Source organism: Halichoerus grypus, chromosome 4 (assembly GCF_964656455.1).
Source record: "Halichoerus grypus chromosome 4, mHalGry1.hap1.1, whole genome shotgun sequence".
Taxonomy (NCBI): Eukaryota; Metazoa; Chordata; class Mammalia; order Carnivora; family Phocidae; genus Halichoerus; species Halichoerus grypus.
In genome coordinates, this window is record NC_135715.1 from 65239535 (window position 1) to 65311623 (window position 72089).

The window sequence follows — 72089 nt, forward strand, 5'->3', positions numbered from 1 at the left end:
CCACGTAGCTAGCTGGTACACATCCCCCTTCCACCAGTTTGGGAAAAGGAATGGAGCCTCAGCTTTTGGGCCTTGAGAGGCGCTTTTCTGACAACGTGTTTCCAGGACATTGAAGACCTCTTTCCGTAGCTACACTCCGCGGCGGCGCTGCCTGTGTTCTGCTCCCGCACTGGCTCGGGAAGCCATCCTCTGCGCCCGGCGATGCCCTGTGACGTCACCGCGAGGCGCCGGGGAGCGGGCCGCTGTGAGTCAGTGCATCATGCCCACAGCTCCTGGCAGTGCTCGCCTTCCCAGCTTCTGGGTGTCCCTTCAGGTGTTGTGGTCTTAGCTGTGAGAGGGGAAGGGCGTGAGGCGCTTCTGATCCGACAGTATGGAGGAAGGAAGAGGCGACAACTTCGACGGTGTGAGCACCGACCGCCTGAAAATGGAGTTACCGGAGGAAATCCATTTGAAGTGAGTTGGAGGGCGGCGCGCGGACTGCGGCGCGGGTGGCGGGTTCAGGTACAAGCCGCCTGAGGAGATGCCCCGGTGTGTGCCCTGCTGTTGAGAGCTGACGCCACTGAGGTCGATGTGACGCCAGCAGTCTGATTAATACCCCGGGCAGATCTGGCGACATCTAAAAACTATTTTATAGGAAAGATTCATTTGCCTCTTTGATTAAGCGTTTGGTATTAAAAATAGGCAGATTTTGAGGTAGGATTTTTCTGTCTTTAGGATCAGATCAAATGGAGTGTATTGTGTGCGTATGCTGTAATGCTAAAATATGTGTTTGATTTTCATGTTCCACTAAATTGAGCTTTTCTGTTTCAGAGAAACAAAGGTTTTGTTTAGTTATGCTTGTCTTTCGTCGCTTTAGAAGAAATTAAGAAATGGTGACATTTTGTAAAAATAATGCCCCTCCTATATACTTTTACAAATACTCAATATCATACTTTGTATTAAATCTTTAAAACATTTTACATATTTTTTTTAATACCCCCAGTCCCACCAGCAGGCCCCATGAGAGTTAGACTCACGTCTGTGTCCCTAAAGCTTCCTGTGCTTGCCTCTGTAGTAGCTCTAACAACACTTTTTTAATTGCTTGGCTATTTCTTGGTCTGATATTAAACTGTAAGCATTCTGAGAAGCGGTTGTGTTGCCTGAGTCAGAGTATAAAAGCAAGCACTTTAGAGGAATCCTGCATAAATTCAAATCACAGCTCTTATCACTCAGTAACTACATGATCTTGGGCAAGTTAATGAACCACTAAGTTTCAGTTTTCTCAACTCTAAGATTGGTGTACAAATCATTATACCTCGTGTGGTTGTCGCCAGGATTGAGTGAAAAGTATGTAAAGCACTTAACATCGGCTTATAATAAGCACTCGATGGAAGTTAGCCGCTGCTATTGTCATTGTTCAGTTCATTTATTCACTGTAGTATTTTCAGCATTTAGCACGAAGCCTTGACATAATAGGCAATCAAAAATACGTATTACATGAATGATTCTGACATATTTTGATAATTAATGTGCTAATTTACTGATGTTCTAAATAGATAATCTCTGTGTATTTTTTTTTAATTAGTGTTTCTTTTTTCCTCTTTGTTTCAGGTTTTCAGTTACCTGTTGCCCTAGCTATTCCTTTCTCTCATCCCAGTTAATTTGCTGGGCTTTGAGAAACCAGATAACAACTTCTTGGGATCATATTTAAGTAAGAGTAAAGGGTTTCTAATGGTCACCGGGAGCTTTAGTGCATATAATGGACCTTGGTAATCAGAAGCCTCCATTTGCCTGATTTCTGATTCTCAACCATGCCTTCAATTAAGTGATGTTTCATAATAAATTGTTCCTAAAGTAGTGGTGTGTTATTATATATTACTATTTTCATATTATAATTGGATCATAATTAACAAGATATTTTTAATAATAGGGATATAGTGCAACTATCAATTTTTGAAATAAGACACAAGATAGCGGAACTGGAAGCCAAACTCAATTCTGATGATGAAGGTATATAAGTAAATATTTTTATATGTGACTCTTGTATAATTATTGTTTATTTTGCCGAGATACCTATAGTGCATTAAATTATACATAGGAAATAATAGTACCAAGGTCTCAGTACTGTTTTTTGGCAGCATTAATAATAATTTATTATAGAGGCTGTTAAAACTAATATTTCAGTGTCAAATATGTTACTGCATAATTATCTGCTTACAAGTCCAAAATGTTCATCAATCAGTAAAACCTTTATTACATGACATCAATACATTATTGTTTTTGGTAAATAATAAAATGCCACAAGTTTTCCATTTAACTCAAGTAATACCCCTTATATCTTAACTTCTGGATTTGGCTATAACTTTAAAATCTTTATCTAGGTTTTGGCTATTTGTGTTGGAAGAATGGCGGGTCGGGGTGGGGGTGGATGGTGCACGGTGAGTGTTGTGCGCATGCACACACACACACACACATACACACCCGTAGGCCCACATACCCATATATCCTTAAAATTTGTAATGTATAGAAGATATTAATTCATTCCACAAATATTGAGACCCTGTCATATGTCAACACTTTGAATGGAAGACTTTTCCCTGCTCTGAAGAGGTTCACTGACTATTGGGACAAAGTATCAAACAAAAATGTAAATATTAGAAGAGATGTAAGGAGAAATGGAAACTCTGTTAAGGGAACCTAATATAACTTGGATGAAGACATAAAGATGGCCTTTCCAGAGGAGGCAATGCTTGAACTGAATGCTAAAGAACAATAGGAGTTTCTTAGGGTTAAGGGGGTAGACTTTGGTTCTTTTTTTTTTTTAAGATTTTATTTATTTGAGAGAGAAAGAGATAGCAAAGAGAGCATGAGTGGGGAGGAGAGGGAGAAGCAGGCTACCCACTGAGCAGGGAGTTGGATGTGAGGCTCCATCCCAGGGCCCCGGGATCATGACCTGAACTAAAGGCAGAGGCTTAACCAGCTGAGCCACCCAGGTATCCCTGGACTTTGGTTCTTAAACCCATTTATACTTTTCTTCTATTGGGGAAGCCATGAACAAACAGAATTAGTAACCATATGATAAATAAAATGCTACTTTTCTAAAGTACCCAAGGCTCTTTTAAAGCTTGATTGGAGAATACTACTTTGTCCTAAGGCTGAAGTAGCTTCCTATGTCTCCAATCTATATCTGGGATATATATAACTGGCTTTGTGGGGGGAGACTTGTGAATGCACTTACCAAGTAGTTGAACTGGCAAGGCTAGCTGGAATTTTCTCATCTATCCAGTTACAAAACAGGTCACATGCACAGATATGCGGGTCACACTCACAGATACGCATGCAATTCAATAACCATGCCCATTAGTAAAATGTAAGCCCAACAAATCGTATTATCACTAAATCTTCTCATGGGGAGGAGCTGGTATGTGCGTATAAAAAGAAAAGGTAAAATGATGGACAAGAAAGTTATTTCCTCCGTGGGCCAAAGCTAAACCCTAAGGTGAAGGGGTCAGAAACATATACCCCTTCTTTAACTAAAGCCAGGAACTATGTCAGGTGAGGTGCTTATAATTATCCCCATTTATGGAAAAATGGAATTTAGGAATTTAAATAACTTGCTAAGATTATATAGTATATCATTTCTTCCTAGATCATCTATCCACCAGTACCACTATTGCTATGACAACTGCTATCTACCACATCAGCATTGAACAGTTCTGGTTATTTATTGCTGCATAGCAAACCACCTAATAACTTAGGGCCTTGAATTAGCAAATTATCTCACAATTTTGTGGATTGACGGTTCACCTGGGAAGTTAGTAACTGGGGTCTCATGTGATTACAGTCATATGTCTGGAGCTCAGTTGTCTGAAGGTTCATCTGGGCTGGACATTCCCAGATGACTCACTCACATGGCCAGCGTCTGATACTGGCTGTTGGCTGGGAGCCCAGCGGGGTACTGCCTATCAGAAATACCTACTCACGGCTCTTGTAGCTTTTGCTTCTCACAGCATGGTGCCTGGGTTCCAAGAAGATGTATCCCAACAGCAAGCATTCCAAAATACTCCCAGAACTGGTACAATGTCAATTCCACTATATTCTATTGGTCAAAACAGTCACAGTTTCAAGGGGGATGTAGAAGGAAACTCTACTTATCAAGTTCACAGTACAGAAGAATATAGGGGATGGGATATATTATTTCAGTCATCTTTGGAAAATACAGTCTGTCACAGGGAGCATTAAACATAATGCCATTTGAGGAGAACTCTTATGTAATTGATAAAGATGGAATATAGATTGTCCTGAGAATATGACAGGAGATGAGATTAAGGTTTATGAAGAAGACAAATGAAGAATAGTCTTTGATATGCTAATTGGTTTGTATTGATCCTGAAGCCAGTAGGGCAATATTAAAGGTGTTCTAAAATAAATTTATTACTTTTTTTAAGATTTTATTTATTTATTTGAGAGAGAGAGCACAAGCAGGGGGAGCGGCAGGCAGAGGGAGAGGGAGAAGCAGACTTCCTGCTGAGCAGGGAGCCCGATGTGGGACTTGACCCCAGGGCCCTGGGATCATGATCTGAGCTGAAGGTAGACGCTTAACCGACTGAGCCACCCCGGCGCCCAATTTATTACTTTTTCATATTATAAAAGAAATATGTGCACAAGTGGCAACTCTGGGTACATTTGTTTAGATGATTCTTTCATACTTACCACTGTCCCCAAATCTCCATCACCCTTCTCCCCATCTCATTAACAGCTAATGAGCTTACTTTCAAAGAGAAAAGAGAAGCTATCAGATTTCCACGTTTCTACCAAGAAAGCTACCCACCTGCCTGCATCTTTGCACATCCTCTCCCTTCCCTCCTGTTCTTCTGCATGTTCTTATCTAAGGTGACTCCTCCACTTATATGATAGATCCTAACTACTCTATCTACCAAGGACATCACTCCAGCATTTGTCCTCTGTTTTGCACTGTTTCCCTTCTCCATTGGATCATTCCCAACAGCATACAAATGGGCTGAATTTATTTTGTTGAAAAAACAAATGACAAAGCCCCTTTGGCCCCACATTTCCTCTTTTACTGTCGTCTTTCACTGCTCTATGTACAGCAGAACTCTTCAAGAGTGGTTTCTATTTCTACTCTTTTTTTTTTTTTAAAGATTTGTAAAGATTTTATTTATTTATTCGACAGAGAGACTATTTATTCGTCAGAGTGACAGAGATTTGTTTAGTCTATCTGGCTTGTAACTGTGTTAATTTTTAGGCTAAATGGCAAATACAACTTCAAAGGACTTCACATTCCCCTAGTGGCCTCTTGAAGCCCTTTAGGGTTCATAGGAAACTATATGCAGAAAAAGTGGTTTATATTTTAGTGTATGTGCTGCTGAAGTGAGCACAAAAGTGGTTTATGTTTTGATTAAATTTGAAGTTCATCTTAAAGCTCAGTGACAAGACAAAGAACAGGAAAGGATGTTCAGGTCACTTTTTAAAAAAATGAGAAGAATCAGTATTTGTGTAGAGCTTTAAGTGTATTTTAAAAACTGAAACTTTGAGAAAGATATTATTACCCCATTTTATAGATGAAAGGCTGAGACTTAAATATCTCTCTCAAGGCTACAGAAGTGGTGAGTGACCTGCATTTGAATCTAGGCATTCTGGCATCAAAGCTCACACTCTTAGCCTCTACTTGTTCTACCTCTTATGCTTGTTTACCTCTCAGTATTTTTTCATCTAGAGAAGAGAAACTTGATTTACTGAGGCTCTGGGACATTTGCTCATCTAGGGTTAGAAATGGGCTGGATTTGCCCAGCACAGGCATGAATTCTCTCTTGAACTCATGCACCCACTACTTAGGTGATCTCCTCTGATCATAGGCTACTAAATCCCAGTTGTATACTGACAACACAAAAATTTACATCTCCATCCGAGACCTCTCCTTTGAGCTCTTTTGAATCTTCATTTATAGGCTGGTTTCTATCCACAAGCCCCTTGGCTATTGACTAATATATTAACAGATCAAATAGTTTTCTAACTCATCTCAGTAAATGCTAAAAAATGTTTTGATAAAATTCAATTTATGTTCCTTTTTTTTTTTTTTTTAACAGAAGAACACTTCTATTTATCTTAAACTGGCCTAATACTTAATGATGAAACATTAGAGGCATTCCTATTCCTGGGGAAAACAACAACAACAACAACAAAACCAGAGATTCCAGCTGCCACCATTAAAATTTAATATTTTTGAAAGTTTCAGTCAAGCAATAAAATTTGAAACAGACGTAAGAGTTGTAAGTTTTAGATAGGAAGAGATAAAATTATAATTTTTAGCTTTTATAATTTGATATCCAGAATTTTCCAGAGATCAATTGAAAAACTATATTAATAAAGAATTAGGAAATGGTTAGATGTAGTAATGGAATAAATGCCTATTTAAGGAAAAAAAAAAAAGAAAACACCAGCAAAAACCAGTTCAAAAATAGGGTTTTTAAATGACTGTGCTCCCAGTTTCAGCCCAAACTATAAAACATATGACAATATCCTTGATAAGAGATATTCAGAACCTATATGAAGGATAGCAGAAGACTATGACTATAAGGCAGTAATAACAGTTTAACCAGAATTCTCACCTTTTTCAACATAAGAGATTTTACACTAGAAAGAAACCCTGGAATAAAATGAAATTGGGAGTTTGCAGCCTTAGCACATGCCTTGCTGAGTCCAAGATCAAGATGTTGGCAAGGTTGGTTTCTTCTGAGTCCTCTCTCCTTGGTTTGTAGATGGCCATCATTCCCATGTCTTCACATGGTCTTCCCTCTGTACCTGTTTGTATCCTAATCTCTTCTTATAAGACCAGTCATATTGGATTATGGCTACCCATACGATCTCATTTTACCTTAATTACCTCTTTTATTTATTTTTTATTAGTAGTATTTTTTTCCCTTAATTACCTCTTTTAAAGGTCCTGTCTCTAAATAGAGTCACATCTGAGTCCTAGGTGTTAGGACTTCAGCATATGAATTTGGGAGGAGGAAGGGAGGGGACACAACTCAGCCCATAGCAGATAGAATAGAAACAGATTCTGGTTTATTAAAACCATATTATAATGCTGTGAAATTCAGGATCAGGTTATTGTTAATTTTTAAAAACTCCATCTTTTCAATTATCTTCCAATTACCTATGAAAAACAGGAGAAAACTATTTTCATTTATGAGACTTGTGGGAAATAGATTATTACAAACAAAACCTGAACCATACATTGAAATAGGAAAGTACCAAATGATCCTTGTTTTAGTCTGCTCTGGCTGCTGTAACAATATACCATAAACTGGGTGACTTAAACAATAGAAATTTATTTTCTCAGAGTTCTAGAGGCTGGGAAATCTAAGATCAAGGTCCTAGCCAATTTGGATCCTAGTGAGGGCCCACTTCCTACCTTGCAGATGGCCACCTTCTCATTGTTTTCTTACATGGGAGAGACAGCAAATTCTGGTATCTCTTCCTCTTATAAGGGTGCCAGCCCTATCAGGTTAGGGCCCCACCCATTTTGACCTCCTCTAACATTTAGCACTTCCTCATAGGCCCTATGTCCAAATAAAGTCACATGGGGGTTAGGGCTTCAACACAGGAATTTTGGGGGGTCAGTCCACCAACAACTTTCTAATTACTATCTGGACCTTTTCCCACCACCAAGAAATAAGAACTTTGGCCTGCCTGCCCAAGTTTGAGAAGAGGCTTCTGGGCAGAGAATTGGAACCAAAGAGCCAATTACCAATAATGTTTTATTGGAATTTGTGTCATCACATAGACTGTTAAAGGAGCTAAAGGAAAAGGGATGAATTATTCAGTAAGTTCTGTTTGGAAAATTGGTATAACATTTAGAAAAAAATCCCTTTAGATCTTCACTCTATACTTAATTCTAAAACCTTCCAGATGCATTATAGGGTTTAACATTTTTTTTAATTACAAGAAAATATTGATGAATATATATCTTTTTATGGGTAAAAAAAGGCCTTTTTTAGTTTAAGAATAATAAATCACTGAGGTAAATATGTTTAGGTTTGACAAATACCTTCCCTTTAACTAAAAAAAAAAAAAAAAAAAACACTATGAGAAGTCAAACAGCAATATGGGAAATATATTAGTAGCCAACATGATGGACAAGAGGTCCATATTTTCACTACATCTATAGCCTCTGCAATTCAATTAGAAAAAACAAAGTTCCCAGTAGATACATATGAGTAGAACAGAGACAATTTATGAGGATGGAAAATATCCAATTTGTTCTTTCTTCAAAGAAACTTGAATTGAATTGAAACACATAGAGTTTGTTGCTATTGAAGAAGTAAAGATTTTTTTAAGTGAAATTGTAACTTTATACATTACTTCTAACAATATAGTGCTACCCTTTTAGAGAACAATTTTGCAGTAATTTTATAGCATTTTCTGTGTGCCCTGCAATTTTACATATTTTAATGAATCCTCCCAATATCCTATAATATAGGAACTTCAATTTTCCTTATTTTAGAGATGAGAAATTGAGGCACAGGAAAGGTAACTTCCTCAAGATCACATAAATAAGCTAGTAAGTGGTAGAGATATGACTCAAACTCATTAGTCCTACTTTGGGGATATTTTTCCTCATGAAATCTGAAAATTTGGTTGGGGGCATCTTTACCACAGGAGATACTCTGCACCATTGTATCCTCCCCTTTGTTGACATGTTGGTATTTGTGTTCATGCTGTTCTTGCTGCTTCAGTATCCTTTCTTACCTCCTCTGGCTTGGAACAAATGTCATTTCCCCCAAGAGCATTTCCTGAGCCTCTTCAATCTTGACCTCCCTATCTCTCAGTGTCTTCTGCCACCTTCCAGATTGGATGTCCTTTTGTGTGTTCCATAGCATCTACTTAACCAAGTTTTTTCAAATGTTCTGGCCATATGTCTCCCCCCACCACCACATGTCCTACTGCTGATTGACTGCAGGGACTGTGTCTATCTTAATTTTTGTATCCCTAGTGCCCAGTACAGTGCCACATATTAGGCTTTTTCCTTTCCTTGTTAACATTTTCTTATTTTACAAAGTCTATGCAAATTAATGTAACTTCATCACTTTTATCATTATAAATACAGTGACCAGCACAATTAAACATGACTGAATTATTAAAGTCTATGTAGAGTCAAGTTTCAACCAATTCAACTATGTTCTTTTTAACACTTAAAAATGTATTATTTGGCATTGTTGCTTAGTGGGGCTTTGTTTGTTTTTCTTAACACTGCTATCTCTCTTAGACCAAAAACAAAGAAAAGAAAGAAAGAAAAAATCCATATCTAAAAGATAGGGCTCTACCTAATTTAATTTTTTTAAAGATTTTATTTAATTATTAGAGAGCAAGCACACGAGTGGGGGGAGGGGCAGCGGGAGAGGGGAGAAGCAGACTCCTGTGTTGAGCGGGCAGCCGGACAACACGGGGCTTCATCCCAGGACCCTGGGATCATGACCTGAGCTGAAGGCAGATCCTTAACCGACTGAGCCACCCCCGCACCCCATAATTTAATTTTCTGTTACTTTATGAACTTCCTCTTCCAAGGTCAATTCATAAAATTGGCCATGAATCAAATTTCTACAATGTTTCAAATTTTGGTTTGATTTTGCTTTTTGTTGCACTGATCCTAGCCAAGATCCCTCTTTGATAATGCAAAGTAATTTGATTTTTCTTTAAAAATTGGTGCTTGTTTCAGGTGTATGGGTGGCTCAGTCAGTTAAGCTTCATACTCTTGATTTTGGCTCAGGTCATTACCTCAGGGTTGAGAGATCCAGCTGACATGGGGCTCCGTGCTCAGTGGGGAGTCTGCTCTGAGATTCTCTCTCCCTCTGCCCCTCCCCTCACCGAACCCCCAATTGTACATGCACTCTCTCTCTCTCCCAAAATAAATAAATCTTTTTAAAAAATTGGTGCTTGGTTCTTGTTTGTTTTTAGAATTACTGAAGGAGCAATGGTTCATGGAAGTATTGCTCAGGGTATTTTTTCCACCAAGAGACACAAATGTTTCTGTTAGACTTTTATCCTCATAATCTCTATTTTAAATATGGTTTATTGTAAGTTTATTGTTGGCCTTTATAGGTTGGCTGCTATTGTGCTAAGGTCAGGGATCATCTTTTTTGGTGTCGAGTATATTGTGGCTGTCTCAAAGATAGCACCACATCTCTTATTTGGGTGTTTCAGATGTCTCTTACCTTCCCTTAGTAACAAGCCTATTAAAAAAACTTGCTACTTTTAACTGCCACTCTTATTCCCAATTGAAAATATAATTTAAACATTATTGTATTTTAAAGATGGATAAAGAATTATGCAAAAATGATAAACGTTAATATTTTGGGTATTTTGGGTTATCACAGAACAAGATGTGGTAGAGAAAGAAATAATCAGTGTGGTCTTTTTTTAGAAAAAGGAAATACTTGATAAGTAGGAAGTTGATGTGATTTGTGTGATACTTTTAGAGGCCAATGAGATATTTTATTTTAAATTCAGAAGAAAAAATGAGTATTATCCAGTCTGGACTATACTTGTCTTTATACCAACCTGGTAGTAAAGTAGAATTTTTAATTTTTTAATTAAAATTTTAATTTAATTTTAATTTTTAATTTAATTTTAATTTTTTTAATTAAATTTTTAATTTAATTTTAATTTTTAATTTTTTTACAGAGGAAGAGGCCCATAAAGGCAAAAGTGCCACAAGGGCCCATGAAAGTCACAGTGTGATCCCACAGCAGCATAAGTCTATTTTTTCCTATTTTTTATAGACACTGCTATTTTAAAATTTTCTCCTGTAATTCAGCAGTCCATATGCTTTCTCTTTGTCTTTTGTCCCCTCTAATCCGGAGCCATCTGTGTATACTGAAGGAGTCACACATTTGAGTGTGTACATTTGAGATCAGTTCATCACATTGGGGAACGCGAATATTGACATCATTACCACCAGGGCCTTGCACTTATTAACATTAATAAATGATAGTATAATACTAGGCTTACTTTATTTGAGGATCTCTAGATCAATAGTATTTTAAAGTGGAGGCAAACATTTCTAGACTATAGTCGGATGTACTAAAAATAAATTACATTCTTAATTTTTTGGTAACTTCTGATTTTGCTCTGAAGCCCCTATTCCCATAGTGGGGAAAGGGGTCCAGTTACAAAGAGACTAGCTAGCCAGTTATACAGATAATTCCATCTATTTGGACTCAGTGGTATCTTTTGGATAAATGTTCAGTCTCTCAGGCTTCTCTTTCCTTCTTTTTCCTGAAGCATTTGGATTAATGACTTTCAACTTCAGTTTGGGAGGGTGTTCCTGCTCCTGTTTTTGGAACACTATATTTACTAGAGATGAGGAGGCTAAGGGAAATATGTGGCTGGGTTGAGGAGGTTGACGCCAGTGGTATGTGCTAATACTCTTCCTACTTAGATTCCTCCGTCAACTATGATGGAGCAGAAATTGTCTCATATATGTAAAGAGCATTTAAAGTTTAGAAGCAAGCCGTCTTTTTTCTCTCTATAAAGTGTGACTTTCAAGATTAAAAAAAATTAGCTTTGGGCCTTGAAGCTGACCAAAGATGTTTTAATTCTAGGCTGTATTCTCCTCTCCTCCTATAGCAATAAGACAGATGTTTTGGCCTTAATAACCAAAGGGGCTTGGTGAAAGAAACCTGCTGAAGGATAAGAGAAGATGCCTGAATAGGCAGCTGCATGTATTAGCATAACGGTTAAGAGGATACACTTTGAAGTCAGATAAAACCGGGTTCAAACCCCAGTTGCTCCATTTATTGGCTTTTCCATTTTGAGAATGTCATTTGACATATCTGAGCCATGGTTTCCTCATCTGTAAAACAGGTGACAAAGTTTCTTCAAATGAGGATTAATTAGTTAATATATGTGAAACATTTTGTACTTCATACATAGCAAAGATGTAAGTGGTAATTGTTAAACGTACTTAAGAATTTGTTTGTAAAGGAAAAAAAATGGACATGACGCTGGATGGAAGCTAGAACTATTTAGGCTGTTAGGTATGGATATTTCAAGTTCCAAGGAAAGAAACATGTTCCGATAGTCCCTCTAATAGAATTCCTTATAAGGATATGTGAGGAACTAAAGGACAAAGGAGATAAGGAGACCAGGAATCACAATAATTCTAGTGAGGTCTGGCTGTGTGGTAATCTGACTGTGAATCTACTGTCTGCAATCTGAAAGATCCTATCTAACAGAGAAATGCATACTTAAAAATTAGTTCACTCTTGTTCATCTACATTGCTAACAAAGTCAAGTACAGTAAGATTGAGCTGATTAATGTTGTTTTAAAGGAGATTTAAATGAGCTGATTAATGTAAATAAATGAGAGCTGACAAGATGATCTTGATTTTCCCCACTTTTCCAATCAGGTGGTGAATGGAAAATTCGTTATGAGACACAACTTGAACTGAATGATCAACTAGAAAAGCAAGTTGTTTCTCTAGAAGAGAAAATGGAAAAAATCCGTGGAAATCCTTCAGGTACAAAAGCAACTATATATATATGTTTTATAAGTTGAGGTAAAAATGATAAAATATTAATTGTTAATATTTTCATATTTGTTTTGTTGTAGATAGATTGTCTTCTATCTGTGTCTATGAACAAATGCCAGTGGTGAGTAAAAGCTGGTTAAACAAAAAGAATAATTGAAGGAAAGAAATTATGTACTTTTTTTTTAGACAGGTTCCAAAAAAAGTTTGAAGACTGTGGCAAGTTCCAAAATATTTCGTTCAGTGGAACTGTTTCTAGGAAGTAAGGAATCCTATAGCAGATCCTACAACTTAATCTCCACCTTATAAAGCTGGGCAGGGTTGCAGGTACAAACAAAATGGAAGAAAAGAATCTCAATAGTCAGTCCAGGTAGAACCTGAGTGTATCTACTTCCTGTGACCTAAAAGAGCCTATTAAACACAAATATATTTCATACCTATCTAAAAACATTTCCATTCTAGTTCCTCTGGAATATACATATACACATGTAGATATATACATACATACATTCACATTCACACACACAATGTATAAAATCCAACAGAGAACCCATAAAATTACTCTATAACATGAAAGAAACCTTATTACACTGATTGACCTACTTTTTCTTTGGGTTGCCCTAGTGACAGCCTTTCCTCCTGATAAATTACTTGAATTTATATGTTTTATACTTTATAAAGCACATTTGTTTCTCATTCGTTTAAATGTTTATTTTTTAAAATGTAGAGAAGACCTAAAGCATGACTTATGCGGGTCTCGAGCACTCTTGGAAATAGCCTTTTCTTTAGAATTCATGCTGAATTTTTATTTCAAGAATATTCAGAAAAACATGGAAATCATAAAAAATCGAGGGTACTTTATATGAAAATGAAAATACAATACGCTGCTAAATTGGCAGGACCACACAACCCAATGAGATAAAATTTAATATTATTTCCTTTAATACATGTGACACTAAGCTTAAAACAATTAAGTGATTTGCTCAGAATCACACAGTCTGGAAATGTGGAGGTCGATTCTCTTTCTCTAAAAAAATATATGCCCGTTTGACTAGTACGATCTTTATAATTATAGAGATTGCTCTTTGAATAACTGCAGATCTTTAGTGAAAAATACAGAAAAATATCGTATTTTTAAAAATAATAAATCAGGGGAGAAATAACCTAATTTTTACACCTCTGTTATTTTCAACCCAGAAATACCTTTATTTCTCTGTCTTGGAAAGTCAGGAAAAATCATGGAGTCATATCCCCATCTTGTGGTATTTAGAAATTGCCGCAAGGGCTATTTTAAGCCTTGTCTTTATTAATTGTGGATAGGATTTTAATTCTACCTATAGAATATAAAATATAGAATACTAGCTACAGAACATAAAATATTCTGACTCCCAGTTTCCTGATAACTCATCCTCAGTGCTAGCTCAAGAAATTGGGTATCACCAGCCTTATGGAGAATAGCAGCAAGTGCTGGTGGGACCTGCTATGATGATTTACAGCATATGTAAGAAGCAGTTGATTTGTTTTCTAATTGCTACCTCAGACTCTGTAACATACTCATGTTGACAAAAAATTTCTTTCCTTTGATGAGTTTGTGTTATTCTTGAAAAAAAAAAATGTGGTTCTCTAAGAGGTTTAGATCTGGAGGCAGAGAATTATATTTCTCTTCAGTAAAGGACTAAAGAAATGTTAGAAAAACCAAGAGTGGGGCCATGTACCAAGCAGAAAAGAAAGATAATGAAAGTTCAGGTGTTTAAGGAACTGGTTCTCTCTATTCTGTAGGCATAGGCATGCATGAGTATTTGGGTTTTCTTATACAGTGGAATCCGGGAGGAGTTTGTATGAACAGCAGGTGTTAGGAAACCAGCCAAGGAGCTGGTGGTGGAAGTAGCCAATTACTGAGCAAAAAGCACTGGGATCCAAGAATCCTGTATCTAATGATGAAGTCTTTTATTCAAGGAAAAAGATAGTATACTAAGTCTTATTCTTTATATAAAAACAATATTTATGAAATTCAGACACATACTCTTAATGAAATGCAGACATTTTCTATTAGGTTGATATTTAGAGAAAAGGGTTTAAATTGTTTTGGGGGGATAGGATATGAATTCAAACACTATTTGTAAATTTACTGATTCTTTATCCTTGTTGTAGATTGTTTGGTCTTTAAGAGTAACCTATACAGACATATTTAAGAAATTGATGTCAGTTTGAATACTAATTTTGAGTAACTTCAAATTTCAAGTTTGCTTATGGGCAAAAACAGGGATGAATACCAATTTTTGACCACTATATATGTAATTTTTAAAAAATGTTACTATTTGAAAAAGAAATAAATATTAAAAAAGTAATTTACAAACTGGATCATTAAAGTGGACTTGATTTTAATATTTTAGAACAAGGATTCACTTAAGTGAGTAAATTTCTGATAGAGACTGGCTTCAAGCCTTCAACCTTTCTGAAGATTATTTTTCTCATCCTCAGGTACTATAGATGAGATAATCTTTAAAGTGCCTTTCAGCAGTATAATTTATTAATATTTAATTTTAGCAAGATGTTTCAGTAAAGGGTTACATTTGGCTGCATGTAAGAGAAAGGCTTAAACAAGTAAGGTGTTTGGTTCTGTTTTCTCACGTAACAGGAAGTGTTAGAGGGATGCAGTCCGGGTTGGCGAAGTAGCTCCTCCAGGCTCCTGACTTGACTTTCCACTCTGCCGTCCTTTAATGAATAGCTTTTGTTTGCCATGCTCACAAGATGGCTGCTTCACGTTCTCACCTGCTTCACCTTCTCTTTCAATAGAAAGAAGTAGGTGAAGGGAAAACGGCAAAGTGGAGGCCAGTCAAGTTTGTTTTGTTTCAAAGCATTTTCCAGCTTGCTGCACACAGCCTCCCCTTACATCTCATTGGTTAAAACTGCATCATATGGCCTCCTGTATTGCAAGAAAGGCGGGGAAATTTAGTGTTTTACTGAGCATAGTAGTAGGAAGAAGGGTAGAATGAGTATCTGTTATGCAATTAACTGTATTTGCCACACAAGGTCACTTTCAATGAGTACCATTTCTTTTTTTTTTTTTTTTAAAGATTTTATTTATTTGAGAGAGAGAGCTCGCACAAGGGGGTCGGGATTGGGGGTGAGAGAGGCAGAGGGAGAGGGAGAAACAGACTCCCCACTGAGCAGGTAGCCTGACTCTCAACTGGGGGCTCCATCCCAGGACCGTGAGATCATGACCTGAGCCAAAGTCAGATGCTTAGATGACTGAGCCACCCAGGCACCCTAAGTACCATTTCATTTTAAAGTAATATGTATTCATTTAATACTATTTGGAAAATAAAAGACAAAGATAAATATTAAGTCAAATATATCTACTATTGACCTCTTTTTTTAAAGTTCTGCATGCATGTATATTGATTAAAAATTACAACCCAATAAATAAATGAATCCCAAAAAGGAATAAATAAGGATGACACTTTTAAAATATATATATAATATTAACCCTATTTCGTGGACAATTTTGTGTCCTGTACTAATCATGGACAATTAAACCAATAATTTCTTATGTTATATTTTATTCATGTATATTTTTAAGAGCTACGTTACATTTCATTGCATTGGATTATTAATGTTCAATTCCTTTTCCCTATAGTTGAATATTTTAGGTTATTTGTGGTTTTAATTTTGAATAAAATAAAACCTACAGAGGATAATATGGCAAACAGTATATTCTAGTATTAGCAAATCTTTAATTTTTGTCACTTTTTGATTTCAAATGTTTTAATGAAAACAATCTATAGAGTTGAGGACCCTTTCATTCCCTTTGTGTCTCTTTCCCTTTATAGGCAAGTATGATCATGGATTTGGTATATACCATTCTAATTTATTTTTAAATACCTTTTTCCAGATATTGTGTCTAAAAATGCATGTAAAAATATATTGTACACATCATCCTTTTTTTATTTGTCCATGTTAATGCATAAAGATCTGGTAAATTTTATTTGCTACGTAGTATTCTACTATACATATATAGTATAATAACACATATCTTAATTTATTTATTCCCCTATTTATGTACATTGAGGATTTTTCAAAATCCCACTGTGACAAACATTGCCACAGGGAACATACTTATACATGTCTCCTGATACAAAGTGTTCCTCCAGAATTGGCTAATTTTTCTGTAGAGGGCTAGATAGTTAATACTTTCAACTTTATAGGCCATTTGATCTCTGCTGCAACTATTTGATGCTGCCATTGTAGTGTGAAAGGAGCCATAGACAATACCTAAATGGATAGGTAGGGTTTTATTCTAACAAATCTTGGCTTACAAAAACAGCCTGTGGCTGGATTTGGTCTTCAGGCTATAGTTTGCTGGCCCTAGCTTTAAGGCAGTGGTCCTTAAACTTTGGTAGGTAACAGAATCACGTAGGGAACTTCATAAAAATACAAAGTCCAGCCCTGTCCTTCAACCAGCTTGCCACTTCTGAGTTCTTTATTAACTTTCCAGATAATTCAGATATACACCAGAGTTTGAGAACCACTGCTGTAGTGCACATAGAGTGAAATATTTATATCATGGGATTTGCACATTTTCAAATAATGATAAAATCCCTCTGGATCAATCAAAAGACACCTCAGGTCTGCAGTTAGTTCTGTAGGTCTGTAATAAATAAAAGAGGTGATGGGAGATAAGACTGGAAATATAAGCAGAGCCTCGATAACAAAGGATTTTGTATGCACGTGAACATTTTTATATGTGGTGGGAAGCTTTTGAAGTATTTAATATACAGTTTAAAAGCCTTCCCTCCCCCCCATGGAGAAAGGCTTCCCCAGGGTGGGTGAGATTTGAGGCAGGGAAACCAGATAGGACACGTTTGTAACAGTCCAGGTAAGGGAAGGTGAGTTGTTCAGCTTGGGCAGTAGTATATGGGGATGGAGGCAATGTGACAGATTGAAGAGATATTTAGGAATGCGGATTTTATGAGTACATGGATGCTCAGGTGAGACTGGGAGAGGATTGGAGGAAGATTAAGGACTCTCCCTTGAACAATGATTACAGTGACTAGCACTGTAGGAATCAGAAGCAGGCGAAGTGTTAGGAAATGAGTTTAGTTTTGTGTGTATTATACAGATGATAGTGATCAGCAAGCACCTGGACAGGGTTTTAGACTATGGAAAGTTGTCTCTCTGAATAGAGAGATCATGGAGTCATCAGTGTCACCTGCAGTCATGAAAGTATGAGATTATTCAGAAAGAAATACAAAGTCTGAAAAGAAGGATTAAGGATGGAACCCTAGGGAATACGAACACTTAGTTAGCTGAGGAGGCGATTCAGTGAAGATAACGGAGAACAAAATTCTTGAGAAAGGGAGAGGGGAGAACTGGAAAAGAGTGATATCACAGAAGCCAAGGGAGAAGAAGGGTTTAATGAAGGTTCAGCAGAAGAATGTTCTTCAAGAAATTTCAGGTGCAGGGTAGGATAAAGCACATGGTCCGAAGTTCCAGCACATTATTGATTCAAAGGGGAAGAAGGTAAGCAGGTTAGAAGCAAATTAGAAGGTAGGCTATTGAAAGAAAATGTGGGGGGCGCCTGGGTGGCTCAGTTGGTTAAGCGACTGCCTTTGGCTCAGGTCATGATCCCAGGGTTCTGGGATCAAGTCCCACATCGGGCTCCCTGCTCTGCGGGGAGCCTGCTTCTCCCTCTCCCACTCCCCCTGCTTGTGTTCCCTCTCTTGCTGTGTCTCTCTCTGTCAAATAAATAAATAAAATCTTTAAAAAAAAAAAAAAAAGAAAAGAAAATGTGGTGTAGTGGGAAAAGAAGGAGTGAGACAATGGAGTGGGTGTAACCCACTTTACCCAGAAACTTGGCTTTTTAGAATTAGACTGTCCTGGTTCAAATTCAAACTATGGAGCACTAAGGAAATTATTTCATCTCTCTGAGGCTTAATTTCCTCATATGTAAAATGAAGTTAATTAAGCTCTCTTGCAAGTTTGTCATGAAGATTATTGGAGATGTCTAAAGCAAATAGCATAGTGCCTAACACAGTAAGCACTTCCCTTGATAAAGTGTTAGTTCACTCCTTCCCTTTCCTTGATAATGGGAACTTTAGAGGGAGCTCTAAGTTTCATTAGAACAAGTCTGTTGTGAAATTAACCTTAGCCCATTTCAAGGAAATAAGGACAAGGGTAAGTTGTGCAATATGTTTTCACTTATTCAGCTGTGCTGTTATATAAGTTGTGAATCTTCTGGTACCTCTTAAAAGTATAGTAGAATTCTGTGGCTTTTTAGTACCTTTCCAGAAAGCAGGGGCCTCTCCAGGGATATAACAAAAAGCACTGAACTTTTACTTTTCTTGGGATTGCTGGGTGGACATTTTCTAACCCCTTCTATTTACATCCACCAGAAGAACCTAGTGCCTACCTCCAAGAATTTCCTGGTGTATTGAGCAAAGATCTATAGCCATTCACTGGAAGATTAGAATCTGTTTTAAGCATTCCAGATGACTAAAAGTTAAGGATAATGAGGCTGTGTTGTCTCTGATGAGCAGTAGCTATTTTTCAGGTTCTGACATGGGACTCTAGACTTCTTCTTTAATCTCCAGTTAGAATACGAAGCTGAGGATTCAGCTAAACTCTTTATCAGAACTTTATGGCTCCTGGTACACAGCCCCATAGGTGGTTCCCCAGCAATGTTTTGAGTAATCTTTCAGTGCTTTACTGTCACTATTAGCATACTGGTAATTGATGTCTTCTCTCTTTGATTAATTTATTTAGGCCCACTCAAGCTTAGTACCTATGACGCTGTGCTGCAAACAGGAACAATGATTGGCCTCTCTACTTCCCTATTTTCCTTTACTGTCCAGCACTGCCATGTCCCTAGTTGCTGGTCAATATGTAGAGTTGTGGTCCTTTAATTTTCAAACTGTGTAAGAATCATGTGAATAATTTATTAAAAATGCACATTCTTGGGCTTACCCCTGGAGATCCTTATTTGGTAGGTCTGGGATAAGGCCTGGGCATTTGTATTTTTTAGTGACATCTCAATAGGTTCTGTTGCAAAGCACTATTATATATAAAATAGCAACAACAATAACAGATTTAGGGGATCTAGATCCCTCAGAGAAAGATAGCCTCTCTTGTGAAAAGTTACTATAAAACCTTCATCAAAAAGTTCTACCGTATCCCTGTGGTCAACTCTATTTCATGGTGGAAGTCCTGTTCCTTGATTCATTAGGAATCATAAAACTGATGACCCCTTACCTTAAAGTCTGTTTTGGCTGCTATAAAAAAATACCACAGACTAGGTGGCTTACAAACAACAGAAATATACTTCTCACAGTTATGGAGTCTGGAAGTCCAGGATCACGGTACCAGCAGATACGGTGTTTGGTAACAGCTTGATTTTTGGTTCAGAGATGGCTCCTTCTTGTTGTGTCCTCACTTGGTGGGAGGGGCTAAGGACCTCTGTAGAGTCTTTTTTACAAGAGCATTAATCCTATTCATGAGGCCTCTACCCTCATGACCTGAGCATCTCCCAAATACCATCATTTGAGGCATTAGGATTTCAACGTATGAATTTGGGGAGGACACAGACGTTCGGACCATAGCACTTCTATTTCTCTCTGCTCTTTTTCCAATCAGTGCATTCCCTTGTTTCTCATTATACCCAGACATCGTGGTCCCTTCAGGGAAACCTCTCCAGAACACACACTCTGTCAGTCAGATGGAGATAGCACAGAAGATCCTGCTCCCAAAGCCAACAAGGCTATCTGGTGATGGAAGACATGAAGGAGAAAGTATGGAAACAGAGAAACATTATTTAGGAAAATGTTGAGTTTCACATTAAATGTTCTCTGGAAGACTCTTGATCAATTTGTAGAAAATCAAGTTATAGGAAATTAATTTGCTGAAATCTAAATCTTTGAATACATTCTTATGATTATAACCCTAGCATTTTTTTTTAATTTTTTTTTTTAAAAGATTTTTATTTATTTATTTGAGAGAGAGAGAGACACAGCAAGAGAGGGAACACAAGCAGGGGGAGTGGGAGAGGGAGAAGCAGGCTTCCCTCCGAGCAGGGAGCCCAATGCGGGGCTCGATCCCAGGACCCTGGGATCATGACCTGAGCCGAAGGCAGACGCTTAACGACTGAGCCACCCAGGCGCCCCTAACCCTAGCATTTTAAAGAATGTTCAATTTGTTAAGAACTAAAACTTATGAAAATGGCTTAGCATTTAATATCATCATTGAAAAATATATTCAGAAAAAGAATATGTTTCGGTTATAAGTTCACATGCATGGAAGACTCTCTTAAAAGCAAGTTTTTGATAAATTGGTAAATTTAGAATCCTAGGTGAATTGTCCTCTTTGCAAGTTGATCCTTTGGTCAATTTACTTCTTGAAATATTAACTTTTGGATATTTACCTAGTTTCCCTTCTGAAGTATGTTTCAACTTTCCTTAGGACAAACCATAAAATCTCTCTCCTTGCCCTGCTTAGCAGGAAAAGCATGAAGGAAGAGGTGGTTTTAAGTCTTACAAATTCTTTCAAACAGCCAGACTAGTGTCTTCATCATGCACTTGAGCCTTTAAAGAAACAAGACTCTCCTCTCATATCATTCTCTATTTTGGTCCATTTATGTTCTACATGCTGACTTCCGATGTCCTTAATCATCGCCCTACTCTTTTGTTCATCCTGATGCCCCATACCATTTTCCCAAATGTGATTCCCTATATTGTGAGTCAGATTCTTCTTTTAGTTATGCTGCTTCATGGGGTCCTGGACAAACATCCAGCCCAGTTTGGACCTTCCAGGGAACTATTACTTCACTGCAGCATCCAGTCATGCTCCCAGTGGGTTCATTCTGGTTATTTCCACCTTCAGAACATTCTTAGAAATTTTGTTTTAAAAGTCATAAATATATATTTTAGAATGTAATAACCAGGCGTTAATAGTAGTGAGCCTAAAGCACTATTGACATCCCTAAATATATTTGTGTTTAAAATGATATATCAGGGGCGCCTGGGTGGCTCAGTCGGTTAAGCAGCTGCCTTCGGCTCAGGTCATGATCCTGGGGTCCTGGGATCGAGCCCCGCGTCCGGCTCCCCGCTCAGCGGAGAGCCTGCTTCTCCCTCTCCCTCTGCCTGCCACTCTGCCTACTTGTGCTCTCTCTCTATCTCTCTGTCAAATGAATAAATAAAATCTTTAAAAAGAAAAATAAAGTGATATATCAGCCACATAGTGAAAGGGCTACTGAAGGGATCTTGGATTCTCAAGAATGTGGTATAAACAAAGCAAGAAAAGGAATTCCCACTAGCCATCTGGCTAGTGGTAGATCTGTAGAATCCATCTGAGACTTCTTCCTGATGTCTGTCCCAGATATCACCAGATTTGTGTTCTCCCCAAAGATCATGTGTCAGTTTGGAGACAGGTGTGTAGCCTCAAATCACAAAACAAGTAACACAGATTTTATATATAAATCTAATAACAATGTTGTCCACAAGGGGGCACTTGGTATTTAAGCATGCAGAAGGCTGTATCATTCATGGCAATTGCCTTCATTGAAAAGTACGGCATATCTTGGAGCTGTGATTAATTGTATTCTCATATTTTTCTCTTGTAAGCATTCAGTAGAGTGATTTTTTTACTTGTAGTTTTTATATGTTCTTTAGTATAGTATAGCAATTACCATTGCTTAAAAAGTTGGCTAATAGAGCTTCATTTTTACTTAGGATAGAAGAAAGGGCCTTAAGAAAAAAAAAAAACCAACTAAGTATATTTGCTTTCAGGTATGTAAAAGTGTCCTGAAATTTCTTATTCTTACCCTGTTGTTTCAATGTACCGTTGGAAGTGACCTTTTCCAAGCAAATTAAGGCACGAGCATAGGTGAAATATTAAGTACTGATTAGTATCCGAAACAAAACAAAACAGCTCCTCTATGATAAGAGAAGAATTAATTTTTGTGTATGTAATTTCTTTTTGGTTAATTTCCAGTGGAATCTTCAATTTAGCTATGGCTTTAGTATGTCTTTTCAGGTATAGTTTTCTAGTATTTGACCATTAATTATATAATCAGCTAAAACAAGCTCCTTGGAAAGATGAAGAACATTAAGTTTGGGTCTTCTAATGAATTATAAGTGATGCGATGAGAGAATATGTGCCTTTGATAAAACCATTTTGTTAAGAACCTAAAACTGCTCTTAAAAAAGGTATTAATTAATTAATTAATATAAAAAATTGTCCTGGGGAGAAAACGAGAATATATTCTGGATTTTGTAAAAACTGTGTTAGTCATTAAATACCCTGGATCATTAAAAGCAAGGTATTTGTAGTTATCCATTAAAACATTATTATAAACATCAGAAATCCTTTAAAATTATACTACAGTAACTTCAGTGCTTCTTAATACCTTTTTTTTTTAGAGCAGTTTTAGATTCTTAACAAAATTGGAAGGAAGGTGCAGAGATTTCTCACATACTCCCTACCCCTATACATGCATAGCCTCCCCGTTATCAACATTACTGGAATGAACCTACATTGACTCATCATAATCGCCCAAAGTCCATAGTTTACCTTAGGGTTTACTCTTGGTGTTGTACATTCTGTGGGTTTGGAAAATGTACAATGACATATATCCATCCTTGTAGTATAATACGGAGTATTTTCACTGCCCTAAAAATCCTATGTGCTCCACCTGTTCCTTCCCACTGTCCACCCCCAACCTCTGGCAACCACTGATCTTTTTATTGTCTGCATAGTTTTGCCTTTTCCAGAATGTCATATAGATGCAGTCATACAGTATATAACCTTTTCAGATTGATTCTTTCACTTAGTAATATGCATTTAAGATTCCTCCATGTTTTTTTCATGCCTTTATAGTTCATTTGTTTTTAGTGCTGAATAATATTTCATTGTCTGGATGTATCATAGTTCATTTATCCATCCACCTACTGAAGGACATCTTGGTTACCTCCAAGTTTTAGCAGCTATGAATAAATATGCAGGTTTTTGTAGGGACCTAAGTTTCAACTCCTTTGAGCAAATACCAAGGAGTGCAATCACTGGATCGTATGGTAAGAGTATGTTTAGTTTTGTAAGAAACTGCCAGACTGTTTTCTTTTTTTTTTTTTTTTGAAAGATTTTATTCATTTATTTGAGAGAGAGAACACTAGCAGGGGGAGGAACAGAGGGAGAAGGATAAGCAGACTCCATGCTGAGCACAGAGTCTGACATGGGGCTCGATCCCATAACCCTGAGATCATGACTTGAGCAGAAATTAAGAGTCCTACACTTAACTGACTGAGCCACCCAGGCACCCCTGCCAGACTGTCTTCTAAAGAAGCTGTACCATTTTGCATTCCCACCTGCATTGTATGAGAGTTTCTATTGCTCCACATCATCATTGGCATTTGGTATTTTCAGTGTTGTGAATTTTGGCCGTTCTCATAGATGAGTAGTGGTGTCTCCTTGTTGTTTTAATTTGCATTTCCCTGATGACACATGATGTGGAGCATTTTCTCATATGCTAATTTTTCATCCATATATCTTCTTTGATGAGGTATTTGTTAAGATCTTTGGTCCATTTTTAAATCAGGTTGTTGTTGAGTTTTAAGAGTTCTTTGTGGGGGCGCCTGGGTGGCTCAGTCGGTTAAGTGGCTGCCTTCGGCTCGGGTCATGATCCCAGGGTCCTGGGATCAAGCCCCGCATCAGGTTCCCTGCTTGGCGGGGAGCCTGCTTCTCCCTCTCCCTCTGCCTGCCTCTCTGCCTACTTGTTCTATCTCTCTGTGAAATAAATAAATAAAATCTTTAAAAAAAAAAAAGTTCTTTGTGTATTTTAGGTAACAGTCCATTATCAGATGTGTGTTTTGCAAATATTTTCTCCCAGTGTGTGGCTTGTCTTCTAATTCTCTTGGCATTGTCTTTCACAGAGCAGAAGTTTTTAATTTTAATGAAGACCAGCTTATTTATTATTTCTTTCATGGATAGTACCTTTGGTGTTGTACCTAAAAAAGTATCACCATACCCAAGGTCATCTAAGTTTTCTCTTATGTCATATTCCAGGAGTTATATATTTTTGCATTTTATTTTATTTTTTTGAAGATTTTATTTATTTATTTATTTATTTGAGAGGGAAAGAGAGCATGAGTGGGGGCAGGGGCAGAGGGAGTGGGAGAAGTAGGCTCCCCACGGAGCAGGGAACCTGATGCTGGGCTCGATCCTAGGACCCTGGGATCATGACCTGAGCCGAAGGCCAAGGCTTAACCGACTGAGCCACCCAGGCGCCCCTAGTTTTGCATTTTACATTTATCCCTGTTATCCACTTTGGGTTAATTTTTGTGAAGGGTGTAGTCTAGATTCGTTTTTTTGCATGTGGATATCCAGTTGTTCTGGCACCATTTGTTGAAGAAACTGTCTTTGCTCCATGGCATTGCCTTTGTTCCTTTGTCAAAGATCAGTTGAAAAAGGATCTATTTGTTCTGGGTGGTCTATTTCTGGGCTTTCTATTCTGTCCTATTTATATATCTATCCTTTTGTTAATACCAATCTTGATTACTGTAGCTTTTTGATAAGTCTTGAAGTTGGTAAACATCAGTCCTCCAATTTTGTTCTTCTTTTTCTTTTTTAAGATTTTATTTATTTATTTGAGATAGAGTGAGAGCAAGCAAGGGAGAGAGAGAGAGAGAGCGCGCGCGCATGAGCTGGGGGGAGGGGCAAAGAGAGAGGGAGAAGCAGACTCCCCACTGAGCAGGGAGCCCGACACTGGGCTTGATCCCAGGATGCTGAGATCATGACCTGAGCTGAAGGCAGCCGCTTAACCGACTGAGTCACCTAGGTGCCCCTGTTCTTCTTGCTCAAAGTCATATTGGCTGTTTGAGCCTTTTGCTTCTTCTATAAACTTTAGAATCAGTTCATCAATATCCATAAAATAACATGTTGGAATTTTGATTGAGATTGCATTGAATCTATAGATTATGTTGGGAAGAGCTGACATCTTGACAATATTGAGTCTTCCTATCCATGAACATGGCGTATTTTTTCCATTTATTTAGTTCTTTGATTTTGTTCATCATAGTTTTGTAGTTATCCTTATCCAGATCTTACACATAATCTTGTTAGATTTATACCTAAGTATTTCATTTTGGAGGGTGCTAATGTAAATGATATTGTGTTTTTTAATTTCAAATTCTACTTGTTCAGGAGTACCTGAGTGGCTCAGTCAGTAAGCGTCTGCCTTCGGCTCAGGTCATGATCCCAGGGTCCTGGGATCAAGCCCCATGACGGGCTCCCTGCTCAGCAGGAAGCCTGCTTCTCCCTCTCCCACTCCCCCTGCTTGTGTTCCCTCTCTTGCTGTGTCTCTCTCTGTCAAATAAATAAATAAAATCTTTAAAAAAATTCCACTTGTTCATTGCCAGTATATAGGAAAACAATTGATTTTCATATATAAACCTGGTCATTCTGCAACCTTGTTATAATCACTTATTAGTTCCAGAGTTTGTTGTTTATTATTTTGGATATTCTACATAGATGATCATGTTATCTGCAAACATTTTTTTTTGTCTTCCTTCCCAGTCTATATACATTTTATTTCCTTTTCTTGCCTTATTATATTAGCAAGGACTTCTAGTGTGATGATAGGAATAGGAGCACATCTATCAGGATAGATATTCTCCTTCAGTCAGGAGTTTATTTTCTGGAGAAATTAAGAAATTAAGCTGCAGAAGCTCTGGATTTTGGGCCTTCAGGCACAGAGGAGGATGAGAATGTGATAGAGGTCTAAGAATGATGGAATTAAACAAAAATATGTAATCTGAATAAGGAACTCTCAGCTTTCTCCCCTTGCTCTATTCCCAGAAAACCAGTGGCTAGGATTAAACCTCACAAGGGAGGAGATTGGACAGTTCTTCAGTTGAAAAACTGAAATGCCCTTAAGAAAAGACTGTTAGTCTGGCTGCCCAGAGGATGCACCTCACAGACTTCCCAGGATAGGGAAGTTAATTGACTGAGGACCCCAGGTATTAGGCTTCAAAATACGTCACTACTTTTGCACCAAGACCACACCTCCCATGGGCTGCTCCGTGCCCATATCGGGTACAGTGGGGATACTAAGGCAACCCTATTCCTGGAAAACATGGGACTCCATTGTCAGTGACTTTGGCTTAAGGATTCCTTGATGGTTTTGCCAAACTTTCCTTAGGCTGCATGCCAGCCTACGATGCTTCCAGTTCCACCTAACTTTCTTTTCCTTTCCCCTTCACTAAGGCTCTGACTTACATTATAATCAAACTACTTTTCCAGCCTTCTCCTGCTCCTTCCCTGTTTCCTCGCAGGCAGGCATTTCTGAGAACAGAATCCTTTCACATTTAATCCCATCTTGGTGTCTGCTTCTCAGAAGACTAAGTCTACAACTAGAGGCACTGGGAGTGATGCAAAAAAATAGGAGGTAAGATGGGGATTTGGGCCTGGCTCACTTACTTTGTGGCAGGGCAGAGGATGCTGTCCTGATCTGTAGATGTGGCACCAATAGATCCTGGCTCAGTGTGGCAGTTGAACTACTAAAGACTTCACTGATGGTGACCTTGGAAAATGTTATCGCAGAGGGCAATATTGTAGAAGAATCCATGATGTAGGCATTTGGAAAAGATGGGGTTATTTTTAAGTTGTATTGACACCCTGTGTAAGGATAAATGAGACTGAGAATAGTTAACAAGCACTAATATCTAAGAGTGAAAACCAGAGAGTCTTGGTGGTGGAGGTCTTTTATACCAGTAGTAGAAGGGCAGACTTGTAGAACAACAAGGCTGAAGACCTGATTGTGAGTTGCAGAGTTCCAGAGGCATTTAAATGCTCAGTCCATGCAGGTGTGTTATGCAAAGTGCAGGGCCCTAATAGGAATAACCAGGGATCCTGAAAAGTGTGACAGGACATCTGGATGGGTGCCCCTAAGGCTGTTGACTCCACGACTCCAGCTGGACCCTCTGGCCCACTTCTACCTCTAGTAAGGGCTAGAATACTCACTGTTTTAGAAGATGCTACAGAGTCCTCCCTCCGATAAGGCAACGGGTTCTCCCCTCAGGAGCTGCCCCCACCTCCTCATGTGGCTGCCAGGCCAGTTAATGAGGGTGCTGTTCAACATCTATTAAAAAATAAATAAATAAGGAATGGAGGAGCAGGAGGCCGAGGACAGTTAGCCCAATAGAAAGCACAATTCTTTGCTCATGTCCCAGATCTGAACCAATTTTCAGTTCTAGAAATCATTGACCAAAGAGGTAGCTGGGTTCCTGGGAGAAAGGACCCTATATCAGTCCATGTATGTATCATGACCATATCGCCAGTCTTCCTCCAAAAGGGCCTCTGACCACTTATGTGGATGACTGTACACTGTGGGAAAGGAAACAACCAGACATTTTGAGGTCTGAGTTGACATTGATTCCCCAAATAGGAATCTGTGCCCACCGTCCAAATCCTATGTGCCCATAGAGTCCCCTACCCTCACAGTGATCATTTTCTCAGTCCCTGAGTACGTAATTGAACTTATACTTGGCAGTTGAAGTTAACCCCCACACTGGGCCTTCATCTCTGAAGTAAAAACTATCATGATGGGAAAAACCAATTGGAAACTTTAGAACTGTCCCTCTCCCACCCAAGGCCAAAATTGTAAAGCAAAAGCAATTTCTTAACCCAGGGAAGACAGCAGAGATTAGTGCCACAAATAAAAACCTAAGAGATGCAAGGGTCTTAGTGCCTGTCATTACTCTGTTTAAATGGCCAGCGTGGATGTATTGTAGAGAAAGACTGTAAGCCGCTGCAGGCTTAACCAATTATTAGCCCCAAGTGCAGCTGCTTTGCCGGGTGTGGTGTCACCGCTAAAGCAGACTAGTAAATCTTCAGGTGTAGGATATGCAACCACTGACTTGGAGAATGCATTCTTTTTGTGCCAATTAGAAAAGAGGATCAAGAACAGTTTTCGACTTCTGGTTTTGGCTCCAATATGCATAGTGCTATCATTACAACAAGAAAAAGGTGAATAATCTGAAAATCAGTCACTCAGTGAACTGAGTTTTCAGGGCAAACTCCCATCCTGAAATCTATATAAAACAGACAAATCCAGGTAGTCACTAACATCTGCTTATCTGGAACCGAAGCTGCTAGAAACATAAACTGGTAGGAATGCTTAAATAGTGATTTTGATGAATTAATGGAGGAAAAATAGGCAAATCCACTATTGAAGTTGAAGACTTCAGCAGCCACCCTGTCAGTAACTGATAGATCAAAAACGGAGAAAAGTCAATAAAGACATAGTTGACCTGAACAGCAATGTCAGTCCAACTCAATCAACTGACATTTATAGAATATTCCATCCAACGACAGAATACAGATTCTTCTCAAGCTTACCTGTCACATTCACCAAGGTAAACCATGTAAGACTCTCAGCTCCATGAGGACAGGGTCTGTGTTTATAATTCTCACTGTGGTATCCTTAGCACAATGTCTGGCACATAGGAGCTGCTTGATGAATATATTTTGAATAAATGAATGAATTGTAAAATTAGGTGATAAGACAAGGAATTTAGTCAGGATAGGAATAGTAGCGAGATATAGTCTAACACAAAGAATATTTAAGCTTTGGGGGTGCCTGGGTGGCTCAGTCGATTGGGCGTCTGACTTGATTTAGGCTCAGGTCAAGATCTCAGGGTTGTGAGATGGTCGTGCCCCATATCAAGCTCTGCGTTCAGCGCTGAGTTGGCTTGAGATTCTCTCCCTCTCCCTCTGCCCTTCCCACTCCCCCACCGCATCCTGCCCACCCCAACCAGTTCACGCTCTCAATAAATAAATAAATAAATAATAAAAATAAGTAAGTAAATAAATAAATTTAAGCTGCAAAGCTTAGAACTGCAAATCCACATCAATAAATAACATAAAACATCCTTTGTCATAGAAATTGCCACTTAATTAGTATTCCTAACGCCCTGCTCTCATCATGCCACTTGTTTAATAATTTCCGATAGCTCCCAGGGTTTAGCTTCTGAGCCTGGCAGTCTAAGTCTTCTATAACCAGGTCCTTCCTTATTTATCTTACCTTATCTCTTATTTATTGCTCAGATATCTTGCTTTAGCTCTATCATTACCACTAAGTAATCATTTGACTCAAGTCTTTGATCAATATATAGCTCCCCTTCTCCCTCTTTTTTGCCCATTCAGATCCTTCCCCTTTGGGGGATCCTGAGTGCTCTAGCCCAAGTTGATCAGCCTCTTTCAAAAACTTGTGAGCATTTATTGTCTCTGTTTAACATATTGGCATTTAGTCATGTATTGCCTTGAATTTTACCTATTTCATATGTATGTTTCTTGTATGAATTTCTAGAGTTTTGGGTCATATCTCATTCAGGTCATCTTTAATATAAAAATAATTTATATTCCTGTAGTTTATTGATAAGCTAATTTCTTTTAGAACTTAGAGTGCATTTTCCCATTGAAACAATATTAAAAAGAGTTAGATTCTCTTTTACATTTATAAAAATGTATTTAACAAATGATGTAACTACACCATGTTACTATGGTAGACTAAGCTTGGAATTCTCCTAGCAAGGGTCTATACAGCAAAATTTTGAACTACTTCCATCACTCCTTGATTATTTCTTCAAAAACTCTTCATACTTGAGCAGTGGTTTATTTCATAAGGGTTTAATTTTCTATAAGATAACTCAGTTTAACCTCTTAAATTTGTGGGGCTTTCATGGACTTTCTTCTGGAGCAAGTTTGTATTTGGGGGAGGGGGACTGCAGGCCATTTATGACACCAGTGCATGGTTTTCAAAGACAAATAAGGCCTGCCTGTGAAATATCACCCAGTTATGTTTTAATGGTAACCAAATATGCATAGTGGAGAATTGTCATAACCAAGAGATTTGTATTATCACTGGTGTTATTTTTAGAGACAAGAACTTGCCTTGTTTCAGCTGACCTAATTATTCTATTGATACAATTTTTTATATTCTAATAAGTATTAACAAGTATCTAGGAGAGAAAATAAGTTTTTAGAGAATTAGCTGTTTTTCAGGAGGAGGGTATGAGCTCTAAAATATCTTGCAGTTTTGCTTTGTGAAGATTTAAATCAGCTGCTTCTCTTTTTCTTTAAATGTTTCTTTTAATAACTTAAGTGACCTAAATCATGACCAACAAGGGTTATGTAGAATTCAGTTTGGAGATTTTTTAATGTTAATGTGGTAATGTGTAAGAATATGAGAAATAACTGGAGTTACTGCAAATAACTAGCTGTTGGTTTAAGGATTAAATTTTTAAACCAAATGGCTGTAATGCAGTATTGCTCTGGCATTTGGCCAAACCTCTACTCAGCTCCAGCTATTTGTGATGAATGGTATTTGGCTTGAGGTCTTAGTTTCCAGAACTGTCCTACCCTGCAATATTTTCTCAATTCTCCTGGTCATCAACTTTATTGTCTGTTCTTCTACTGTACTATTATTACACTGGAATCAGTCATATGAAAAATATATAATAATATTGTTTAGCATGTGTGGCCTTTGGAGTCAGATTACCTGGGTTCTTTTTTTTTAGATTTTATTTTTAAGTAATCTCTACATCCAACATGGGGCTTGAGGTCAAGAGTCTCATGCTCCACTGACTGAGCCAGCCAGGCACCCCAAACTACCTGGCTTCTAATTCCAGCTCTACCATTTATTAGCTGTGTGTCTTTGGACCAGTTACTTAACATCTATCAGATACAATTTTCTCAACAGTAAAATGGAAATAAATATATTAGCCATCTTCCTGGCTTTTATAAGGATTAAATGAAATAATCTATGGAAAGCACTTAGCACAAGTACAGACTTGGAATACTGTTAGGATTAAATAAATATTTTAATTATTATTATTGCTATTACTTAAAAGGTACATATTATAGAATTTGAAGTCACAGAATGTTATGAGGTAGGCATTTGCCAGTGAAGAAATTTCTTACTGTTATTTAGAACATGAGTACATGTAAAAATTTACTATTTATACTTTCAGGAATACTTAAATACATTACTTAAACAGCTAGAAAAAGAGAAAAGAAGCCTTGGAAATCAAGTGAAAGACTGTGCACTGAGACTGGAACAAGAATCAAAGGTTTGTTTTTATTCTGTACTAGACATTTCTTTGTAACTGCCATTATTTTTAGTATGTTATCTACAAACCTACTATATTGTTATCACAAAATACTTAAAAAACTATTTCCTACACTATTTTAAAAAACAGCATTGACATAAACTTGACTTAGTAATAGTCTTGCTAATATTGCAAATCCTCTCTGATGTTGGATTCTTTACTTATGTATTTTTCCTCTAGGCTTACCACAAGACCAACAATGAGCGCCGTAGATACCTAGCTGAAATGTCTCAGGTAACTTTTGTTGTCTTACTTCCAAATTTTAAGAGTTTCCTCTTACTGTAAATTACATTTTTCACTTTTCTAGGCTTTTGATTGGTTTGGTTTGATAAACAAACATATGTTGGAATTATGGGAGAAAATGTACCAAGTTTCTAAATATGGAAGGTGAAAAGGAAAATTTATAGGTTTTATAAAACGGTAACAAGGAGATAAAAGTTTCCCAGATTAAGGGAATATTTTGCATGTTTGCTTCCTTAGTTATCCTTTTAGTTTGATCTATAATTTCTAGAATTCAAGCAAATAAGCAGTTATCCCTCTGTTATCATGAAATTCATGACATATTATGTCATAATTATTCACAGTGAGGCCTAAGATACTGCACTATTACTAGAAAGGGTGTACTTACAATACAAGATAGGAAAGTGTGTACATACAAATGACAGGACAGGAAAGTGATCAGTAAATTATGAATGATGTTGCACATATTTTCCATAGTTTTTCATTTGCTTTTCAGTTTTATTTTTGATGATGTTAGTATTACTGAGTTTTTGTTTTGATGTTGTCAGAGCCAATTTTTATTTATGGCTTCTGATGTCATAGTTTAAAAGTCTTCATCTCAATGTTTCATAACATTTATCACATTTTTTTTTAGTACTTGGCTAAATGTTTTACATTTAAATATTTAATCCTTGTTAACTTTATTTTGATATATGTTTTAAAATCAGGGTATGAGTTTAGTTTTCAATGCACATTATCTAAATGGAAGTGTCCAAAGAGCAGTTGGATATATGAATCTCAGGGTAGAAAAGATAAAAATTGGAGATATAGACATGGAAATTATTAGCATATAGATAGTAAATGAAGCCATATGAATGAATGAAATGCATCAGGGAGAGTATACAGGGTGAAAAGAAAAGATAGTTTAGAATATAGCTCTGAAGAGTTTCAAAGGGATGGTCAGGGGAGGAAGGGCCAAGAAGTAGGTTGGAGTCTTCAGGACATTAACTAGGTGAGGCAAGGAAGTAGAGGACCTTGAGGGCTGGGTTTGCCATAAAGATAGTCTGCTAATCACTGATTTGGTATTTCCAGAGGATCAATGAAAGGTTGGAGAGGAAGGGAGTTAGGATTGGGGCTTGGAGCTGATAAGGGAACGTATAGAACAATTTGGGAATGAAAGTCAGGGCAGTGGTGGGTAAAGGGAGGCTTGGACTTCTTTTTTTTTTTTTTTCTAGTAGTGACTAAGATTCAGTTAGGGAATTGAGACAAAATAGAATCGCTCCTGGGGCACCTGGGTGGCTCAGTCATTAAGTATCTGCCCTTGGCTCGGGTCATGATCCCAGGGTCCTGGGATCAAGCCCCTCATTGGGCTCCCTGCTCGGCGGGAAGCCTGCTTCTCCCTCTCCCGCTCCCCCTGCTTGTGTTCCCTCTCTCTCTGTGTCTCTCTCTGTCAAATAAATAAATAAAATCTTAAAAAAAAAAAAAATAGAATCACTCCTGTAGTCTCTTACCCATTAAACAGTCAGTTCATACTTGATGGTCCTGGATACTCAGTTGGCATCACTGCCAACTGAGGCAGGCACCCTCATGCCTTTCCTTAGACCATGACTCCACCTGGAATATGCTGCTTTTCATATGTGCCAATTCTGTTTCCTTCAAGTTCTAGCATAAATGCTAACTGCTTTATAAGACCATGATTTGAGGAAAGACCACAGGTTTTAGAGTCATTTAAATTTGGATTTAAATCCCAGCTTGGTACCTAATTGTAGTGTGAACTTTTGGGGCCTAATTTCTTTCCTTCTTGGTAGAACGGGAAATAATAGTACTGTCTTGCAGGGGATTTGTGAGTGTTTAGAGATGAAAGGTATATAAAGTGCTGAGTAAAATGCCTGGCCCATAATATGTTCTAAATTCTAGTAAGTGGTGAACATTATTTTCCTGTTTTCTTTCCTGATCTCCGTAGCCTCTCACTCTGTGACAGGGGCATTAGAATTTCTACTTGCCTCAGCCTTCCTCCTTTAGCTTTATTTGTTTATCTGAAAAATTCACTAAGGTGAAATAGGTTCTACTTCTGATTATACAGGATCACTGAACATACAATCAAAGCCTATTTTAACAGCTTCCCAGGAAGATGTTAATCCTGTTCCCCAGTATAAATGTTAATAAGGATTTTCACTCTAGAATGAATTGTTAATCTTTATAGTCAAAGATGGTTCTGACCATGTGGATATTAGGGTGATGGGAAAGGTCAACGGATGATCTGCAGTTCCTTCCATGCTGAATACATAAATAATTGATTCTTAGGTAGATAACTAGAGCTATTTGCTGAGGCTGCTGTTTATACTTCTGCTGTCTTCACTGTTTTGAGTGAAACTGTGAGTTTCCATATCTCAGGATTTTTCTAATTTATGCAATATGTGTACAGTACGGACATTGAGTTGTAAGAAGATACAGGTTTGTTGCATTACTTAAAAGTCAGGCAGAGGAGAAAACCGCTTTTGGGTTGAGCTGCCGGTCGTCCACGAGGTTCTCTGAGTTTGCTCCCAAGCGCATCTGCAATTCAAAATGTCGCACCCATCCCCCCAAACTAAGCCCTCCAACCCCAGTAACCCCAGAGTCTTATTTGATGTGGACATCGGAGGGGATTGAGTTGGTCGAATTGTCTTAGAATTGTTTGCAGATATTGTACCCAAAACTGCAGAAAATTTTCGTGCATTGTATACAGGAGAAAAAGGCATTGGACCCACCACTGGGAAACCTCTCCATTTCGAAGGATGCCCTTTCCATCAAATTATTAAGAAATTTATGATTCATGGTGGATACTTCTCAAATCAAAATGGGACAGGTGGAAAAAGTATTTATGGTGAAAAATTTGACGATGAAAATTGCGATTATAAGCATGATCAGGAAGGTTTATTGAGCATGGCAAATGCAGGCTGCAATACAAATGGTTCTCAATTCTTTATCACAACAGTCCCGACTCCTCACTTGGATGGGAAACATGTGGTATTTGGCCAAGTAATTAAAGGAATGGGTGTGGCAAGGATACTGGAAAATGTAGAAGTGAAAGGTGAAAAACCTGCCAAATTGTGTGTTATTGCAGAATGCGGAGAATTGAAGGAAGGGGATGATTGGGGCGTATTCCCAAAAGATGGCTCTGGTGACAGTCATCCAGACTTCCCTGAGGATGCAGATATAGATTTAAAAGATGTAAATAAAATTTTACTAATAACAGAAGATGTAAAAAATATTGGAAATATTTTTTTCAAATCTCAGAACTGGGAGATGGCCATTAAAAAATATACAAAAGTTTTAAGATATGTGGAAGGTTCAAAGGCTACTATTGAGCAAGTAGATAGATCGAAGCTGCAACCTATAGTTTTAAGCTGCATGCTGAATATTGGTGCTTGTAAACTGAAGATGTCAAATTGGCAGGGAGCAATCGACAGTTGTTTGGAGGCTCTTGGAATAGACCCATCCAATACCAAAGCATTGTACCGTAGAGCTCAAGGATGGCAAGGATTAAAAGAATACGATCAAGCATTGGCTAATCTTAAGAAAGCTCAGGAGATAGCACCGGAAGATAAAGCTATCCAGGCAGAATTGCTGAAAGTCAAACAAAAGATAAAAGCACAAAAAGATAAAGAGAAGGCAGCGTATGCAAAAATATTTGCCTAGTAAGAAGTTCGGTTTTACTTAAATATGCATTGATTGTTATATAAAGGCAATAAGAAAATTTAAAGGTTTTTGTCAGTTATATATGATCCCTGATGTCCCACTCTTAATAAAACAGTGTTACAAAAAAAAAAAGTCAGGCAGAAAGTCTGACTAGAACTTGTAACACATAATATACTTAAGCTCTGTTTCCATAAATGTGGAATTTTAGCAGTAGATCTGAGACACTATTGAATATAATGCTTTGGTTTAGAGATAATGAACCTGAGGCTGTTCTGTTTCATTGTCAGGCAATTCTAATTATTAAAATTGTTAAAGCATCATGTAATTCTCCTTATTCTCCTTCCTTAAAACGTATTGGTTTTAGTTTCTTCCACTGAAGAACACAGGACAATTCTATATGTCTCCTCTGTGACAGCTTCTCAAAGATATGAAAACAACCCTTAAGTGTTTCCATAGTTTTTTTCCCTAAGCTAAAATATTAAATTACCACAAAAGTTACACTAGCAGTTCCTTATGTCATAGGTTCCAGACTATCCAGCTCTTTCTGTTGTCTTTTTGGACAACTCTATTTTATTATTATTCATTTGAAAATAGAGCTCCCCAGATTTATTTTTATTTTCTTTTTAAAAGATTTTATTTATTTATTTATTTATTTATTTATTTGAGAGAGAGTGAAAGAGAGAGAGAGAGAGCATGAGCAGGGGGAGGGGCAGAAGGAGAAGCAGACTCCCTAAAAAGCTGGGCTTCGGATGGAGGTGCTCAGGCCAGGGATTCTAGTATCATGATCTGAGCCGAAGGCAGACACTTAACTGACTGAGCTACCCAGGAACCCTAGAGCTCCCTAGATTTAAATCTAGACTTGAAATATAATCTCAACAGCATAGCTATTAAAATCTTGCCCCCACCATACTCAATTTTTTCTCCTCTGCTGCCTGAGCAATCATTCTGAAATACAGATATGGTGTTGTTCCCTACTTTTTTAAAAAGATTTATTTAGGGGCACTTGGGTGGCTCAGTCAGTTAAGCGTCTGCCTTTGGCTCAGGTCATGATCCCAGGGTCCTGGGATTGAGTCGCGCATCAGGCTCCTTGCTCAGCGGGGAGTCTGCTTCTCCCTCTCCCTCTGCTGCTCCCCCTGCTTGTGCTTGCTCTCTCTCTCTCTCTGACAAATAAATAAATAAAATAAAATCTTAAAAAAAAATAAAGATTTATTTATTTATTTGAGGGGGGAGGGGCAGAGAGAGAGGGAGCGAATCCCCAAGCAAACTCCCCGCCGAGCATGGAGCCCGACTCGGGGCTGGATCCTAGGACCCTGAGATCAGTACCTGAGCCGAAATCAAAAGTTGGACGCTTAACTGACTGAGCCACCCAGGAGCTCTGGTGATGTTCCCTATTTAAAGCCTTCAGTGACTTTGCATCGTCCAAAGGATTTCAGCAAAGCTCAGTGTAGTCTACAGGATCCTTTCCAATACCTGCCTTTCCAGCTGTGTCCCTACTCACACCATGTATTGCAGCCAGACCAAAGATATATGTGGTCCCTGCATATGTCATGCTGTCTTATACTTGTAGGCCCTTCCTGCTCCTTCTGCCTGGAATGTCCTTTCCTTAGCTCTTAATTGGCTACTCTTCCAGGCCCCCTATGCCTTGAACTAGCATCTGCCTTATGCTTACAAAGCACCTGTGCAAACCTCTGCCAAGGCAGTGAATTGTATAATCTATGTATTATGCTCCAATAGATTGTAAGAACTGTGACTTATCTTTGTGCCCCAGTGCTAAACTGGAGGTGGCACATAGTGGTTGCTCAATAGCATTTACTGAGTGAATAAATGAGTGAATTCCATCTGGTCCAATGTGCCCAAAATTGTCCCACTTAGCAAAGATGATCTAACATCTTCACAAAGATACTCATCTCTTCCACCAAAATAAAACAGAAACCAACTTTTATTTTACCCCATCTTTTTTTTTTTTTAAAGATTTTATTTATTTGACAGAGAGAGAGAGAGCACAAGTAGGCAGAGTGGCAGGCAGAGGGAGAGGGAGAAGCAGGCTCTCCACTGAGCAGGGAGCCGGACGTGGGGCTCAATCTCAGGACCCCAGGATCATGACCTGAGCCGAAGGCAGCCGCTTAACCGACTGAGCCACCCAGGTGCCCCTATTTTACCCTGTCTTAATAAAACTACTACCTTAGCTTTTCTTTTCTCAGTCAAACTTCGTGCAAGGGTGGATATACTCACTGCTTTGCTTTTAGTCTTAGATCTCTTTCAATTCCTTTCTGACCCCCAGCACTGGGCTCTGGCACAGTTTACTTTTTAATAGCCAAACATAAAGACTCCTTTTCAAACCTCCTGGTAGTGTAGACATCTCTGAGGCATTTCATATTGCTAACTATGCTCACTTTTTGAATATCACCCACCTCATGACTTCCATGCCAGTATTTTTTCCTGTTTTCCTATTTTTTAAGGGATGGCCTTTAGTAATTCTCCTACCCCTTAAAAGTTGCTTTCTCAAGTTTTTATCATCAACTCTCTTACTTCTCTCTGTGTTCTTACTGAATGATCTCATTTACTCATGTCTTCAATGCCATCTCTAAGGTCACCAGCTTCAACTGTTCCTGTACTGGGAATTTTATTTATACCACCTACAGGAAGTCTCTACTTTTGTATCACAGAAGTATCTCAAAACAAACAAAAATGAAAATATGATCTTGTTTTTCCATTTCCACTTCTATTGTCATATCTTTCTTAATGGCAGAGTATATGTATTATTTATATTCAGTGTCTGTTATGAAAACTTTTAATGATCTTTATACCACAAAGATGATATGATTTTCACAATTTCCTCTATATTTATTTTAAAAATCACATGGAATGTAGGGTTGAGATAAAGGAGTTTCCATAATCTTTAGAAACCTTTTAATACTGGAGAAGCCCAGAATTTCCCATTATTCTTTAGCTTCTCTTATGCATACCACTTAAGGGCCTGGTTATAAAAGAGTTAATTGAGAATGGACTGTTCCTCTTATCTCCAAAATCAGTCATGAAATAAGAGGACAAATGCTCAAATGTTTGTATTTCAGGTCTCTGACTCATACCAAGTTTCTAAAAGGCAACAGATGGATCAACTGCCTAGAATGAAAGAGAAGCTAGTGAAAATGTAAGTCTAACTATATCTTTCGTTTCTAATTAATTATATTTGCATGTGAATGATACTGACAAAACAGGTGTCCATTATATTTTGGAAGTTGAACTTCTAGATTTTATAGCAACGATATAAAATAAAAAACAGATGGTAAAAGAACTTAAAGAAATTTATGCTCTCTATTCACTATTTATATACATTTTTGTAGATCCCAAGAATATGTTTTGTCTTCCAACAAGATAAGTTCTTATTTTCTAAGCTAAAACAATACGCTACCCAAGAGAAGCCTAAATCTACACCATTAACAATATAAATACAATTAAATTACCAGCCTTAACTTTTTTACAGACGAAATATAGACATGAAATTAGTGTAGAAGACAGTGCAGCATCAGTGGAAAACTGTGTTTTCCAATGCAAACAAAAATAATTTAGGATGAATAAAGAACAGAGGAATGTTTTATGGGTTTAGGAGGTTATATCTACACATAATTTTTCCTGTTCTATACTAAGTACAGAATAATTAGCCAAGCAATCCTTGTCTTATATAACCTTTTCTATGTAGGTGAATATATTCATATATAACTTAACAATATCAAAAGAGTAAACCAGGATATAAATTAGCGATAAGTCAGAATTCTTTTCAAATACAGGCATAAAAGGTATATGCAATATAGCAAGTGTTTTTGGTGGAGATTCATGGGATAGCAACATTTTGTCCAATATATGGCTAGATGGATAAAAGTGTGTTCTTCCTTGAGTAGTCATAAATATTTTAAATTATAACTTATTATCCTGTACATTTAATATCAATAGAAATATAGTGAAAACATTAAATTCTGGAAAATGACTTCCCTCTGAAAACTATTATACCTCTGTGCTGGGGGGCCCCAAGACCAGTCCCATGTTCAGTGATTTGCTAGAACAGCACACAGGACTCAGCATATATTTGTGCATACAGCTTGGATGTATTACAGCCAAAGGATACAAAGAAAACTCATCAAAGGGAAAAGGTGTATGGGGTGAAGTTTGGAAGCAACCAGGCACGAGCTTCTAAAAGTCCTCTAGTGCAGTCACAAAGGACACACTTTGCTCCTCCAGCAGTAGGTCGTGGAACAATGTGTGACAACACATGAAATTTGATCTTCCAGGGAAATTCATTAGATACTTAGTACCCACGTTTTTTACTGGGGGCCAGTCGTGTAGGTACCCTTTGCTTAGCACATACCAAATTCCAGACTTCCAGAAGGAAAACATGTTCACAGAAACCATATTGTTTGTACAGTTTAAGTACAGTAAGCCATTCTTTTTCATTTAAGGAAAATTTTATATCAGTGTAGGGAACTTTTTACCACTAAGTTCCCAGACACCAGCCAAGGGCCAACCTTGAAAGAAGGCCTTTCTAGTTTCAGGCTTGCTACAATAACTCTTTCTGCACAATCATCCTACATATTTCTTTTTTATTTTTACCATTTATCTTCCAATTAATATTTCTTTTTTATTTTTATATTTATCTTCCAATTATATTTTAGAAAGATAATACCTCTTTTATTCAAATTTGCTTAAATAATGGAGAAATATTTTGAAAATACAAATAAAACTCATTCTACTCATGTATTAACACACATACACATCTATATTATTATACTATAGGTCTGTTAGGGCAGTTTAGTTTTCCACTGATGCTGTTGTAGGTTGGATCTCTCCGGGAGCAGACTCTGAAATGGAAATCAGCATGTAGGAAGTTTACTCTTAAGCATTCTTAGAATGAGTACCTCGAGGAGAAGGGAAGGAAATAGATTTGGGCAGAGAGAATAGGGCTACCGTGCAGCTGCAGTCTCATGTATCAAGCTGATTCATCAGTGAATGAAGTATGGACTTTCTCTTCCTCTGATGGGGTGACCTACCCTGAGAATCAGAGCCCAGTTTGTCATATCCTTTCCAGGCCATGTTATAAATGGTTCTCATCCACATAACTGTCAAATTGGGCAAGGTGGTACTAAAAGACACTCAAGTAGATGACCTGGATGCCAAACCCATTCCTCCTTGCCCCCTGCTATATCATCCTGATGATCAGTTTCTCTTTAGGGCCCTCCATGCCTTAGGTCTGAACTGAGCTGGAGGTACTAGTGCATCACAAGATTACTGAGCAGGTATCCCAGACCACATCATCCACCTGCTCAGTAAGCTTGTCTGTGCCCTCTGGCACTGCACATGCTTGGTCTTGGATATGTCACTTCCATCCTTGGTAGAACCTAATGTTGAATACAGTGCCTGTCACTTCCATCTTTGGTAGAGCCTAATGTTGAATACAGTGCCTGGCATAAATAAATAGTACTAATTTATTTAATTTACTAATTTTTTAATGAATGCATGAGTGAATTAATGGTCATACAAATGGGAAAAAACCTCTCCACTTTCTGGAAATATTAATAAACCAAATAACTCAAATAATAGAAACATTTCTATATACCTATAACCTTCCAAATTAGGTATATATAATTGGTACTACTTTAAAGTATTGTTGTTCTGAGTTATTGCCTCAACTCTGGAACTTAGTACACTTTTTGATTCAAGTTTTAGTCTTTAAACCAAGTTTTAGTGTTAAGTACCTCATAGAGGAGGATATCCAAATGGCCAATGGACTCAAACACCATTACTTATTCAGTGGAATGCAAGTTAAAATTATGAGAGGCCACCACAAATTTTAAAGATTGATGATTCCAAGTGTTGTCAAAGATATGAAATGTAAATTTATGCAACCACTTTGGAATAGTGTTTAGTATTACTTCCTACATTTAGCTGATCATATACCTACTCTATAACCCAACAGTTGGACTCTTAGTTATATACCTAACAGAATGTTGCATATATTTATACCAAAGAAAACCTGTGCAAGAATGTTCATAACAGCTTTATTCATAACAACCATAAACTGAATTCAAATATCTATCAGTAGTAGATCAGATAAAATTTTTTGAGAGATATATATTCATACATATATGATATTCTTATATAAAAACAAATATTCATATATTTATGAATAGTAACATGAATATATTATAAATATATATGAATAATAACAACAATAAAAACAAACTACAGTTCACACAACATCATGGATAATTATAACAGTTTTGTGGAAAGGAGGCCAGAAATAAAAGAATACATATAATATGATTCTATTTATATGATGTTCAAAGACAGGCACAACTAAACTGTGTTGTCAGAAGACAGGATAGTGGTTACCAATGGGAAGGAGAAGGGGAATGATAATTAGGAGGAGCACAAGGTCTTCCAATGTGATGGCAATGTTCTGTTTGTTGACCTGGATGTGGTTACATGAGTATTTGCTTTATTATAAAGCAAATCTTACATCTCTATTTTGTGCACTCTACTATATGTGGTATACTTAAAGCAATGTTTTAGAAATCAAGTTTTAGTGGCATTTAATGTTTGCTTTAGTTGATATTCTTACATATGCTAATGTTAAATATTGACTTATGGAGTTTTCCTATGTTCAGAATAAATGAGAGCATTAGAAAATACCCACATGGGGTACCTGGGTGGCTCAGTTGGTTGAGTGTCCTACTCTAGATTTCAGCTCAGGTCATGATCTCACCGTCATGAGATCAAGCCCTGCATCGGGCTATGCACTGGGCATGGAGCCTGCTTAGAATTCTCTCTCCCTCTCCCTCCGCCCCTCCCCCCACCCCACTCACATGTGTGCTCTCTCTCCTCTTAGAAAGAAAAGAAAGAAAGAAAGAAAAAAGAAAGAAAATACCCATTTGACTGTGATATACTATTAAAAAAATCTTTCAAAGAGGGATATTGAATATTAGCTATTGCATATATTCCTACTTTGTGAAACCATAGTCACAAAATGAACAAGATATCTATACTGCTATTAAAAGATGTATTCTAGAGATCCTTACATATACTTATTTGAAAAAAGAATATGGGGCACATGGCTGGATCAGTCAGTGGAGCTTGCAACTCTTGATCTCAGGGTTTTAAGTTCAAACCCCACATTGGGTGTACAGATTACCTAAAAATAAAATCTTAAAAGGATGAATAAGAGATAATCATCTTTAAGATAAATAGGAGAAATCATCTCCTTAGGATGAGGTTTGGAAGTTGCCAAGTTAATAGGTAACCTTATGACTATGATTATGGCATGTATTAACTATAAAATATCATATTCCTTCAAGCAAAGACTTCAAAAGCTGAGACCACAAGCAGTGGTTCCTAAACGTAGAAAACCATAATTTTTTTTTTCCTTTAGTGTGAACATCCTCATTTTTTTTCTCCTTAGAAGTGTTCTAGAGTGATTAAAAGCTCTAAAGAAGAAAATAAGACAACCCTTAGTGCCCTAGAATCACAGGACCTGAGGGAAATTGATTCTGGGACTCATTAAGAGACAGATTGTTTAGGGAACCCCCTTTTGATAAGAAAAGCAGCTAGAGTAGAGAAAACACAACCAAAATATCCAACATTAAGGGAATAATTCAGTTAACTATGATGATATTATATATAAAGTTACAAAAAATTACATTCTAGGAAAATATATAATTGACACAGGAAAATTTTTACCTATAGTAGTAATTAAAAATTATAATACAAAATAGTATAGTGAGATTATGGATAATTTATATTTTCTGGTATTTTCTATAAGAATATGTGTACTTTTAACACAACTTATAGAGCACCCAGCTCATAAAGGGCATTCAAGATATGGCACTGTTTTTATAAGGTTCCATTGGTTCTACTAAGGGAAGAACAACGAAGATTTTAAATAAACATAGAAAAAACCTAAACCTTGATAACTTCGTTTGGGACTAGATGTATATAGGAAGTCAAGGTAATTATTTATGGGATACTTGTGTCTAATTGCTTTAGTGTTTCCATTTGTTTTCCCATCTCACATTTAGGTCTTTCGTCCATTTTGAATTTATTTTTGTGTATGGTGTAAGAAAGTGGTCCAGTTTCATTCTTCTATATGTTGGGTTATCCAAAATTTACCCTTTTAAAGCGAAACTCATTGCTTTTTGGTGTATTCACAAAGTTGCACAACCATCACTGCTATGTGCTTAAAGAACATTTTCATCTCCCTCCAAAACCCCTTTATCCATTAGCATTCACTCTCCATTCCTCCCTCCCCCTAGCCCCTGGCAATTGCTAATCTACTTTCTGTCTCTATAGATTTATTTATTCTTGTTATTTCATATAAATGGAAACAAATAATATGTGGCCTTATGTGCCTTTGTCACTTAGCATAATTTTTCAAGGTTCATTCATGTAGGAGCATATATCAGTACTTTATTACTTTCTGTGGCTGAATAATATTCCAGTTCTTGGATCTGTCACATTTTGTTTGTCCATTAATCAGTTGGTGGACATTTGGGTTGTTTACACCTTTTGACCATTGTGAATAATGCTGCTATGAACATTCTTACACAAGTTTTTGTGCATATATGTTTTTAATTCGGTTTGGATATATGCCTTGGAATGGAATTGCTGAGTCAATTGATAACTGTTTTATCTTTTTAAGGAACTGCCAAACTATTTTCCAGAGTGACTGCACCATTTTATTTTCCCTTTAGCAATGTATGAGGGTTCCAGTTTCTCCAAATCTTTATCAACATTTGTTATTGTCCTTTTTTTAGCCATCCCAGTACTTGTGAAGTGGTATCTCATTGTAGTTTTGATTTGTACTTCCCCAAGGACTAACAATGTTAAGCATCTTTTTGTGTACTTGCTTTCCATTTGTATATCTTCTTTGGAGAAATGTCTGTTCAAGTCATTTGCCCATTTTTTAAAAGATTTTATTTATGTATTTGAGAGAGAGAGAGAAAGAGAGCACAAGCAGGGGCAGTGGCAGAAGAGGAGAGAGAAGCAGTCTCCCCACTGAGCAGGGAGCCCAAAGCAGGGCTCCATTCCAGGACCCTAGGATCATGACCTGAGCTGAAGAGAGACACTTAACCTACTGAGCCACCTATGCACCCCCTTTTGCCCATTTTTAAATTGGGTTGTTGTCTTGTTGTTGTGTTATAAGGGTACTTTATATATTCTGGTTACTAGACTTTATCAGATACATGTTTTGCAAATATTTTCCTACATTCTTTGTTGTTGTTATTTTTTCTTTCTTGATGATGTCCTTTGAAGCACAAAAGTTTTGATTTGGATGAAGGCCAATTGACCTTGGCTTCCTAGGATTTTTTGCCTAATCCAAGAGCACAAAGATTTATACATATGTTTTCTTCTAAGAGTTTTATAGTTTTAGGTCCTTTTTGATTCATTTTTTTTATGATTGCTTTTATTTATTTTTTTAATTTTATTTTATTATGTTATGTTAGTCACCATTGATTCATTTTTGAGTCAATTTTTGTATATAGTGTGAGACTGGGATCCAGTTTCAGTCTTTTGCACGTGTCTATCCCATTGTCCTAGCACTATTTGTTCTAAAGACTATTCTTCTCCATTTGATTGTCCTTGCACCCTTTTAAAAAATCAACCATAAACATACAAGTTTATTTCTAGACTCTCAGTTCTACTCCATTGATTTATAAGTCTGTCCTTATGCCAGTGCCGTGCTGTCTTGATGACTAGGTTTTCACTAAGTTTTGAAATAAGAAAGTGTGATTACTCCAACTTAATTCTTCTTTTTCTTCCTCTTTTTTTTTTTTTTTTAAGATTTTATTTATTTGAGATAGAGAATAAGAGCATGAGCTAGGAGACAGAGGGAGAGGGAGAAGCAGGCTCCCCACTGAGCAGGGAGCCCTATGCTGGGCTCAATCCCAGGACCCTGGGATCATGACCTGAGCTAAAGGCAGCCCCTCAACTGAGTGAGGCACTCAGGTGCCCCTAATTCTTCTTTTTCAAGATTGTTACGGTTATTCAGAGTCCCTTTAATTTCCATATGAATTTTAGGGTCAGTTTTTCAACTTCTTCATAGGAATACCACAAAGCTGGTGAAAGAGGGCTAGGGGAAGTTAAAATGCTACAAAGTTCAGTGTTTTTGCTGAGTTTCAGCTCTGTGTGTGTTGGGGTGTGGGTGTGGTGTGTGATGTGTTTAATAAATTCTCCAGGATTGCTTCAAGTCCTTGGTTAATTTCCAGAGCCCAGAAAAAGTTGCTTCTGACCATTTTTGCCAATTTTTCCATTGCTTTTATAGAGGAAAGAATTTTCTAAAATCGTTCTGTCATTTTTCCTGACATCACTCCCTGAGTAAAATATTTTTGAAAAGCACCTTGCAGGGAATTGAAGCTGACTCTACTCTTAAGTAAGAGTGTGGGGAAGTTGGCTTTATAAAGATATGTAAATCAATAAAGGAAAGATGGTCCCATGGAAATCCAAGAACAGGAATTCCAATATAACTGAGCCCACAGATATTAAAATAAGTTCAAGGAAGCTTTAAAATCTGAGCAGAACTTCATAGTTCTTCACTTTAGTGGTTTGCCATACAGAAAAGTAGTTAAAGGCATAGACTTTGAACTCAGCCGTTCTGGATTCAAATTCTAGATCCACTTACTAACTATATAACCTTGTTTTTCCTCATCTATTTAACAGGGCTAATAATAGTATGTACATCATAGGGATTTTGTGAGGTTGATATGGATCAGTCAATAAATAGAATTTAGAACAGTTCCTGACATAAATTATGTGCTTTAAAAATGTTGCTGTTATTACTTCAACTAGTTCAGTCTCTACTTCACTTTTCTTCTCATTATCAACTGCCATCATCACTCTCTATATCTTTTTAATATCACAGACCTTGGTATATTTAGTTTTAATTTTATTATAATTTTAGGTAACATACTTTGGCTTACTCATGGATCCTGATTTCTTTATTCTCTCTGCCCTACTTTGTGGCTTCTCTCTATTTTCTTAGCTTTAATTCATATTTCCAGAGGGAGTATCAGAATGGTCTATCTCATCCCTCTTTGGTCAGAGCTTTTTACATTAGGCCACTTCATGGACTCCTTCCTGGCCTTTGGATTATCTGCCCTTGAGTTGGTTTCCTCTCTCTCTGTAATGAGATAATATGGTATAATATATGGCTGTTTAGGATGGTACAATAAGCATATGATGTTTTTGTTGTACACAATGATGACTGAAAAAATAATGATTAACACTTCTTTTATTTCAGGGGAAGATATAATCCAGTTAATCGGAAGACAATGAATGCCAAGAGAGGACCAGTAAAAAAGATTACGAGATCAAACCATCTTCCAAAACTCAATCTATAATTCTAGAACTGGGTGGATTTCTATTTCTTCCCTCTTTTCATCTATAATATTCAACTTGTGAAGTTAATGTTGAACACATTTTTCAGGGAATGAAATAGACAAGAAAGAGCTATCAAACTTCTCTTTAGCTCCTCTTCCAGAAGTTTGTTCCTTTGTCTGTATGAAAGTAATTTTTTAAGTGATCCTAAAATATCTAATAGCATTGCTTATGATTTTAAAAATATCCTAGAAAGCCTGAAGGTTGGCATTATTACACTTACTTTATTAATATATCCATAATCTGTGCTGATAGTAACAGTGCTATTATATTTGGTTTCTGTCAGCTGTTATCTGTCAGCTAAAAATGAATTCGTCAAAACATTTTGCTCTTATAGGCCATATCATGTTCAGGTCTTTTAAACCTGGTTTAAACAAAGCTACAAATCAGATGGATTTTGATTTGAACTATCATGGTGTTATGGAAATAGCCTTCAATCAGTAATCAGCTTGGTTATAATTTCCACCCTGCCATGAACTTAGGAGGTCTTGGGCAGGTTCCTTCATCTCATCTTTATTTCCCACATCTATAAAATGATGGAGGCAAATGATATAACTTCTAAGGTTTGTACTTTGCTAGAAAACCAATATTTATTCAACTACAAGGTCCCACTACTTAGCACATAGTGATTTAAATCATTTTATGATGTTTCTTAATTCATAGTGGTGGCCTAATTCTTTAGACCAAACATTGCAGTGTTCACAATACTTAAGTCTCAATGTAGAGACAGAGTGAGGAGAGGAGAAGGGTTTGATATAATTTATTGAATTTTTCTATTTATGTTTAGGTTTTGTAACTATTATCTAGGTTTGGAACATACCTATGATTTATTTGCCCAACTTAATAAGTAAAATTATTGGACTTTATATTTCCAGAAATAACTCACAGCTAACTTAGTTTCCAGCTAATGGTGTTCTCACCTTATATCTGGAACTAAAACTTAACTTCTATTCAGTATCAACAGTAATGAATACTAAATGCATTTCTATAATAACTTTTATAGATATTCACTTTCTTTTTCTAAGGAAGAATTCATAAATTTCATATAGACAAATAATTCTTGTATGTGGCTTTATAAAGTATACAGAAAAACATAAAATAACTTTCTATGTATTATTCCAAATGGGAACTATTTGGAAATATCTCCCCTGTTCTTTTTTTTTTTTTAAGATTTTATTTATTTATTTGAGAGAGAGAGAGTGAGACAGGGGTGAGGGACAGAGGGAGAAGCAGATCCCTCGCTGAGCAGGGAACCCAATGCGGGGCTTGATCCTGGGACTCTAGGATCATGACCTGAGCCGAAGGTAGACACTTAACCAACTGAGCCACACAGGCGCCCCTATCTCCCCTGTTCTTAAGCTAACTACGGAGATCAGACACCGTGACCCATATTATTAAACAAATACTAGATTTTTAAATCTTATACAGTCTTTCTTAGCATTAGCAGCAAACTGATGACTTAAATTTTCATAATATTTATAATCACAGAGTCATCACTGAAAAATAAATTTATTTCTATCATACAGAGCAAGCCATTGTGAGGATTGGATTTGGAACATTTAAATTTATTTCCATCACTAGGATGGGGTATTAGTTGAATATCTTGCTATGGGGACTCTGTCATGTTTAAGTATTAGCTCTGCAGGAGCTACTCTGGGATACTTTACAATGACAGAAAAGGCCTGTCTTAAACAGAGGGATAGGGTAGCATAAAGAACTGATACGGGGGACTCTCTGAGTTCTACTACCAGCTTTGCCACTTCTAAGCTTCTGACATTGAGTAAGTCATTTTTCATTGCCTCACTTTCATCATTTATAGAATTGGGAATAAATTTCTGTGCAGATCAAGGATACTACATATTTATTTGTTTACTTTTTTAAACCCTATTTCTAAAAAGGATTGTTAGCTTTTTTTTTTTAAAGATTTTATTTATTTATTTGACACAGAGAGAGAGAGAGAGGAATCACAAGTAGGCAGAGTGGCAGGGAGCGGCAGAGGGAGAAGCAGGCTCCCCGCTGAGCAAGGAGTCCGATGTGGGACTCGATCCCAGGACCCTGGGATCATGACCTGAGCCGAAGGCAGACGCTTAACAACTGAGCCACCCAGGCGCCCCAGCTTTTTTTTTTTTTTAAAGATTTTATTTATTTATTTGACAGAGAGAGACACAGCGAGAGAGGGAACACAGGAGGGGGAGTGGGAGAGGGAGAAGCAGGCTTCCCGTGGAGCAGGGAGCCCGATGCAGGGCTCAATCCCAGGACCCTGGGATCGTGACCTGAGCCGAAGGCAGACGCTTAACGACTGAGCCACCCAGGCACCCCAAGGATTGTGTTAGCTTTTACTAAATGTAGAGGTATAAAAACAATGGTCATAAGATAACAGATAAAAGTTAATGTTTTGTAAGAATTCCCAACTAAGAAAAGCTCTAGCTTTTAAGCTTTCTAGCAATCATCACAAAGAAGGAATGAATTATACAGCTCTCATTTGTTTTGTAGAAGGAAGAAACAAGTAGAGAAAAAGTTTTACCTAATTCTGAGCTTTAAAGATAATGTATCATGTGAAGTTTTATAAGAAAATGTAATTATTTATTGAAATAAGCAGTGCAAAAATGATAGCTTGGGGTTTTAACACTGAAATATGTATAAATATCAGTGTTTTTTTAAAAGAGTTTAGAATTCATAAAGCAAAATATCAGTAAACAATATATTTCAAAATTTTAATGTTCTAAATATATTACAAAATATCAGTATCATTTATAAATACAAACGTTGCTATAAAAAAGGCAGATGATGGTGAGTAAAAACAAGGATGTGGAGAAATTGGAGCCCTCATATACTGCTGGTGGGAATGTAAAATGGCATAGCCACTTTGAAACAAAGTTACCATATTTCAGTTCCACTCCTAGGTATACATCCTAGATGAAACCTATGTCTACATAATAGGTCTAAGTAATGAAAACCTATGTCTACATAAAAATGTGTATACAGGGACGCCTGAGTGGCTCAGTTGGTTAAGCGTCTGCCTTTGGCTCAGACGCTTAATATGGGATCGAGCCCCATGTCAGGCTCCCTGCTCAGCAGGGAGTCTGCTTCTCCCTCTCCCTCTGGTTGTGCTCTGTCTCTCTCTTTTTCAAATAAATAAATAAAATCTTAAAAACACACACACACACAAAAATGTGTATACAAATGTTTATAGCACCATTATTTATAATAGCTAAAAAACTGAAACAACCCAAATGTCCATCAACTGATGAATGGACAAACAAAATGTGGTATATCCAAACAATGGGATATTACTCAGCAATTAGAAAGAATGAAGTACTGACATATGCTACAACTTGGATGGACCTTGAAAATATTATTCGAAATGAAAGAAGCCAGTCACAAGAGATCATATATTATATAATTCCATTTATATGAAAAGTCCAGAATAGGCAAATCCGTATAGACAAAAAGTAGGTTAGTAGTACTTGCCAGAGGCTGGTGGGGCTGGGGGAAGGGTGGGTGATGGGAAATGACTTAATGTGTACAAGGTTTCTTTTTGGGGTGTAATGAAAATGTTCTAAAATTAATTGTGGTGATGGTTGCACAACTCTGTGGTATACTAAAAACTGAGCACTTTAAATGAGTTAGTGCATGTTATATGATTTGTACCTCAATAAAGTTAGTAAAAAAACAAATGTTAAACATGCTAACATTTTATTAGCAGATAAATTTTAATGAAATGTTATTTGATCTTCCTCAGAAGATGTGATCTTAAAAATTAAGATGCATCATCATTTGGTGCTATTGTTGGGTGAAGAGCATAATTTTCCAACTAAAAAACTTTCAGATACTACACTAGTCAGAAAAATAATGAGGATTAAGGTCTGCTTCCCAATATTTCCTTGACTTCTTTTGAATAATTTCATCTCTTGCTTGATAACCTTGTGGAGATATTTATAAAACACCTTTTGATTTTTGATTAAGATTAGATTTTTTAAATTTATAAAGTGCTATGTAAATTTTGTTTTGAAGAAATTATTTCTGGTTTCATCATCTTCATTAGTTTTATCATGTGCAGCTAGACATTCCAAAGCAGAGTTATCTATTTCAGTTTTAGTACCATGATACTTGTATTCTACTGGACAAGAAATTCTTTATTTTGGACTAAAAACTATCCATGTAACAGAATCTTATCAATAACACTGTGGTTTCTTTTTTGTTATGTGCACAATAAGTAAGGACTTATAGACCACATATTGTGTGTCTTTTTTTCATAAATTGAGTAGATGAATTATAGATATTTATTTCAAGATATAAATGCTTTAGATTTTTAAAAAATACCAGAATAACAGAATTATGACAACAATGATGCTAGGGTTTTGGTATTTAAAAAGCACATAATGGGGCATCTGAGTGGCTCAGTCAGTTGAGCAGCGGACTCTTGATTTCAGCTCAGATCATGATCTCAGGGTCCTGAGATCTAGCCCGGTCTTGGGCTCCGCCCTCAGCACAAAGTCTGCTTGTCCCTCTCCCTCCCTGTCTGCCCCTCCATGCTCTCTCTCTCTAATAAATAAATAAATAAAATATTTTTTAAATAAATAAATAACAAAAAGCGCAGAGTATACCAGAATACTAAAACTCTTGTTAAAATCACTAAACATGATTGAAGGATGAAAAAGTATCTTTAAAATAATAAAGTACTACTTAAATGGAAGATCATGTCATGACAGTCGGGCACTATTTTAAACACAAGTAGTAGATTAATCTGATCTATGAATTAGAAAAATTTTGAATTTATAGAACATCCTTTTAATTTTATCAAAGCAATTTCTTAGATATTATCTCAGTTACAGGGAAAGTCTTATTATCTGAAGAACCACCCAACAGTGAGTTTATCATTATTGGGAGTGTTCAAGGCTAGGAGACCCTTTGTCAGGGATATCATAGAAAGAATTCCTACAGTGGGTGGAAGTTGGATTCATTTGACTGCCAATATCCCATCTGTGATTCCCTGCTCACTTATCAGATAAGGAAACGAGACAAAAAAAATCACTTCCTAAAATATGATTGTATTATATAGGCTGTAAATATGGACTTTCAAAAACATTGCTTTACCAGTAGCCACAACTAACAAAATCAGCTATAATATTATTAATGGCCATTTGTTAAAAGTAATCCAAAAACAGTTACAGTTTTTTACCTATAATAAGCAGTGGTTTTCAAAAAGATAATTTTCAATGCTAATACATCTGAAGTTAAAAAGTTCTAGTATATTGCTGGTGAGGTTATAAATTAATATAATTCTTTTGGAAAACAATTTGATTATGTTCTCGAATAGCCTTAATGTTCATACATTGACTCAATAATTCTATTTCTAATAATCTGTTCTAATGAAAAATTGTACATATAGAAAACATAGGAGGACAATTGTTTTACCAGCATTTATAATTCCAAAAAATGGAGACTTCCTCAATGTACAATTATATGCATAAGTGGATTGTGATTCATCCACATGGTTGATTATTATGCAGCAATCAGGACTTTCTATCTTATATTGAAATTATTTCACCTCACATATTACCTGCATTTGAAGCACTTCAGTGTCATTTATCTCCAGCACTTAAATGAACAATCTTATTCATCATTTGTCACCAGCTAGCTTAGTGCCTAGTATATGACAGGTACTTAATACATTTTGTTTAACTTAAATGAGTGTTTGCAAAACAGAGTTTATAATATCAGGGGACGACTTAATACTAGGACGTTAACACAATGTTACAAAGTGATACAAAATCATTGATTTTAACTATTTAAACATATCTGTAGGAGAGGGTTACAAAAAGGGGACTTTACTGATGCCAAAATATGTGTTTCTATTCTACAAATTTACTGTCCAACTCTACAGAGGAAGGTGAGTTAGGCTCCAAATGGTGATCTAGCAAAAGCGGGGAGGGAGAGGGGGAAACCTATGGAGTAGAAGGGAACATACTTTAACACACTAACTTAGGAAAGCTTGCTTAACTTCCTGTCACGGTTTTACTTTGTAGAATGAAGATAGAAAAAATTGATTTCAAAGGTGGCACAGAAGGGGGGTATAAGCCTTTTTATTGCAACAATTCTGATATGTTAATGTAATAAAAACAAGCAATAGAAATTACAGAACATCATAAGGTACCTAGAAAATGTATATTGACTTGCCAGTGTGTAAATAGTTAAGAAAGTCTTTGAAAGTAGCTGACAGCACTAGAATAATTTGTCTATATAATGTTAAAGGAACTGAGGCAAAGAATAAGTAAATAGTGGGAAGAAGTCAATGAAGTAACCACTCTAGGATTTAGAAGCTTTCAAGGAGAATATTTTCCTTTATCTCTATCCTTTTCTTTTCCTTCTCATTGCTACAACTTAGTTAAGCCTTTATTATAGCCAGTTAGCTTGACAAAGGAGAAAAAGGTGGTAAAAATTTCATACGAGGGTGTTGAGAGTCAGTTAATAACACTTACTGCTGATAGACATGGAGAATCCTTTAATCTTCCTAACTAGAATTGACCTCTTTAGTAACTGAACTCCTATGATTAACTCCCTTGCTTATGCCACTTTTGTGGCTCTAACCACCTTCTATCCTAAATAATAGGTTTATTTTGTTGTATGCTTTGCATGTCTTTTCTGTTACAAGAGAGTTAGCTTCTAGCGCAAGTTTTGAGTCAGGGAAGGGCAGGGTGTGGGTAGGGCCATGTCTTACTCATCTTTGTATCTCCATCAGAACTTAGCCCAGGGACATGCATATTTTTGACACTCAGTAAATATTTGGAATGAAAAGGTGGATCTAAACATAAGGTAAATGTTCTATAAGTACTCTTAAGCACATAAGGAATTAAAAAGACTTGTAGTGTATAAAATGTAAGAACGATATGGCAAAATATGAACTAACATCCCAAGGATCAAGTCCTTGAGAATAGGAACCCTAGTTTGAGAGTAACACTTATAATGATAACCTGCCAAGAGCTAGAGTTAAATGAGAAACATGGGGGCATTGCACTAAAAGGATTTTTTTAAAAGATTTTATTTATTTGACATAGCACAAGCAGGGGCAGCAGGAGAGGGAGAATCAGGCTCCCTGCTAAGCTGGGAGCCTGCCACAGGGACTCGATCCCAGGACCCTGGATCATGACCTGAGCCAAAGGCAGATGCTTAGCGGACTGAGCCACCCAGGCGTGCTAGTCTATAACATTTTTTTATGTCACCTAAATAAATTTTTCTCTCCTTAATCACTAAAACTTACACTGGATAAAATGACTAGACAGGGCTTTGTCTTGTCTTCCTTGGTGGGGAGGTAAATGTGTTCTGGGAAGAAAGGAACAAAAGGATATTTGGTGATCAAATTGATAGACTGTGGTAAAGATTGCTATGTGCTTACCAGACTTACCTTTTTTCTAATGGGACAGAATGAGGCCACATTTTCCATGTGTGAAACACACTGTCTACCAGTGCCTGGTACATAAACTACTTTTTTTAGTGATATATTTGTGAAAAACACTATTTAGTAGTGAGTAATATGTATGCTGCCGTGTTTAGAAATAGTTGGGAAGTATTGTGTGCAGCTAGGTGTGACCTTGTGACTGACTTTAGGCCAATATAATCTAGGCATACACAATACATGTTGTTTCTGTGACTGGCCCATAAAAACCTCCCAGGTGATCATTCTTCGTTGTGCTCTTTGAAAATTTTGTTTCATGAATGGACATCTAAGGTCGAGAAGTAAATGCCAAGGCTCCAGGGGATGGTAGAGCCATAGATGGAAGAAACTTGTGAATTATTGCATGTAGCAGGTCCACTCATCTCACCTTGCTGACCCTCATTTGATTGTGGTGTATGTGAAAAGTAAATTCTTTTGTGAATGAGTGCATGTGTGTGTGCATGTCTTGTCACTGAGATTTGGGTTTTATTTGTTGAAACAGTTAGCTGTTGCTCACTAATATAGTACCAAACAATATTTTTTGTAAGGCTTACAGGTATTTGGATTTTTTTCTTTTCAGTAGATAATGATACCGTTCTTTGAAACTCCATAGAGAGAAATTAAGCCATTCATTGATAGTGATGGCCCCTGGCCTGCCTGCATCATTGAGTCAAATTCTAGAATATCAATTGGTATTTTTTTTGAAGAGGGGGAGGGGAAGAAGGAGAGGGAGAGAGAGAATCTCAAGCAGACTCCATGCTGAGTATGGAGCCCGACGTGGGGCTGGATCTCACAACCTTGAGATCATGACCTGAGCCAAAATCAAGAGTTGGATGCTTAACCCACTGAGCCACCCAGGTGCCCCTCAATTGATATTTTAAAATTGGTTCTAACTCAGTGTATTTCCAGCTTGCTGAACATAACTAGAATTTAATTTTCTTTTTTTTTTTTTTTTACTAAACAGAATCTCTTGCTTTTCCATCAGTGACTCTCTAGGAGATTGTTCTTTTAAGCCTAGTACAAATGCTGTACAGACTGATAGCCAAATACAGACTGTGCCCAAACATTAATGGAATGCACCAACCAATGCCTGAGAGGGGAAGGCTACCCATACTTACTTTTACTCAGAAAAGAAAGAATGCACGGCATCACTGGTCCATAGCATTTATGAAATCCTGTTGGGCAGATATGGTGAAAAAGCCCTCTTCCCTAGGAATGGGGGTAGGTTCCTTGATCAGACTCTGGTTTCTTTTTATTTCTCCTTGCAAACTGGCTAGTCATATCCTAAGCTCATCTTTTCTTCTGCCCTGTCAAAGGCAGTCAGTAACATGCATCACAAATCGTTAGTAGTAGGTTTTTGTGAACATCTTTCCTTGACCTACAGGTTTGGCAAGCACTTGGTCTGCTTTGTGTAACAGGGATGTCCAGGCCTCCTCTTTCACACATTGTCTGGCCTCCCACTGCAGATCTGCTAAGTTAATGCCACCCCACTTGCTTTATTTTAGTATTTTGTTAATGCAGCACCTAAATCCAAGTTATTCTGTATTATGACTATAAGAAACAATTCCAGACTTCAGAGGCTTAACACAAAGGTTTATTTCTCTCTCAGAACATAATCCATTTAGGTTTTAGTAGCTAAAAAAAAAAAAAAAAATCAGTGGGTAAGTAATCTTTCTATCTTGGGAGAGAGAAAAGAGAAGGGGGATGGAAGAAGCACATAAATGATTTCAAAATTATTGGTAGTATCTGTTAGTTGGGGTCATATATATATAAATATCATATATACACATTTATATACTTTATATACACATTTATATACTTTATATTGTACATCTGTAATATATGTACTCTTGGATATGTACAAAATTTTCCATAATAAAAAATAGACTCCTGACTTTTAAATCATTAGTATATACCTAAGTATTCACAAGGAAAGTGTGAACTACATTTTTTTCTCCTTCACCTTATCCCCCACCTTCACATACAAGAGACTTCTCTCCTTTAAGACTGTCTGACCTGTTTGTATTATAGAAATTCCTCATGACTTCAAGTTGGTGGTCATTGTGACCAAAGAAAAACTAGTTATTTTGGAACTACGTGATCTGCCCTAATCAATAATCCCAGTGGGGGCTGCTTCTAATGGCTCTGCTGTGTTGGTACCCCAGGAGATGTCCTCCCACTTAATCAATGTGGCCAGCCTCTCTCTGAAGCTTGTGTGACAGAGCCCCCATCCAGAGATACAGTGTCACTTTGGTATAGCTCCACATTTCCTAGCAAAGACTTGTGGTTAAAAGGAGGCCTTTGCCTCATTTTAATTCAGTAACACCAACTCCTGTTTTTGAAAACAAATTGGTGTATTGGATGATGAGAAAACTGTCACCTCTTATTGCAGTCGATTGCAGGACATCACTGGAAGTTGCCATTTTCTGACCTTTATCACTGCCTGCTGGCAATGGTTCCTAACTCGTCGGGGAAAACATGTATTTATTGATCACCCTCTATATACTAGATACTAGGATATGAAGTCTAGTGAAACAACCTCTGCCTTAACATTCTACTGAAACACAGTTCTAATTGTTGAGCAGACGTGTAAGATGGAATTAGGAATTCTTTGAGAATTTTCTTTTTTTTTTTTAAGATTTTATTTGTTTATTTGACAGAGAGAGACACAGCGAGAGAGGGAACACAAGCAGGGGGAGTGGGAGAGGGAGAAGCAGGCTTCCCGCTGAGCAGAGAGCCTGACGTGGGGCTCGATCCCAGGACCCTGGGATCATGACCTGAGCCGAAAGCAGACACTTAACGACTGAGCCACCCAGGTGGCCCGAGAATTTTCTTGTTGTCTTCCCAGATTACCCACAAAAGGAGAAGGAGAGAGGGTAGTGTGGGAGAGACCCCCGAGCCAGGGCAAAGGAGAATGCTCAGGGTAGGCGGTTGTCAGAACTGAACGCGCAGGTTGAGAGAACTGAGCCAGAGGTAGGAAGGAGGCAGGCAAGCAGGAGAGGCCCGAGCCTCTTGGACACAGGGATCACAGGACAGGTAAAGTTTTTAGACTGAGGTCGGAATCAAAGAAGACCAGGGCAAAGATGAATTAGCAGTTGGGAAGGACCGGAGGAAATATCCAGGGGAGTTGCCAAATCAATGATCTGTGCTCACAAAGGTTTTCTGGCAAATACTGTCCTTAAGAAGTAGCTCAGGATGTCTTGAGGCTTCAAATGATTCATCCCATTGGCCCTGCAGTTCCAGAGAATGAGATTACTTGATCTGATTGTGGAGCTCCTACACTGGACACTGTTGGGGGGAATCCCAGGACATTATCAGGGAATAGAAACAAATCTAGTCCATGGGGACCAAGAACAGATGAGTGATTGCGGGGGGGTTGGCATGGTGGAAGGGGTTGACCACGAAGGCCCAGGAGGAGTGATGTTTTGGGGGATGATGGAACTGTTCTGTATCCTGTGTTGTTGGTGACATAATATTATGCATTTGTCTAAATTTACAGAATTGTACACCAAATACAACAGATTTTTTTTTTTTTAAGATTTTATTTATTTATTTGAGAGAGAGAATGAGACACAGAGAGCATGAGAGGGAAGAGGGTCAGAGGGAGAAGCAGACCCCGCGCTGAGCAGGGAGCCTGATGCGGGACTCGATCCCAGGACTCCAGGATCATGACCTGAGCCGAAGGCAGTCGCTTAACCAACTGAGCCACCCAGGCGCCCCAACAGATTTTTTTTTATTAAAAAAAAACAACAAATCTAGTCAACTTGATTAAAAGCAGAATCTAGAAAACCAAATTGGGCAAGATAATGTGGGCCCTAATGCCACAGTGAGGAATGAGAATTTAATTTGATAAACATAGGAGTCCTTGCACATTTTTTAATATGGAAAGGACAGGATTAAAACTGATCTTTCATCTTTCCTGTGCCACAACCAACACAATTTATACTAGTTCCAACTTTGAGATACCAAGCTTGTCATTTTGGTGCAAACAATATTTTTTTCCTTTCCTCCAAACCTTGTCTTTTTCTTTCCACTACAAAATGAGTGGCATTATGAAATAGAGGACAGGTCATAGGCAGCCAGAAAGACCCGAACCCAAGTCCACATATACCAGTCAGCTACTGAAGGAACTTTAACTCATGCATTCAAATAAGTGCCTGCTAGGAGCCAGGCTAAGGTGATGGCAGTGGATAGTACAGACAGATTCTCTGTCCGTGAGAGGGGAGAAAGGTAAGTAAAAACAAATACATACGCTATATAACATAGAAAAGTGATATAAAGAAAAATAGAGTAAGGGGTTAGATTCTGATAGGGAGTGCTTGAGGAGGTGACTTCATAACAGAAACTTAAATGAAATGGAGCAATCTGGGGGGAAAACAGGTAAGAACATTCTAAGCAGAAGGAAGAACAAGGACAAAGCGTTGCTTTGCACTTACCTGGTATTCTCAGAAGCAGGCAGTGTGACTAGAGGTCTTGAAAGGTCATAAGAATGACAAGAGATAAGGTTGGAGAGGTAGAGTCAGATGATATAATGTCTTGTTGGACATGGAAAAGAATTGGGATTTTTTTCTGAGGGGATGATTTTGAGAAAGGGAGCTAGTATTTCAATTTATATTTTAAAAGATTATTCTGGTTATTCTATAATGGATTGCTTGAAAGGAGGAGGGGGACGTTGGCAAAAATGGAAGCAAAAATCACCTTCCTCAGTTAACATTATGAAAATATCGGGGCACCTAGGTGGCTCAGTCTGTTAAGCGTCTGCCTTCGGCTCAGGTCATGATCCCAGGGTCCTGGGATTGAGCCCCACATCGGGCTCCCTGCTCAGCAGGAAGCCTGCTTCTCTCTCTCCCACTCCCCCTGCTTGTGTTCCCTCTCTTGTCCCTCTCTCACTGTCTCTCTGTCTCTCTCTCTGTGTCAAATAAATAAAAAGAAAAAAAAGAAAAAGAAAATATTCGTGTTTATAATTCTATAATAGAACTTAACGGTTAGTCAAGTTAGGGTACACTCCTGGATTTAATATTCCAAAGATAGTGTAAGCATGGTGTTTAAAAGTGTAAGTATTTATTTTCTCCCAGGTTTTGACACCAAAAAAAAAAAAAAAAAATGAGTTCAGTGCATTATTAAATGTAAAAAATTATTAGTAAAATGATTGCAATTAGTTACTTCTCTAGCTTATAACCACTCTGTGGCTATAGTCCTACTTATGAGAACATTGTTTGGGCCTCAGCATCTTTGAAAGGGAAGGGCAATTAGGTAATCTCAAGGGTCCCATGGAGTTCTAAATTTTTGTGTTTCTGAGAACAAGCCAGGTAAGCAGTAATACTGGACATAGCTTTATATATATTAATTCCTGTAAAATAGCTGGATGGAAAAATTCCAATCATTTAAGCATAGGTTCTTTACAAGAACTCATCTGAATAGACCATTATACTGTAGTACTTACAACCTATTCAGGGTTGTATGCATATTGTGAAAAATACACAATTGGAAGGGAAATAATGTAAAGCATATACTATGAATGCTAATGATCTTAAATGACAAGAAAACTGTATATTTTTTAAAGATTTTATTTATTTATTTGAGAGAGAGAGAGAAAGCACAAATAGGGTGAGGGGCAGAGGGAGAAGGAGACTCCCCACTGAGCAGGGAGCCAGATGCGGGGCTCAATCCCGGGACTCCAGGATCATGACCTGAGCCGAAGGCAGACGCTTAACCCAATGAGCCACCCAGGCACCCCAGAAAACTATATTTTAAGAAACAACTTAATTTTGAGTGCAAGTTTTATTTTTATTTATTTGAGAGAGAAAGTGCAAGCGGTGGGGAGGGGCAGAGGGAGAGGAAGAGAATCTCAAGCAGACTCCACACTGAGGGCAGAGCCCAACAAAGGTGAATCCACAACCCTGAGATCATGACCTGAGCTGAAACCAAGAGTCAGACGCTCAACCAATTGAGGCACCTGGGTGCGCCTTGAGTGCAAGTTTTAAAATATATTTCTCTGTGTAGAATTATTCTTATCCTATTTTATAATTCATCATATTCAGTTTTCCATCAAGAGTATAAGTAGCATATTGTTATTTTTGGGAACCACAGAGAGCATCCATCTGCCCATTTTTCCGCCCAGTAATATATGTATGATTCAAGAATGTTAAAGGTGACAAAAAAATTAAATGGTTTGCATTCTATGTTATAACTTAGACGGTTTATAGTAGAGTTTCTCAATCTCAGCACTCAGGACATTTTGGGTCAGATAATTCTCTGTTATAGGAGGCTGTCCTATGTATTGTGGGATGTTTAGTAGCGTCCCTGACCTCCACCCATTAGATGCCAGTTGTGACAACCAAAAAATGTCTCCAGACATTGGCAAATGTCCCTTGGGGGGCAAATTCACCCCCAGTTGTTTTATAGTAGATGTCTGCTGCTTATTTATAAAGTAAGCTTGCTTTGTCTTTCTTTTAGGAGATTAGAAACTATTAAAATATCTAAGTTAATTCTTATGAAGCTTGTAATCTTATATTTTGGATACTGGAGAGATTTCTTTTTTCTTGCTTCTTCCGACAAAGGAATGATTACTTCCTCTCACATAGACTTGGGGGAATTGTCCCCTCAAATTTAAAAACAATGAGTCTGTGTCAATTCCAGACTCATTGTCTTTGTCAATATTAGCATCAGATTTGCTCATCTAGACCCCTGGAGCAACGCCCTGATTACCATACAGGGGGGAAATGCTCAAAGCTGCCTCAGTTCACCCCCCACCCAGTGCCTGGGCATGACTTCACTTTTGTCCAATATTGGTGAGCAAACTAATTGCCTCAGAGATATTTATCCAAATACTCAGTTTCCTGATTGGCTGGAAAAGCAATAAAGAGCCAAAATTCATGACTATTAAAATGTGTACATTTACTTCCAAAAATATTGCAGAATGATTCCATCAGAAACATCTGCACCTTTTCTTCCCATCAAAATCAGAGAACCACAATAATATTTTTGCATGCTCTCATGGTCAAAATCAGGCCTTCAGAACACAGCACCACCTGCTCAGGAAACCAAAGGCTTGCCCAGAGACAGCATGCACTGGTGATTCAAGGAGAGCACGTTTGTATTATATGTTCAAGTGAGATCAAGAGTCTAGGGAAATGCATAGTGACAAACCATCAGATACCATCCTCTGCCTCCTTCTGACACCCCCCTCCCCCAACCCCAACTTTTGGCAATGGGAACAGTAGTAAAGACCTGCAAGAGAAAGGATTCCCCTACAGGTCCTGCCACTCAATCAAGTATCTAGCCAAGGCCGTATAAAGTGAGTTACACAGCAGCAGCTACCAGAAGACTTTTTGTGATCGTTGAACTTTCTCAGTTGAGAAAATGGGGACCAGTTGAGTCGCTGGACAAAATGAAATACTTCTAAAAAATTTAATTTCTTAGTGATGGGGCGCCTGGGTGGCTCAGTCGTTAAGCGTCTGTCTTCGGCTCAGGTCATGATCCCAGGGTCCTGGGATCGAGCCCCGCATCGGGCTCCCTGCTCAGCGGGAAGCCTGCTTCTCCCTCTCCCGCTCCCCCTGCTTGTGTTCCCTCTCTCACTGTCTCTCTCTGTCAAATAAATAAATTAAAATCTGTAAAAAAAAAAAATTTAATTTCTTAGTGATTTGGAAAGAAAGCGTCCTAACAGCACTCGCCTTCTCTAGCCTCTACATGTTTGTCTCAGAAAAAGGAAAACAAACAAAAACCCGTTAGCTAATGCCCGATATTTAAACTTGAAAGATTTCCCATAAGGTACAAAGATTTTTAGAGCAGCCTGAGGCAGGCAGCGCTTCCGCTTTCTCCAGGCGAGAGTGGCAGTATACTAAAGCCTGGCGCTGTGTGACCTCCCCGCCTGTGGGGACTGGAACTGTGAGTGGGCAGCTTGCCAGTGACAGGGTCTAACAAGGCCCTCCCCAGGCCACCCTGGGCAGCCCCTCCCCCAGCCCAGGTCCCGCAGGGCCCCTCCCAGCAGCCTGCAGCTCCCCTAGGTGCCCAGGCCGGGGCAGCAGGGCCACTTTAAGGCGGGTGGGTGGGGGTGGGGGGGTGCCGTGCGCGCCCACAGCTGCGGACCACGAGCCATCAGTGCGGCGGAGCAGGCGGCCGGGACGCGGCAGCTTGGCCGAGCTCCTCCTGCGGTGAGGCTGCCCCAGGACCCGGCACGTGGGCAACGGGCCATGGCGGCCTCAATTATCCGCCCAGAGCGCGGCCAAATCTCTGGCCAGGTAAGAGGAGGAGGAGGAAGGGGAGGCAGCTGCGTTTATAACCGCGCGCGAGCCCTGAGGCCGGTGGCCCCCTTGGCCCGCACAGGCATCTCTCATTCCGGGGACGCCGAGGAGCACGGCTCGAGGAGGGCCACTTCCAGGGGCGCGAGCCGGTGCCCGAGGCGGGGGACCCGGCGGAATCATCCCGGGCGGGAGGCCAGAGCAGGAAGGCGGGCTGAGCTGTTTTGTTACACAGACATGCCTGTCTGGCCCCGGATGCTTGCCAAACTCAAATTTTCAAGCCAGCCCCTCGGAGGGTTACCCAGGAGCGGAACTTAGTAGGTGTCCAGACAGAATGTGAATGACGACAACTTCGGTTTTGCTTTGAATATAGCAAGGTTTATTTAACACGGCAAAGTTTATTTTGAGCATGCTTGTCTCTGCACAGCTTGGCATGCTTTTTTTCAGTTTGCTTACGGGCATGGGGTCCAAAAGCCCTTGCATGTCCTTCCTCAGGTTTACACCCAAACCGGCAGTTGTGCCTGGAGACCAAAGCCGTTGGCGGGAAAAGGCATCTGCGCTGTTCACACGTCCTCCCACCCTCCGGGGAGCTCAAAAAGCCCACTGGCCTCTTTTGAAAGCACCTGATTTATCTTCCCCTTAGCAGAAGCATAAAATCATTTCCATGACTGTTTTAGATTTTAAAAAAAAAAATGATGATTAGCCCTCTAGAAAGAGAGCATAGAGCCTCGGCCCACCCCAGGAAGCAAGGCAAGCTGGTGTTGATTTTCTTATTTCACGTATCTTGATAGAGAAATCGGAGAGGCAACCTTTTGGGCTGCCTAAAGTTTTGTTAGCCCTTAGAATGCTCTGCGTACTTAAATCTCCTCACTCCTTAAGCACAAGCTTTCTGAAATTACCACTTTGAAGTGGACCAGTTTAATCGGTTTTCTTAATTATTTCAAAATGGAGGCACCTATTTAAACTCCAAGGAAAAATAGTATTTTATGGTGCAGGATTAGGCAAAGCTGCACAAAATGGAACTCTGAATAAAATGTCTGATTACCTAGTAGTACATAAATGGATGGAGGCTTCCTACCCTTAAGAAAGTCTGAAGCCTCAACTGAACCTTTTGTTTGCATTTGAAGAGCAGCTTGCTCAGTTTCTCCAGATAGAGCTGTTTAAATCCCTTGACTCCTGGGGAAACCAGAGGCCAGCGATTGCCCGGTGAGACCATCAGCCCATGCAGCTGCCGCTGATTGTCAGCTCTGCTCCTGGTGATAAGAGTGACATAAATAACAACTCACTAAAATGTAGGAGTGATTTGCTTTAAGCACTTCAGCACCTGCTGTTACTAATTAAGGGTTTAGCCTGCTGCAGATTGCAAATGGAAATCCAGTGTTTTAAACACTGTGGAGACTGGAGTGCCCTGCGTGGTGCTGTGATTTAGAAATCAAACTGAGTGGCTAAAGACCAGTGGTGACGATGATGTCGAAATATAAAAACTGCCCAAACCTCAAAGATCTACACCAAGGTGTTAGGAGTGTTTATCCCTGAGTAGCGGAATTACAAATGCTTTTTATTTCCTCTTTAGGCTTTTTTTTTTAATTTTCCAGTCTTTCCCAATGAATATGTATTGCTTTTGTTTAAAAAAAATATAAAAGGTGCAGGGGCGCCTGGGTGGCTCAGATGGTTAAGCGTCTGCCTTCGGCCCAGGTCATGATCCCAGGGTCCTGGGATCGAGCCCCACATCGGGCTCCTTGCTCAGCGGGAAGCCTGCTTCTCCCTCTCCTTCTACTGCTCCCCCTGCTTGTGCTCTCTTGCTCTCTCTGTCAAATAAATAAATAAAATCTTAAAAAAAAACCATAAAAGGTGCAGTAAGCAATTCAAATAGAAAAAAATTTCCCACCTAATGACATCTCGCCATCAGTTCAATTTGTAATGCTCACAGGTGAAAATCTTGGATGTACTGAAAAAGGCAGTTTCCCACATCAGAGTATACTAGAAAGTTTTGTTCATTTTCTTTTTATTATTCCTACCAGTGGATTCTTCTCGTCACCTGGGTTCATATTACACTGCCAACAAGATATTTTTAACTGAATGAATATTCAGATTTAAGTTGATTAGAAGCTATTGAGTTAACTCAAGTTACCTTGGGATAGTGGACTAGGGCAGTGTTCTAATTTGTCTGATTGTTAACATTCCACGTGTGCTATGGCACGGATTTTGTAGGGCAGGGAAGGAAGCCTCTGGCAGGAGAGCAAGGCAGTTCTTTCCAGAGCTGCTTTATTTCATGCTCCTCTGTGAAGTGCCTTGTACCATGGCACAGAACTGTAGACTCGTGTGCAAAACGGCCTGTTAGTAGTGCTGCACGACCTTATGCCTTTCTGGATCTTTCCTCTCAGATTTCCCCCCAGTACTCATGTCCTGCTCCTCAGAGCTTGCTCTTGACTTCTCTCCATACTAGCTGAGAGATTCTGGGGAAGTTAGGCACTGAGCCTCTGAACCTCAACGCTAGTAGGAAAGGGTTCAGGTGAGCAGCTGATTTCTGTTATTTAAGGCTTTTCTCCTCGGTGGGCCCTGTTTCCCCTTCTCTATGGCTCAACAAAATGCAAAGAGCCTTTTGATTTGGGGCTGTTTTCACCACTTGATGGAGACACATTTTCCCCCTCTAATTCCACATCCTCTCTTCCCCATCAGATTGATTTGATGTTTTCTGTGTGCAGGCTTGGTATTATTTGAGAAAACATGGCAATAACTACCAAGTACAGGGCATTGTACTAACATGGTAATAGTCGGGATTTAAGTATTACCTTCCAGATGAGGATCACAAGTTTCTTACTCAAAGCTACTAGTAAGTGGCTGGACTAGGCAACAGAACCTGGTCTGTGTGCCTTGAAATCCTTTGCCCGCTTCCCACTGCATCCAGCTGTTAAGAATCAGTAGTAGCTTTGGTAGAACCGAGGCTGATACATGATTCTTCATGTGTTCCGAAGACTGAAAGCTATATGTAGCAACAGAAAAAAGGATTATTAGAATGTCAGCCCCGCGAAGGCAGGGACCTTGTCTGTTTTTCACTTTGTATTCCCAACACAGTGTCTGCCATGCAGTAGGGGCTCAATAAACATCTGTGGAGAGAATAAATAGGTAACAATCACATTTAAGCAGATGCAAAGTGGCAGGATGTTTTAAAGGAAAGAGAAAATAAATCTTGGTAGTGGAAAGTTTTACAAGTTATTCATAGCCCAGGACACCTTGGTTTATATGTCTTATTTTAGTGCAATTATTAATAGCACCCCCTTTCATTCTCAAAATGTCTCAGTTTGGAAGGTAAATGGTCACCTTGTCTGTAGTAGATAGGTTAGTTTTGGACACTCATAGGTTGCTTCAGTTAACCATGTTAATTAAAAAGCAAAACTATAATCACTCCTTTTATGACCACTTGTTAATGACCATTACAGTTCTTGGCATTTGGCTCACAAGGGAATATATTGGTATAGAAGAAGTCCTGTGCTACAGTGGAGATTCATAATCTGGATTCAAAAACATCACAGTAACTTTGAGTCCCACATTGCTCCTAAAGTGCTATTGGAGATGAAGGATGTTTATAAAATGAAAAGGAAGCAGTCTAGAAGGGTCCTGATACTCAGTACTGTAGAAATCCCGAAGTATTATGCTGCCTTCTTAGAACATAGGGCATTTGAGGGAAATGGAAGGAAATGAGGCTGGTGACATGGGTTGATATTAAGTTATTGAAAGGCTACGCTAGGGAGTTTGAATTCTTACCTGTTTAAAACAGCGTGGGGCAGGTGAATGAGATTGGCTCCTGATGATGAATGGAGCACACAAGTCAACCTCCTAGTCCAACCCAGACCCCAGAGTAGGACATACTTAAACATGTGCTGATACTTCAACAAGGAAATATCATGGAAAAAAAAAAAGTGTGTTGGGGGAGGCAGCAGGTATTCCAAATTAGAGGTCCAAGGATGACCTAACCAAATGCAATATATAGCACTTCATGGAATCTTGGTCTAAACAAAGCAGCTTCTTTCTGAACATTAAAAAAAAAAAAAAAAAACCACAGGAAAACTTGAAATTTAGAAAGCAGATGTGATCAAATTGCCACTAAAAGAAAAGTACCACAGCTTAAAAGATCTAAAGACGAAAGGCAGAGGGAAAACAATTCTAGTGATAGCCCAGGCTGAATGTTAGAAGAAACCGATGGAAGTTGACCAGAGCGTGCTCACCTGGTAATGAATTAGCTATATGCAGAGCACCTGGGCTAGGTGGGCCCCTAGACTCTCCCCTCACCCCTACTTCATCCTGAAGAGAATGAACTGTATGTGGGACCTGGGTTCCTGGTGTTGGTAATTTCCAAACTTTTATAATTGACCAGGAGGAATGGCAGCTCTGCCCAGGAGGGAAATAAAGTATTGGCTTTCAGAGTAATGCCTTCCGTTATTATTATTTTGACAGTGAGCTGGCCCCAGCCTCTCTGGTCTCCAGCCTTGCTTCCACTGTCTTACCCACTCACACCAAATCCATACTTGTCCCTTCAAAGGAAGCAGCCACTGGGGAGAGGTACTTGGACATGTCGACTTCGTCCTTGATTCGTATTTATGTTTGGATAACCAAGGATTTCCAGACATTAACAGAACTAGACACAAATGCAGACACTAGACACAACTATTCCAGAGAGGTTTTTAAGGGGATAGAAAAAACTTATAAAATTCTGATTTGTATTCTCAGTGAGGGTATCACATCCTGAACATAGCAGGTTATGAGGAATTACCAAAAAAAAATCTTAGAAGTGAGCAATTCACATTAAATAAACTGAAATCATAAAAATCTTTAGAAGGACTGAAGAATGAGCTGGTGATATGAAAAATAAAGTTAAGGGACTCTCTATGAGAAAAATGGAGACATGAAGGATCAATTGTGGATGTCCTGCATCTCCTGGAAGATTGCCAAGGAGGGATGAAGATAGAAGGAATTGGGAAATAGAAGGAAACTTACAGAGCCAAAGATCCACTGAGTACCAAGTAGGATGAATAAGACCCATATCCAGACACCTCCTAGAAAACCATCAGAACCCACGGCATAAAGAGAAAAGCACAGGAAGGAAAACAAAGCAGCTTATTCTTTTTATCAACAACTGGATGCTGGAAGAAAATGGACCAATAGCTTCAAGGTTCAGAGGCAAGGGATTTTTGACCTTGGAAGTATTTACCAGGTAAAACTAGCACTGAATTGTTGGCCTTAATGCTACTATTAAGTAATAGAAATAAGGGGTTTAACTCCCAAAGTCTTACAGGAGCAGCAGGAGGGAAAAAGGAAAATCCAATCAGCCTAACAGAAGGCATGGGAAAAAGGAAACAAAATTGCTGTCGATGGGAAATGTGAAATAACAAATGAAGGGAATAAGACCATTTCACATTAAATTATAAATGTTTTATGATTAATATTATATATTAGTTAATGTACATTAATTAATGCCATTAATATAATTAATTAAATTCCTACATTAAAAACTAAAATCACAGATTGTGAAAAGAAACCTAAAAATTCAGATATATGCTATTTACAAAATTCACACAAAATCAAAATGATATAGAAAGGCTCAAAATAAAGATAGGAAAAGCTACTGTATACCAGAAAAAAAATTTCAAGTGAAAAGCATTAAAAAGGACAAAGAAGTATATTTCAAATACATAGTTTTCTGTCCATAAAATTATCAATGTGTGGTCTAGATATTTAAAATATGCTATATAAACATTGTAGGTTATTATATAATATATATTAAATATTATAATTATGTTTTATGTGAATATGTATAATTACCATGAACCTCTATATACCTAACCCAAAATTAGATACAGAGTCTGTAGTTGGAGAAATTGATAAATTCAACAAACTGTATAATTAGAAAGATTTTACCACATCTCATAAAGTAAAAGATCAAGTAGACCTAAAGTAAGAAAGAAAACAGTAAGTTCTGTCTAAAAATTAGAGAATATATGCCCAGCAGAAAATATACATTATTTTCAAGTATCCATGGAACGTTAACAAAAACTATGTATTACACCACAAAGAAAATATCCACATTCTAAGAAGTCATATAGGATACGTTTGCTGTTGACAATGCACTGAAATAAGAAATGACCAACTAGTCAATAGCCAAAAAAATTAAAAACTAAAACCAAAAACACCATACTGTTGAAAATTGAAAACATTTCATAAAGGTGTTTAATGTAACTCTGAGGTTAAAATGGAAGTATGAAGTGAAATTACAAACTAGCAAGGAATGAACATAGACACAATATATATCAAAATCTGTGGGGTACAACATAGTGCCACTTGGAGGACTGTGCCATCCAAAAGCACTTTCTGCAGTGATGACAATGTTCTATAATTATGCTGTCTGATATGGCAGCCACTTGCCATGTGTGGATATTGAGCACTTGAAATGAGGCTAGTGTAACTGAAGTGAATTTCGAACTTTAATTTTAGTTAACATAAATTTAAATAGCCACATGTGGCTATCATGGAGGACCACACAGTTTATAGTTTCTGATAAAGCATCATCAAGAAAAAGAAGATAGGAAAATTTAATTATATATTAATCTCCAGTTAGAAAGCAAGAATAACAATGCACATAATAAACATTATATACATTTAAAAACTAGTACATTTAAAAAGAGATAAAATGGATTAAAAAAATATATATATATGAACAAAATTCACTTAAGGTAGAAAATCTAAATTTACTGGTAATCATTAAGGAACTGTAAAAGGTACTCTAAAATCCATCTCTGTAAATGGCTTCAGGCCCAGATTCTGCAGACATGTTTATCTAAATTTCAAGAAGCAGATAATTCTGTTTTATAAAATATTCAAGACCATAGAACAATATTGAAACTTTCTGTTTCATTCTTCAAAGCTGGCATAACCCTGAGATACCCAAACCAGATAAGATAATACAATAAAGCAAAATTGTATCCAGTCTTACTTATGAACGTAGATGGAAAAATCTAAAATAATATGAATGAATTTAGTCTACACATTATAGGTTTATCCCAGTGAGGCAATTATGCCTTGACATTAGGAAATCTATTAATGTAATTCACTACCTATAGAATATAGAATAAAGGAGAAAAAGGTATGATCATGTTGATACTAAAAAAGCATTTGGTAAATATCAGCACCGATTTCTGATTTAAAATTCTTAGCTTCCAAATAGAAAGAAACTTCTTTAACTTGGTAGCAGGTATGGACCAGAAACTTTCTGTATCATATTTAGTGGCAAAAACATTTGAATTATTCCCACTAAACTCAGGAACAAGACAAGAATGCCCTGTGTCACTCCTGCTATTCATCATTGTTTTGGATGTTCTAGCCAGTGCTTTAAGATCAATGAATAAAAAGCATAAATTCTGGATATAGGTAAAGTGTCATTTATTTTATTTATTTTTTTTTAGAGAGTGTGCATGCATACTCACAAGCAGAGGGTGAGGGAGGGGCAGAGACCGAGGGAGAGAGGGCATCTCAAGCAGGCTCCTAGCCCAGCTTGGAGCCTGTCACGGGGTTCAATCTCATGACCCTCACTGAGATCATGACCTGAGCCGAAATCAAGAGTCTGACCCTTAACCACCTGAGCCACCCAGGCGCCCCCCGCCCCCGCAGAATATCATTTTTGAAGACAATATGATTATATGTGTCGAAAATTCAGAAGAATCAACTAAAACATATTGGAACTAAAGAGAGAATACCATAAAGTTCTTGAAGCAAATTCTTCATACAGAAATTAGTAGCACTCTCTGTGTTAGTTGTAATCAATTAGAAAATATAGTGAGTGAGAAAAGCTTTTCCCTTTACAATGACTCCAGAACTTTGAAATATCTAGGAACAAACATGAGGACATGTGCAGAATCCATATGAAGGTTAACATTTAAAAAGACCCAAGGAATTGTTGGACTACAGTGAGAAAAGCAACTCACTTTTAAAAATATAATACCTGGGGTGCCTGTGTGGCTCAGTCGTTAAGCGTCTGCCTTCAGCTCAGGTCATGATCTCAGGGTCCTGGGATCAATTCCCACATCGGGCTCCCTGCTCCGCTGGAAGTCTGCTTCTCCCTCTCCCACTCTCCCTGCTTGTGTTCCCTCTCTCGCTGTGTCTCTCTCTCTGTCAAAAAATAAATAAAATCTTAAAAAATATATATAATACCCCCTTTATGAAAAAAAAGCTCTGTGTGGTGTGTGTGTGTGTGTGTGTGTGTGGTAGAAATCATCTGGAGGGATATAGACCAAACTGTTGACAGTGGTTGCTTCTATGGAGGGATTAAATGGGTAAATGAAGAATCACCTCTTTTTTTTTTTTAACAAAAGAAGGAAGAATATTAGAAGGCAGATAGAAATGAGAAGGGCCGAAGTTTTGCTTACTTTGAACTTGACTAGTTTCTTGCACCTCACATGTTCCTTCTAGCAAGCCCTGGCAAACCAGGCTGAAGGGGAGAGGAATCCCCATGGTGGGACAGCCTCACCAGCATCCTGCCCTGCAGAGTTGTGTCTTTGGCGAGCTGCCTTTCTCTTCATAGGTATTTCCAACTCTTTCACCCACTTCTTTAGGCTTCAAGTCTGATCAGCTCCCAAATCTGTTTTCTCACGTGGACCTGTCTGTGATCTGCCATTTCCAACTCTCTGCTGACTGTTTGCATTAATTCAAGCATCCCCATTCTTTAACAGTTAGAGTGGATTGTGCTCAATAACTATAGAGAATAAAACATAGGAAAGTAAAAGGTGAAGATGGAAATTATATTTTTTTTTATTGAATGTGCTTGAAAATAACCCCAAAAGGAAAGAAAGATGCTTTTTTGGCTCCAAAATATTGAGTTTTGAATAGCATGTATAATCTATTTAAAGAAAAGACCATGAGTGTCTCTTGGAATTTAGGAATTTGGTTCTTACTCTGTTCTCTGGAATGTATGTTTCATCAAAATAAATGGTTTGGGAGAGCCACCAGTTTGTTTTTCTCACTAGTAAACAGATTTTTCAGCAGGATGAGTGATTGGGAAACTGGGCCTTAAGAATCCTATCTGTTGTCCTAAGATGAGAGAGAAACCCACGGGAAAACCACAGTAGAATAGCATTTGTATGCAAAAATATTTTAAAAATAGCATGACCTTCAGATCCATTCACCACCCTAGGTAATGAAGACAAGAAATTAATAGTTCCCATCCCTGAGGTGCTTCTAGTTGACCATTCAGTCTACTTGTAGTCGGTTATTGTGTTGTCACCTTTATTTATTGTATCCTCTAGTACATGACGTCTTCTCTATGCTCAGATGTTAATTATGTGGTACTTCTGCTTTTTTCCTTCTCTTTCAGGCAAAAATAGACCTCTTGTTAGTTGGAGATGTCACTGTTCAATACTTGGCA

The 72089-nt window shown here is 38.0% G+C and overlaps 2 protein-coding genes and 1 pseudogene across 9 annotated transcripts in view; all 3 read left to right on the top strand.

The window, feature by feature from the left end:
• The first annotated feature begins 209 nt into the window (after positions 1-209).
• Positions 210-54885, top strand: CCDC169 (coiled-coil domain containing 169). 4 transcript variants are annotated; one of them, XM_036091003.2, is made up of 8 exons: positions 210-453; positions 1910-1989; positions 12411-12521; positions 12614-12654; positions 31547-31645; positions 31865-31918; positions 38656-38732; positions 46866-54885. In XM_036091003.2, exons 1-8 carry the CDS (start codon positions 371-373, stop codon positions 46963-46965), a joined length of 645 nt encoding a protein of 214 aa, XP_035946896.1. In that variant the 5' UTR covers positions 210-370; the 3' UTR covers positions 46966-54885. The 4 variants fall into 4 exon arrangements, with proteins under 4 accessions (XP_035946896.1, XP_035946900.1, XP_077926582.1 ...); XM_036091007.2 differs by lacking the exon at positions 1910-1989; XM_078070456.1 differs by lacking the exon at positions 1910-1989 and having other exon boundaries at positions 437-453; positions 12618-12654.
• Positions 34469-35659, top strand: LOC144378740 (peptidyl-prolyl cis-trans isomerase D pseudogene; annotated as a pseudogene).
• A 7657-nt stretch (positions 54886-62542) lies between the features above and the next one.
• Positions 62543-72089, top strand: part of SOHLH2 (spermatogenesis and oogenesis specific basic helix-loop-helix 2) — an 80333-nt gene continuing 70786 nt past the window's right edge. For all 5 annotated transcript variants that reach the window (XR_013447016.1, XM_078070452.1, XM_078070453.1 and 2 more), the window contains exons 1-2: positions 62543-62677; positions 72039-72089. The exon at positions 72039-72089 is cut by the window's right edge and continues 164 nt beyond it. Coding sequence is in view for 4 of the 5 variants with exons in the window: in XM_078070452.1 (XP_077926578.1) it covers positions 62630-62677; positions 72039-72089 (99 nt within the window). In the remaining variant the exon portion in view is untranslated. The remainder of the gene's footprint in view (positions 62678-72038) is intronic.

Coding starts and splice junctions, on each gene's coding strand:
- CCDC169 (XM_036091003.2), top strand. CDS start 371: ATGGAGGAAGGAAGAGGCGACAACTTCGACGGTGTGAGCACCGACCGC. Junction 454..1,909: donor CCGGAGGAAATCCATTTGAA/GTGAGTTGGAGG, acceptor TTTTAATAATAG/GGATATAGTGCAACTATCAA. Junction 38,733..46,865: donor AAAGAGAAGCTAGTGAAAAT/GTAAGTCTAACT, acceptor CTTTTATTTCAG/GGGAAGATATAATCCAGTTA.